At 36.4% G+C, this 71,362-nt stretch overlaps 9 protein-coding genes across 9 annotated transcripts; 4 read left to right on the forward strand and 5 right to left on the reverse strand.

Moving 5' to 3' along the window:
• The first annotated feature begins 14,188 nt into the window (after positions 1–14,188).
• LOC137722056 (uncharacterized) lies at positions 14,189–14,754 on the forward strand. The gene is made up of 2 exons (XM_068461050.1): positions 14,189–14,391; positions 14,550–14,754. Exons 1-2 carry the CDS (start codon positions 14,189–14,191, stop codon positions 14,752–14,754), a joined length of 408 nt encoding a protein of 135 aa, XP_068317151.1.
• Positions 14,755–18,106: 3,352 nt separating this feature from the next.
• Positions 18,107–18,679, forward strand: LOC137722057 (secreted RxLR effector protein 161-like). Its single transcript, XM_068461051.1, has one exon. The coding sequence runs from the start codon at positions 18,107–18,109 to the stop codon at positions 18,677–18,679; it is 573 nt and encodes a 190-aa protein (XP_068317152.1).
• A 1,499-nt stretch (positions 18,680–20,178) lies between these two features.
• On the forward strand, positions 20,179–22,978 carry LOC137723334 (uncharacterized). The gene is made up of 5 exons (XM_068462499.1): positions 20,179–20,753; positions 20,855–21,148; positions 21,240–21,591; positions 22,007–22,126; positions 22,237–22,978. Exons 1-5 carry the CDS (start codon positions 20,427–20,429, stop codon positions 22,362–22,364), a joined length of 1,221 nt encoding a protein of 406 aa, XP_068318600.1. The 5' UTR covers positions 20,179–20,426; the 3' UTR covers positions 22,365–22,978.
• Positions 22,979–30,646: 7,668 nt separating this feature from the next.
• Positions 30,647–36,887, forward strand: LOC137722519 (peptidyl-prolyl cis-trans isomerase PASTICCINO1-like). Its single transcript, XM_068461542.1, has 21 exons — positions 30,647–30,915; positions 31,006–31,108; positions 31,217–31,301; positions 31,425–31,494; positions 31,718–31,815; positions 31,908–32,030; positions 32,170–32,202; positions 32,398–32,456; positions 32,561–32,645; positions 32,939–33,097; positions 33,247–33,304; positions 33,509–33,657; positions 33,888–33,985; positions 34,146–34,215; positions 34,724–34,783; positions 35,029–35,085; positions 35,482–35,550; positions 35,769–35,846; positions 35,959–36,060; positions 36,143–36,214; positions 36,305–36,887. Exons 2-21 carry the CDS (start codon positions 31,032–31,034, stop codon positions 36,563–36,565), a joined length of 1,863 nt encoding a protein of 620 aa, XP_068317643.1. The 5' UTR covers positions 30,647–30,915; positions 31,006–31,031; the 3' UTR covers positions 36,566–36,887.
• A 257-nt stretch (positions 36,888–37,144) lies between these two features.
• On the reverse strand, positions 37,145–37,510 carry LOC137722058 (copper transporter 6-like). The gene has a single exon (XM_068461052.1). It carries the CDS (start codon positions 37,508–37,510, stop codon positions 37,145–37,147), a length of 366 nt encoding a protein of 121 aa, XP_068317153.1.
• A 1,641-nt stretch (positions 37,511–39,151) lies between these two features.
• On the reverse strand, positions 39,152–39,529 carry LOC137722059 (copper transporter 2-like). The gene has a single exon (XM_068461053.1). It carries the CDS (start codon positions 39,527–39,529, stop codon positions 39,152–39,154), a length of 378 nt encoding a protein of 125 aa, XP_068317154.1.
• Positions 39,530–42,535: 3,006 nt separating this feature from the next.
• LOC137721667 (18.1 kDa class I heat shock protein-like) lies at positions 42,536–43,254 on the reverse strand. Its single transcript, XM_068460688.1, has one exon. It carries the CDS (start codon positions 43,222–43,224, stop codon positions 42,751–42,753), a length of 474 nt encoding a protein of 157 aa, XP_068316789.1. The 5' UTR covers positions 43,225–43,254; the 3' UTR covers positions 42,536–42,750.
• A 702-nt stretch (positions 43,255–43,956) lies between these two features.
• On the reverse strand, positions 43,957–46,267 carry LOC137722320 (7-deoxyloganetic acid glucosyltransferase-like). Its single transcript, XM_068461288.1, has 2 exons — positions 45,721–46,267; positions 43,957–44,873 (listed from the first exon to the last, which is right to left on the reverse strand). The coding sequence occupies exons 1-2, from the start codon at positions 46,265–46,267 to the stop codon at positions 43,957–43,959; spliced, it is 1,464 nt and encodes a 487-aa protein (XP_068317389.1).
• A 17,077-nt stretch (positions 46,268–63,344) lies between these two features.
• LOC137722060 (7-deoxyloganetic acid glucosyltransferase-like) lies at positions 63,345–67,233 on the reverse strand. Its single transcript, XM_068461054.1, has 2 exons — positions 66,702–67,233; positions 63,345–64,267 (listed from the first exon to the last, which is right to left on the reverse strand). Exons 1-2 carry the CDS (start codon positions 67,231–67,233, stop codon positions 63,345–63,347), a joined length of 1,455 nt encoding a protein of 484 aa, XP_068317155.1.
• Positions 67,234–71,362: the final 4,129 nt, after the last annotated feature.

The following is a 71,362-nucleotide window of genomic DNA, read 5'->3' on the forward strand; positions in this document are numbered from 1 at the left end:
ATAGCCGCAGCTTTTAGCAAGTGTTATTAACAATAATTTCTGATAAAGGAATGGTACTATTATTATTATATATCGTTTGGCAACAAACATTGGGGAAGTAGCCCACTGTTGACTGATGATTTTATTAGAACAGTGCTATCCAAGCATCTTTGTCCATTTTTATACAGCCTTGATTAGTTTCTTTCACTTGATTTTCTTTAATGCATTTGATCTGACAGACGAAAATTAACATTATGTATAATATAAAAAATGATGGGTGATACTATTCACACAACTTTTTTTTACCTCTTACACACGTTTCTTAATTTTCGACTGTTTGATCGAATAAAATAAAGTTGATCAAAAAACAGAAATCAATAAAACATGTGTGAGAGGAAAAATAAATGTGCAGATGACACCGCTCAAAAACGATGCTTAATAGCACCAGCCTTTTACCTTTTGTCCGCAGATTAAGGTCGAGATTATTGTGTTATTGTGAGTTGCGTGGGATGGTTTCCACTAAACAGCAGCCGCTAGAGACAATGGCAATATGTATTGGCATGCATTGCAGTAGCAGATCTGGGAATGGTGTTTTGGAGTGAGGATTATCGTCGGATCCTCTTTGTAAGAATTTCGAAAATTTTCTAATTATATATGTTTATTATATATTATGTGATCAGTTTTCTTCTAATACTGTTTATATTTAATTTTAAATTAAAAAATTTAGAATAATTTCTAATACACGATGTATAACGAACGAATGTGATTTGAAATTTTCAAAAATTCTCACCAAGAAGATTCAACAGGATCCTCACTAGGTGTTTTATGGGCTGGTCAAACTTCCACTGCATGGGAACAGACATATGGTCAAACTTCTCCTAAAAAGAATCTCCCAAAACTCTTCTTCCATGACAGTGAATACACTACTCGCACCATTAAAAAGGCAAACGACAAGATTAAGACACCAAATCCATACTTTCACCCGCTAATCAAGGTGACATGTTCCTCGATACTCTCTCCCTCTCTCTCTCTCAGCCTCCATGTTTATCAAAGACTACATTCCACAGTCGTGAGAAATCTTTTAGAATGACATGACACTTCACATAGTTTAATTAATCTCGTGTTATATCATGAGATTTGTGGATTATGTCAGAAAATTGAGAAATCTTGCAAGAATTTATAATAAGTTGGGACATTTTTTTTATTTTTAATTAAGTATAGATTATATCTCAACTTTCTTTATGTATCAGATTAGTTAACTCACGTGTGTGAAGCCTATTGATCTCACATGCTTCATGTTGACTGATATACATTGTTCAAATGTTTGGTTTGAGTGCTGTCACCTATGAGCGGTCAAGTGAGGATGTGAACAAATGTACCACAATAAAAAAATTGAAAAACCTTGCAAGGACTTATATTGAATTGGATCACTTCTAATCTCACAGTGAAACATCAACTTTCTTTATAAATAACATGATTTGATATGTCATAGGCATAAAGGTGTACACTATTAATAAATATATATTCACACGTCGAAACATGTATGAATGAACTGATAACATTACGCGACACCATGTAACAATCTCACTAAAAAACCGTCTTCACATTAATCACTTTTGTAAATACATGCTTAATTAAATCTTAAACACTTGCACAGCTAGACTTCCACAGGTGCCACTGTCAACGTCTGCTAATTTCTTCCACCCCATGTTACTCCCAACTCCCCAGCATGATAAACTAAATATATATAAAAAAAGATAGCTTAGAAATAAGTCTTTGCAAAGTATGATGGGATCAGGATGAAAAAAACAAAGGGAAAAAGAAAAAGGAATTTTGGTTAATTAAATAAGCGACATGCTTTACGCTTAATCCAGACTTTTCAAGTTGTCTTAATTTGATGATCATTTTGTTCTTCTAGGTTTCTATCAAGTAGTATTACCATATCCTTTTTGCAGCCCAATTATCTTCTCTTGCAATAATAATTGTCATAAGTAAAGCAATTTGACGATAAGTTTATCGAATTAAGAATACAACTTTATGCTATTAGCTTTAGTCTCCTACTTGCTTGTGACTCGGGATTGTGTTCGATCACTAACTTTCAAGTGATTAAATATTTTAGGTGAAGTTTTAATAAGGATAAATTTTTTATTGGACTCAAAACACATATAGTATATCACAAGTCATTATATAAGTATGAGGAAGTTTTTATTTATCAAGTTGTTAAATACAAGTATCTCACTATTTGTATAGACATGTAGTACACGATTCCGTATTTTTAGTACACTAAACAATCTCATGAATAAGAAGATTAATCTTATGTTCGTTTTTTGAGTAGTTTGTGTGCTAATTTATGCTACATCGTACAATATATGTGCTCGTCAAATTTTCTCTATAGTAAGAATTTTAAGTTTAAAATGGAAGACGATTCATATTGGCTAACTCATGTCATGTAGCTATTGTTGCTGCTTTGTTGGTTTGATTACAAATGATCTTCTTATTTAAAAAATTAATCAAATCATGGAGAACAAATAAGAAATAGAAACCTTGGGAAACAAGGCAAGTAAAAGCAGAAATCCGGGTATATAGAAGATGACCGATCTTTACATGACCACTTCGAAAAAGTAACAAAGAAAATATAAAATAAAAAAAAAAGTAACAAGAAAAAAAGATAAAGGCAAAAAAAGAAATTGATAAAGTGGAAAAAGCAAATAATTAAGATGGTATAATGCATAGCAAACTTAGGCATTACTCAATTATGTATAATTGGAGTAACACATTCACACCGTCCTTTCATCCTCAAGATTATAATCCAGTAGTAAGATATCCACAGATGGCAAACCACATGGAATCTACTCATGGATTCGACCTCAATCTTATGACATAACATGCATATATGTTGCTCAAACTCATTGCCTTTCATGTTAACAAATAGTAAGCTCAAAAAAATCAATTATATATAGCACTCCACAACATTATATAATGTGAATTATCATAAAAAGATTCCATGAACTCTCGTGTGTTGTATACATAATGGATGCGTGGCCTCACATTTTTATAAAAAATTTGACTCACTTTTTTATGGATGGCCTACTTCATATTGCATTTCAATGATCCAAATTATTTATCTTTTAGGACTTCCCTCAAAGATCATATCTACCAAAAATCACTCAAGTATGAAACCATATGACCTTCGAATTAAAAGGGTTTGGGGTGTCTTTGTAGAATCGTATTTGTCTATTTTCTCTACTACAAATAAATATCTTAATAATTTTAGATTGTCTAATTTTTTACAAGAATGATCTACGAATGATGTCCTGAAAGATAGACGGGTTGGGTTCGTCAAAATACGTTATGAAGTGGGCTCTACAAAAATGTATGTCAAAAGTTGTGAAAAAAAAGTGGTGTTACCGATCCGTCACCAAATGTCTCTATAATTTATTTTGATTTTAATTACTTTCAGCCACGTAATTTTTAATTTTTGTTACATCTACGTCCGTGTAGTTTCATTTCAGTAGGATTTGATCCACCGATAAGGCAAAATTCTTTCCAACTTGGTTTTTTTCTTATGAGACCGTGGGCACAAAGATGACGAAATATCAAGTTGTAATTGATGGATTGGGCTAAAGTGAAAACAAAACAATACTATGAGGATGAGAATGCAATAACAAATAACTACATGATTAAAGTGAAAGTTCAAGTGAACTATAGGGACGCTAGTGTAATTCACTTTCACTAGTAATAAGCATATATATATGCAAAAAAATAAAGTGAAAATATCATATAATCAGTAATGTGTTCTAATTAATAATCATAATCGTTTATAATTAGTTAATTTTTCTCTACATAATTAGTTAATTTTTCTCTACAAAGATCAATTCCGCAAAAATAAATACAAATTGATCCTTGAAGAACATCCCAAAAGAATAAAAGATTCTGATTATTGAATTACATGGTAAGATCCCACTGAAGATCGATCTCTATATGCAAAAATCTCACTATAAGCTGAACTATTAACCTCACATATATATATATATATATATATATATATATATATATATGCATAACACAATACAAAACTCGAGGAACAACAGAAGCTAGAGAACATGATGGGCAAGGTACTGTAGATTCTTGGCACTAGAAGATAAGACTAAATATATTTATGTACACTACAAAACGTGAGACAACACAGAGACATGTTTGCTTGCAAGTTGCAGTGGCACACCAATTGACCCTATGGACACATCTGAGTGCGCATCACCGGCCACACATGAGGAGCAAACATCTGCTAGTAGTGTTTTGTACTAGAAAGCATCTTCACTAGGAAACAGCTAAATTAATCGAAAGTATAAGGGGGGGATTTTGGTCTCTTTCATATCTATGTTCTTATAAAATGGACGATCAAGTAGTGCTTACTATATATATGTTCAGATCGGGAGCACACATTTTTTTTTTCCATACATTTTTCAGAACTTACATCGTAATTATATATTTTAGCTATCCAACTGTCTATTTTTGAGTTTTTTCCTCAAAGATAATTAATTTCTACCAAAAATCACTCGAATCTAAAATCATATAACCATTGAATTAAATGATAGTTATTTTAGTGTTTATTTGGAAAACTGCAATTGTCTATTTTTTACATTACAAATGATTGTCTTAATAACTTTGGAATCGTTTAATTTGTTGAAAAAAAAATGATCTATGAACAATGAATTGAAATACAAGCAATTCAAATCCTTGAAAAGAATTACGAAATGAGAACCCAAGTGTATTCCCGCAAGATACTATTTTTATAATATTACACGTACGCCCTAGCATGACAATATTTATCACGCACGGGCATGCCTTGTAGACAAAAGGCGGGCTTGATTCAGTCATGGAAATAGGAAAAGCTATTAGGTTTAAGCTAGGGTTACATCGGCCATGCATGCGCCGACCAATTGCAAACACAGTTGAAGCACATGCTTTAGAAATTGAGCTTTGGCCTTGAGGCTCAGTAGTCAAATTGTACAACGGTGACGCATGTGCCAGGTAATATAAGATTAGATAAGCCGACTGGGTTAACTAGGTTAATTCATGCTGTAATCTAATCACCTTGTGAGGCTTAACAAAAGCAAATGTACTATATGCATAATGTATTACTTTTTCTTTAAGATCATCCTCAAACAACCCCAAAGTTGATATTGTGAAAGATAAAAACTTGCCAGAATAATTTACAACTTATATTCAATTATTTCACTTTTAGTTGTACAGAAAGCATATAGCTCAACACCTCAATTTGTGCACATGCTTAAGTTAAAATAATATCAGTGTGATCAGTAGCTAGCATGCATGTTCGACTATAACGTTTTAACTGGTACACTCTATAAAAGAAAGAAGTCGAAATTGAAAACTCCATGTCAAACAAAGGGGCTTCATAACTCGTGCAAGGATTAAATCAAGACAAATGGAGCAAGTGCTAGTTAATTTGAAACTGATTGAGAATTAAACTTGAATTACTACTTTTTTCATCACTTCCAAGTTGGCCCCTTACTAATTAATTAGGGCTTGCATAATATTACCAGTCAAATTAAGCGAAGAGTGAAAATGACATCATATATATTGATCACTTTCTCTTATATCTCTTTCGGCGGCAAAGTTCAAAACCCTAGCACTAAATACAAGCAATTTTATGCTTTTACACGAGAAAGCATTGCATGTGTGACTAAGAACACAAAAATGTGGCAAGCATGCGGTTCATATATTTAACATGATCTGAACCTGAAAACCTTTGATAGGGTGGAAAAGTGGCTTCATAAAATAACATAAATGTTGTTTATTTTACAAAAATAAAATAATATTTAAAAAGCTACTAACTTCTTTACCCAGAAGTTCTTGTGTTGTCCAAGTAGTAAACAAGTAAGCATGTCCCTTAATTGTTTTTAATTTGTTAATTGAGTTTGTTTAAATGGTGAGTTTAATTAAGTACGTTTAGTATAACTAATACGTCTTAACCATTGAGTGGAGTTTTGATGCTTTTGCCGAGAGAGAGAGAGAGAGAGAGAGAGAGAGAGAGCGCCGGCCAAAGCCGGCAGCTGTTTGCCATGTGGAGAAGGAAAAAGACGCGCCGTAATATTCTTCTCGGCAAACGACGGCCGTTGGGACAAACAGAAGGGAAAACCGGTTTGAGTTTCACCAAGATAATATAATAGCACTTGAAGGTGGCAAATCATTACAAAATACTTCATCTAGAAATTTTCATGACAACCGATATTACTACTTTAAACAATAAGAAAAAAGAAGAATGAAGGTGTGAACTCAGAAGAGAGTAAATTTAATATTGGATATTCTTGTCTGTTTTTATTCATTCTGTTTTCTAAGTTCCACTTGTCTCACTTGTGATACGAAGTCGTCCTATATTTGGCCTCACATAAATAATACAATATTAGGCTAAACTGCCAATTTGCCTTCTGAACTATCACTCAACTTTCGATTTCTCTCCTAAATTTTTTAATTGAAAAATTAAGGACTTAAACTAATTTTTTTGGCCGATTTCCCCCCTACCGTTAGTTTTTTTATAGATTTCATCCAAAATAACGTTAACTCTTATCATGTGCACACCACATAACTCTCATTTGTAGACAAAAGCGTCATTTCACTAGACTTTTAAACACAAAAGCTATATAATCACACATAATTGCCTAGGTTTATATTTTAGAAATCTAAGGTTTTCAATTATTTTAAAGAATTAAGCGATCGAATTGCCCACACTTGTTATGCACATGCTTCCATTTAATAGAAATTTGGAAGGAATGAATGAAAAATTAACAGCAAGGAATAAATCGGCCAAAAAAAAATTAGTTTAAGTCCTTAATTTTCCAATTAAAAAATTCAAGAGAAAAATTAAAAGTTAAGTGATAGTTCAGAAAACATATCAGCAGTTTACTCTACAATATTAATAAGCAATATACAGAAAAAATGAATTATAGGATACGTGTTGGAGGTGGAAAGGTACGTTTCCTACAAATGAGAATAACATTGGACGCAAAATAAGGGATATGATATGTCCGCCGTCCCCTCACTAAAACATGTTTGCTTTCGGATGGAACATGTCTTTGAGAATGTAGGGATTTGTTCGACGGTGGTGATTTGATACAAAAGGAATATCTGCAACAACAAAATCTTATCATGTTCAAGTCAAACTCTTTAATCCTAATTCTGATTTTGATTTGAACATGGTAAAAACAGTTTTCGCCTATCAACTTTCAACTTTAGTTTTAAGATATCCTAATCTTTTTAAATGTGTCAATTTGCTTTATACGGTCAAATTTGTTCATTTCTATTAACTTTAGGGTTTTCATCATCTAAGCACAAAAACTAATAGAAAATCCAATGAATATACCACTTGGATCAAAATGACACATTTTCAAAGTTTACGAAGCTTTGTAATCAAAATTAGACTTCGAGGGAAAAAGTAGATGAAAGATCAATTAAGGGAATAATGTTGCATTTTCCTATGTGTAGACTTGTTAATTAATTAGATTTTAATCTGAATCCAACGGAACTAGCAAGATTTGTAATTTCAATATGATAATTTGGATAATCTTTTTGTTTAACAAATCAAATATGAATTTGATACTATGTGTTTGGACCTGATTTTGCATGTACTCGGCCAAACCTTGTTCACTATTAAAATGCTCATATTGTTTGAGTACATGTGCCCATATAGCTTGATAAGGTGAAGCTGATTAGGTCCACCTATATTCTCACGAATATAATCGAAGCAGCCGAACCTGGTGCAGGAGATCTTGAACTTTGTAGTGAACTAGGCAATCTTGTCTTCAAATTCTAGAACCCTAGGCCGAGATGTGTTCATTCCTCAACCGTAATCGCTCAAGTGTAGAAATCAGTAGCGCATTTGACACCACCAAACGAATCTACCGGTGTTAAGCATATAGTTGGCATGCCAAACCACAAATATATATTCGACTCCCCAATAGAGTTCGATTGCAAGTTGGCATGCATGCATTCATAATAATGGCATAGTTAACTCATAGTACTCGGTCTGCGTGCCACGTAGACTTTGTAATTTTTAAGGTCAACATTATGATAATCTCACCAAACTTGGGCCATATTATTATTATATATATGAAATACTTATCTTTTAGCATAAGGATATAGATTTTCTTGTTAATGTTCCGTTGATTTTTCATATCGGGATAATCTTGACTGATGCAGTTCATATCTGATCCGTTTACATTTCTACTTACTCGTAACATATTAACCCTAAAATCTTAGCAAGTAAACTACAAAGGAAGTCCGACAGAAAGAGTGTATTGGGTGATGAGGCCAGAAACATGACACCACCTTGGTGCGAAACACAAAAGGATTTGATTTCCGTTGGCTCATGGCCTCTGCTCAAAGATCGTTTTATGCTGGCTGCCGATCTTCCCACAGCTTTAGCTGCAAACAAACAATTGGTACAATATCCTGCTCTCTTCTGCCGATTGCACGCCAACCATTTCACCTCACACGGCAAAACAGAAAAGGGAAAAGAAAAAAAGAAGTACCAACATTATTAAAAGAGAAAAAACGGTTGATTACATTTCACATCACTTGGTTTAGGTTGATTTGTAAATCGGTTCCGAAATTTTAATTGTGGAAGGTGATTTTTAAACAAATTTTTTAGCTTCTGATATATGTCTAGTTTTATTTTTGACCATCAAATTAAATAAATAAAATGTAAATAATGTAAATGATTAAGCATCACTGCGTGGGAGGTTAATTTGTACTTTTTTCATTTCTCTTAATTGTTTTTATATTGGAACATACAATTTTAAATATTATCAATTTATGGCATTAGTCTGGTTGACTGTTTGATACCTTATAAAATTAATGATATTATAAGCATGAGACTTGTTATGAGCTGACATAAACTACATTAGCACAACAATTATAATAAAAATTTATCAATTTAATAGAAGATCAGATGTTCAAACATAGATTATAAATTGATAAATACTACATAACTGTTGGGGCAATTAGACTTAACCTTTTAAAACATTCTAAAGAACTACTTAACTTTTGAGGCAATTAAACTCAACTTTTCACTAATCGGTTCCTTTAGAGTTCTAATCCTCTAAATTGACCCTTTTAGTCAAGTTAAACTAGATAAATCGTGTCTACTTGATTCAGGTCTCCATAGATAACTTCAGAGCTAAAACATGTTTAACATTTGTCTATATCGTTATTGAACGCTAATGAACTTAATAGACATCTATTTTTTAAAATTTTAAATAATTATTTAAAATATTTTAAAATGTTAGAACCAATTAAAAATCACCCTTAAAGGTTAAATAGTTATCCGAGCTTAACCCCCTAAAACCGAAGCAAAAGTTGAAGAACAGAAAAGTAAGGAAGAGAAAAGAGACAAAAGCAAATTCAAGTGAAAGAAAAGAAAGAGAAAGTGAGCAGAATTGTTGCATTGCTTGGAGGGGAATGAGGCGGCGAAGTGCCAAGTGGAAGCATGCAAGGACAAATAGCATGTTTATGCAATTTCACAATTCCTTGTTTCCCAAAAATTAAGTTCATTTGACATTTTCAACCGCTAAATGAACGAGGGATGAGTGAGGGAGGCTGGTACTGGCCCACTTCCTTCCACTTCCACATCTCAACCACTTCCACATGCACAGGGGATTCTTCACATCCCTCAAAACAAGCCCCCACTCCACACCCCTTCAAATTTAGAGTTGCCGGGTGTGATCGATACTAGGAACAGGTTCAAAAAACCAAAAATTGAATAAAACCGGATCAATTAGGGGTAATATAATCCTTATGTAAAGGTCATCCTATCCAACATTCAGGCATTAAGATATGTTTCAGACACCAAACCGAAATCGTAAAACCAAAAATCGAATAAAAAAACTGAACCGAAAAAGAAAAAATCAAACCGAATGAATGTATGCCCATTCTTGTGAAACTTTGTTGCCAAGTTTGAAACTAAGAGCAAGTCCACCAATAAAAAAAATGCGCTAACACTCAACCAATTTAATCCACTCAGTGAACAGTGATAAACCCCATGAAAAGTAAATTGGTCAAATGCTTATTCACCCTAAAAAATGCACTAGTACAAAGTCTAAAAATGGGTTGGCATAAATAATCTCCACCCCTATAAAATGAGCTGGCACCCAGCCATTTAAAATATTATTAATTTTTTTTTATAAAATAATAAATTTTAAATTTAGTTTTAATTTCGAATAGCATTTTTAACCAATCTTGTCACGCCACGTGTCATTATCCGAACGTACTATTTTGTGAATAGATTTCTGCTAAGATGTTCAACCAAGCCGACGCGCCACGTGTCATTATCTGTTTACAATAATTTAGCTAAGATTTCGATAAGATTTTCAACTAATTTTGTCACGTCATGTGTCATTATCCGAACGTACTATTTTGTGGATAAATTTCCGATTAGATTTTTAACCAATCTTGACACGCCACATGTCACTATTTGTTTACAATAACTTGGCCAAGATTTAGATAAGATTTTCAACCAATCACGTAATGTCATGTGACATTGTCCAGAACCTTATTTTTTTGTCTATATAAACCCTACACCCCTACATCCATCATCATTCACACACCAAACTCAATCCTTCTTTTTAGCTCAGAATCTTTCTTCATCATTTTTAAATCTTAAGTTCTTACAATGTCTTCTTCAAGGAGATTGTCCAAACAGTTTGAGGAGCAACAGAAAAGATTGTTGGTACAACATGAAGAATTATTTAATCTTGAGGAAGGTGGAGGTGAGGCTGTTGCAATGGATGAGGATTATGAATATAGAAGGCAGATGACCTCACATTCCCGCTATGTCATGGAAACTGTGGGTTAAATATCCAAACCCAGACGTTCTGCAAACTTGGATAAAAAGAGAGAAAAACGAGGTAAAGGTCTCTTGGAAGATATTTTATCCCCAACTGTGTATTCCCTAATCATGTTTTTAGACGTCATTTTAGAATGCAACGAAGTTTGTTCGACAAAATCATGAGTGCTATTTGCAATCATGATCCATCTTTTGTGAAAGAAAAAAAAAAGATGCTTTTCATGTTCTAGGTCTTCTTCTTGAGTAAAAAATTAATGCTGCCTTACAGATGCTTGCATATGGAGTATCTGCAGATTAAGTGGATGAGATAACGAGGATGGGAAAATCACCTATTCTAGAGTCTCTGATGCGGTTTTGCTCCACAATCGAAGCCCTTTATACCAATGAGTACTTCTGGAAACCCACGCCAAGGGACCTACAAAAGCTGCTAAGGAATGGTGTGATGCGAGGCTTCCCTATCATGATTGGAAGCATTAACTCCATGCATTGGACTTGGAAAAACTGTCCAAGTACGTGGCAATGAGCTTATAGCTACAAAAAAGGAGCCAAAAGTATCATTTTGGAAGCGGTGGCTTCATTTGAAACATGGATTTGGCATGCAATTTTTGGTGTTCCAGGAGCTTAGAATGACCTAAATGTCCTTGCCCAATCTCCAATCTTCCACGAAGTGCTGTAAGGAAAAGCACCCAGAGTCACTTATTGGGTCAATGACCCTAGATACGAAGGACCGTATTACCTTGCAGACGATATTTACCCAATGTAGGCAACGTTTGTTAAAAAAGTGTCACATCCACAAAGTGAAAAAGAAAAACACTTCGCACAATGTCAAAAGGGGTGTAGGAAGGATGTAGAGCGTTGTTTTGGTATCTTGCAAGCTCATTGGGCGATTGTCAGGTCAGCTGCCATAATGTTTGATGTCAAGGCTCTTCAATCCATCATGATGACGTGTACCATTCTCCACAACATGATTGTGGAAGATGAGTATTATTATGATGCCGTTGATGAATATAAGCCGGACACAATGAACAACTCAAGAACATGTATCTATTGTGCTCATGATGGCATCGAATATCCCGTGCAACACGGGTCATTGGAACGGGATGGATGTTACAATCAATTGATCGTTAAGCGGTACATTTCGATGCAAGAGCCATACTGACATTGTACCCGTCAAAGTGACTTGATTGAGCACCAGTGGGGATTACAACCAGGTGAAGATAATTAAAAGGAGTTTGTGGTGGAAGAATAAAGTTCTGGGTTTATTTAGTGTGTTTTTTTTTTAAGTTTATTTGGTGAGTTTATGTAATTTTATTTAGTGTGTTTTTTTTAAATTTTATTTGGTGAGTTTATGTAATTTTATTTAGTGTGTTTTTTTAAGTTTGTTTGATGAGTTTATGTAATTTTATGTAGTGTGTTTTTTTAAAGTTTATTTGGTGAGTTTATGTAATTTTATTTCGTGTGTTTTTTTAAGTTTATTTGGTGTGTTTGAATAAACAACTAAAAATATTTAAGAAATTACGTCTATTACTAAAAATAAATAAGAAATTACATAAAGTACTACAAATAAATAAGAAATTACATAAAGTACTAAAAATAAACGAAATTACATAAAGTACTAAAAATTAAGACGAAATTAAATAAAGTACTACAAATAAATACGAAATTATACAAAGTCTGTGGAGCTAAGACATGTGGTGCTAGGAACTTCGTTGCTAGGCTCTGTGTAGCTAGAACCCCCTCGACTTGTTTCTGTGTCTCTTGCACGCCTTCTTCGCACCACGTTTCTTTTTTTCAATGTCCAAAAATATTTTGAATTCGGAGACAGTCCTACTAGAGGCTTGTTCATAGTGTCACGATCTGCTTGAGCCATCTTTTCTTCTCTAAGCATCTCGTTTTCTCGATTAAGTGATTCTCTAATCATCTCGTTTTCTCGATTAAGTATTTCTCTTTGTCTCTCAATCGTCGCATCACGTCTCTCAGTAGCTTCTAATACTGCTACCATAACAGCAGTTTTTTCCTCATCTCTAGCCGCTTTATGCGCCATGTTCAGTTCACCTTGGTGAGCAAGTTCGTCCATATATTTTGTGTAGTTATATTTGGAAGAACTCCTTTTTTTCTTTGCCACATTTTTTACCTCGAGGCCTTAGGGACTGATGAGCTAGCTGGGTCTCTGGCACTTCTTCGAGCGTCCTTTCTGGCACTTCTTCAAATGTGTCTTCTTCCTATACGGCTGTGTCTAGTTTTGGCGAATTGTGTAGAAGGACGCCGTGCATGACAACTTCTGGACCTGTTGGCACAATTTTTGTCTCTGGGACAATTTTTGACAACATCCCAACATTCCCATTTGTTGAATGATTTGTTATGGTTTTTCGAATTGTAGAATGCTTGTGCTTGTAGTGTTTACAAAATGTGGGATAAGACAATATTATAAAATGCGGGTGCAACACAAATAAATAAATTAAAATATTGATGCGGGTGGAATACATATAAATAGATAAAAATATTGTCACTTGATCAGCTAAACTTTTCCCACTACGTAAATTAGTGGAAGCATTCGAGAGAGCGTTTTTCTAACAAGTGAAGGATATGTTGATTTTATTCCAACACCCTTGAAGACCTTGACTACTTCTATCGTCTTTTCCAAGCCTAGTGCAAAACACTTCCGTAATTCTACTCTATATTTCTTGCAACTTCATCTCATTACTCGTAATCAGGTCATAAGTAATTTGAACCCAATATTCACACAACGTAACATCTTCGATGAGTTTCCATGTAGCCACTTTTTTCACACAAAAAGTATATGAAAGCTTTGGTAGAATGTGTTGAAAATATTGAAATGTGGTGTAAAAATGGAAGTTGATGGTTAGGTATTTATAGGAAAAACTAATAATTTTAAAAAAAAAAAACTGTATTTTTACCAATTTTTAATAATTTTTATTAAGTAAATTAATCTGGACTATTGGATTTGAAAAATATTCAAATCCAACAGTCCAAATGTTGACACATGGCCAACGGTCATAATTCTGATTGTTGTGTCTGCATATTTAAATTTTATCGCAATTTTAGGTGGTGCGGTATAATCGTCCATCCTGCTCTACATATTTAAATTTTCCTGCTGTTTAAACTAGTGCGGAATAATCGCCCATCATATATTTGTTTAGATGAGAATGGTGCGGTATAATCGCCCTTTTCATTAATCATGTAAATCTCGAGCCTGAAGTTTCGAGTACTTATCATATTGGCCTGAAGATCAAAATTTGTAAGAACCATAAGTTCTAACAATATATTCCTCCAAAATACATATTATTCAAAGTTCTTACACGCCTCAATTTTCTTTCAGAAAAGAAAATGACGAACCTGGCAAAGCTTGATTTTGTTGCCCTGGATATTATTGGAAAAAATTACCTTACCTGGGTACTGGATGCCAAGATCCATCTGGAGGCAGGAAATCTTGGGGATACCATCAAGGAGGATACCAGTACATCTTCTCAAGATCGGGTGAAGGCCATGATCTTTATCCGTTGCCACCTTGATAAGGGACTGAAAAGCGAGTACCTCACAATTGAATATCCATTAACTCTCTGGAAGGCACTGAAAATAGATATAATCACTAGAAAACGATGATTCTTCCAAGGGCTCGTTATGAGTGGGCTCACCTAAGGATCTAGGATTTCAAGACAGTGGCTGAATACAATTCTACAATGTTCAGAATTAGTCCCCAGTTAAAGATCTGTGGAGAAACAATAACTGAGGAAGATATGCTGGAAAGGACTTTCAACACATATCATGCCTCCTACATGCTCTTGCAACAGCAATATAGAAAAAGAGGCTTTACTGAGTACAACCAGCTGATATCTGTACTCCTTGTAGCCGAGCAAAACAATGAGCTTCTGATGAAGAATCATCAGTCCTGACCTACTGGATCTGCACCATTCCCAGAAGTGAATGTTGCTTCCATTGAAGGGAATACCACATCCTCTCATGGCAATAATTACAAACGAGGATATAGCATAAGCGAGGCCGGTGGAATGGGAAAGGCAAGAACCATGGTGTCCAGTTTCACAATTAGGTTCCAAGGCATAATACAAGCCCGAGCTTTAAGAATGCAAATCGCCAGAAAGGTAAGGCTCGTATGAACACTCCTAGAAATCCTGAAGGAGTTTGTCATAGGTGTGGTGACAATGGACACTGGGCGCATACCTGTCGTACCCCAAAACACCTGGTGGATCTGTATCAAGCCTCCCTGTGTCGAGACCAATTTCCTCGACCAGGCTCAACCAATGGAAATACCTAATCCAGTGTCCAATTTATCAGGACAGTTGAACACAACCCACCTAGATGTTTCAGACTTTATTATTGAAAGAGGAAATGAAGTTTATGGGTCCGATTGAATCATTTATGTTTAATGTACTCTTATTATATGTACTTGTGGTTTAATGCTCGCATTTTCAATTCAATAAAAGTAGTATTCCAGTATGAATAAACTGTTTTTTAACTGTAATTTCTTTACTCAGAGAACATGGATAAAAATTATGGTTATTTTCAAAATAAGAGCAATGGTAGAGATTTTTGTCTTGCAAATTGCGTAACCACGCATTCAATACTTCGAGATCGAAAATATTTCTCGAACTTGATACTTACAAAAGTAAAAGTAACAACAATATCAGGGTAATCAGATGTAATTGAAGGCTCAGGAAAAGCCCATATTATGTTACCAAATGGAACAATATTGTTCATACAGAATGCGTTGTACGCTACTCAATCCACTCGAAATTTTATTGAGTTTTAAAGACATATGCCTAAATGGATACCACATTGAAACGAAAAGTGCAGAAAATTTGGAATATTTATGCATTACCTCTAATGATACCCAGAAGCGTATATTGGAGAAATTGCATGGTTTATCAAGTGGATTGTATTATACATACATAAAGACAATTAAGGTACATACGGTCATGAACCAAAAGTTCATGGATTCAAAAGTTTACATGCTTTGGTCATCCAGGATCCACCATGATGCGTAGGATCATTACCAATTCTAATGGACATCTATTATTGAGCAAACACATTACTACCTCAAATGATATCCTTTGCAAGGCTTCTTCTCAAGGGAAGTTGGTAACTAGACCATCACAACTAAAGGTTGATGCTGAATCCCCATCATTTTTGCAAAGAATTCAAGGGGATATCTGTGGGCCTATTCAACCACCTTGTGGACCATTTCGATATTTTATGGTTCTGGTTGATGCATCTACCTAATAGTCACATGTTTGCCTATTGTCTACTCGAAATGTAACTTTTGCGAGACTTCTTACTCAAATAATTAAGTTGCGAGCACAGCTCCCAAATCATTCTATTAAGTCAATCCGACTTGAAAACGCTGGTGAATTTACGTCTCAAACCTTTGATGATTATTGTATGGCACTGGGCATTAATGTTAAACACCATGTTCCTCATGTCCATACTCAAAATGGTTTAGCAGAGGCACTTATCAAGCGGCTTTAATTAATAACCCGCACTCTGCTCATGAAAACGAAATTGCCAGTCTCTGCATAGGAACATGTCATCTTACATGCTGCATCATTGGTTCGATTGAGACTCATAGCCAATCACCAATATTCATCAATACAACTCGTGTTTGGACATCAACCAAACATTTCACATCTACAAGTTTTTAGTTGTGCTTTTTATGTGCTTGTTACACCGCCACAACGTACTAAAATGGGACTTCAGCGTACACTGGGAATTTATGTGGGTTTTGATTCACCATCTATAATTACATATTTGGAATCTTTGACAGGTGATATGTTTACAGCTCATTTTCCTGATTGTCATTTTGATGAGGCAATTGTCCTGTCGTTAGGGGGAGAAAAGACCATTCCAAAAGAACGGCAAGAGCTGACATGGGTTGTTCCCACCTTGTCTTATTTTGATCCACGAAGCATTCAATGTGAAAATGAAGTGAAAAAGATCATTCATATTTAAAGTATTGCTAATCAAATGTCAGATGATGCTTCAAAAGTGACAAAGTCACATATACCAGCTGCAAATGCACCTGCAAGAGTTGATGTCCCTGTTAGACAAAATAAAGTGGCAGCGAATGATTTATTTAGTGCACGCCTGAAGCGTGGTAAACCCCCAGGCTCAAAAAATTCAACCCCTCGAAAGAGAAAGATGAGGGCACAGTTGAACCCAAATGAAATCATTCAGGAAAAGAAAATGAATGATAAATTCACAATTCATAATTATGTACTTCCAGAAAAAGAAAATGTTCTTGATGAGACATATGTCCCTGAAGAGATAGAAGTACATGAAAGCAAAGAAATATTCATAAATTATGCATGTACTAATGAATTGTGGGATCGAAATGAAATAATAATCGATGAAATGTTTGCATTTGCAATAGCCACTGAAATTATATTAAGCAATGACATTGAGCCCCGCTCTGTTGAAGAATGCAAACAGAGACAAGATTGGCCTAAGTGGAAAGATGCAATCCAGGCGGAATAAAATTCCTTAGAAAGGCGAAGTGTTTTTGGACTAGTAGTCCAAATCCCGCCTAGTGTAAACCCCGTGGATTACAAATGGGTATTCACAAGGAAACGCAACGAGAAAAACGAGATTGTAAGATATAAAGCACGACTCGTTGCATAAGGTTTTTCACAAAGACCTGGAATTGATTATGAAGATACATACTCTCTTGTAATGGACGCAATTATGTTTTGTTACTTAATAAGTTTGATGGTTTTAGAAAAACTTGACATACGACTTATGGATGTCATCACCGCATATCTATATGGAGAATTAGATACTGACATATATATGAAAGTCCCAGAAGGACTTAAGTTACCTGAAGCAACTAATAAACCATGAGGTATGTTTTCAATCAAATTAAGGCGGTCATTATATGAGCTGAAACAATCTGGACGAATGTGGTATAATCGTCTTAGTGAGTATTTGATTAAAGAAGGATATACCAACGATGTCATCTGCCCTTGTGTGTTCATTAAGAAATCAAATACTGGATTATCTATAGTGGCAGTATATGTCGATGATATGAACCTCGTTGGAACCCCTGAAGAGCTTCAGAAAACTGCTGAATATCTGAAAAACAAATTTGAAACGAAAGACCTTGGGAAAACAAAATATTGTCTCAGCCTGTAGATTGAGCATTGTGTTAATAGAATTTTGGTCCATTAATCAACTTACATTGAAAAAATACTGAAGCGATTTGGTATGGACAAGGCTTATCCATTTAGCACCCCAATGGTCGTTCGTTATTTGGATATTAAGAAAGATCCATTTCGTCTAAAAGAAGATGATGAACTGGTCTTTGGTCCAAAAGTACCATATTTGAGTATAGGTGCTTTATTGTATTTAGCACAATGTACTAGACCAAATATAACTTTTTCAGTCAACTTGTTAGTAAGGTATATCTTTGCTCCAACAATTCGTCATTGGAAGGGAATCAAAGATGTATTGCGATACCTTCGTGGAACAACAGACATGGGTCTCTTCTACTCGGTGAAATCCACAAATGACCAGATTCTTGTTGGATATACAGATGTTGGTTTCCTCTCTGATTCGTACAAAGCATGCTCACAAAATGGACATGTGTTCAGTAATGGAGATACTGCAATTTCATGGCGATCAACAAAGCAAATATTAGTTGCTACATCTTCCAATCACTCGGAAATAATTGTTTTACATGAAGTAAGTCGTGAATGTTCGTGGTTAAGATCAATGATCCATCACATCCGGAATTCATGTAGTCTACCTTTAAAGATAGACAATCTAATTGTCATCCATGAAGATAATGCAACTGTGTTGCCCAAATGAATGAATGATTCATCAAGGGCGATAAAACTAAACATATATCTCCAAAATTTTTCAGTGCACATGAGCTTCAGAAGGCCAAAGTGATTGAGGTCAGACAAATTCGTTCCAATGAAAATTTGGCAGACTTATTCACCAAATCTCTACCAAAGTGCACATTTCAGAAGTTAGTGCAGGGAATCGGATTACGTCAGCTTACAAATTTGAAGAATGCGGAATCAGGGGGAGATACAATTCAGAGGGAGCATCTATAATACATGCATGTTGTACTTTTTTCCCTTCAATTAGGATTTTTCCCATTGGGTTTTTCCTATCAAGGTTTTAACGAGGCAACATAAGCATGCTCAACATCATATCCACAAACCTGGTAAAGTTGTGCTCTTTTTCCTTCGCTATGGTTTTTTCCCATTGGATTTTTCCAAGCAAGGTTTTAACAAGGCAACTGATGTTGATATGTAGGCATCCAAGGGGGAGTGTTATAAACAGTGGGTATGTTTGCCCACATGTATATAATAAAGATTCATATGCTAAATAGTAAAGTTTTTGTAAGTTTTCAAAGTAGTTGCTCTATAAATAGAGCACTACGAGTGTTCAAAAGAAATGATACAAAAGCAATAAGAAAAGAAAGATAAGTTAGAATATTTTTAGCATCCTCTTATTTCTCTCTAATCTGCAATCATTTTGTGTAATATCTTGCAACAGCCTCGCTCTTATTTTTAGTAAATGTTATTTCTTTAACTTTTACCTATTTATAACAAGTCACATATTATAAGAGATGTCATTTGGTTGCCGAGTGCTAAAGCTCTTCCCCCTGTTGGACTCAAACAAGTATCAATCTCGTATGGTATGGATTTATTGTCATGATGATGTCTCGTGTTACATGAGATATTATATAATGTGATCAGAATATGGGATGATACACCACGTGTTACTATACAAATGATGAGATATGTGTATTCTCGTCACAATGAAAATTTGCTCGTGTCATATAAGTCATTCTCGCTTGATAAGACTAAGTACTGGTTTTGTACTAAGGTGCTTTTATAAAAAATGGGTATAAAAAAAATGTTCGGTAAACACTTAAAAACAGCTTATTTTCATAGTTTTTTGTAAAAAAACCTGAAAGCGTGAAGCGGCAAAAATAAGCTTATTCTCACAACATAGAAAAAATAATTTTTTTGAAAACACAGTAATACCAAATCAACCCTCAATTACTTCACCTTTCCCCTTCACGAGTTCCGCGTGTTTCCCACGCCCGCGTTTCCGCGTGAGAGCCCTGCTGTCTATGCGTTTCTTTTACTGCTGCTGCGTTTTTGGTTTGCCATTCCTATTCGCCGTATTACTTTTCGGTCCTCCTCCTCCTCCTCCCTTTTCTCTCTCCTCACCCACACACACTCTCTCTCCCTCTCTCTCTCTCTCTCCCCCCCTCCCCCCACCCCCTCAATAAATCAAATTTAATAATTTAATAAACCGAGTCACTGTTAAAAAGGCCTCTGGGGCTTCGTCCCAACTTTCAATAAAGCCTCTCATCCTCTCTGCTTTCTTCCTCCTCCTCCTCCTCTGTTCTCTCACTCTCACTAACCACTACTTCTCGATACTGCTGGGTGCCTATTTAGTCTCTACGTAGCACCAGCAAACACAGCTGGGCTCGCCATTATTATACCTTCACTGAGCAGCAAAACCCCCTTATCTCAGACCCATCAAACCCCACTGTCTCTCTCTACTTTTTTCTCCAATTCACTCTACCCAGATGGACGATACGTTAGACGCTGCGTTTTGGCTCCCGACCCAGATTCTCAACGACGACGACGCACCGGCCATGGAGCTCAACTCAAAGACCAATAAAAGTGGCGGGTATGGGTTTGATACTGATGCTCCGAAAGCTCTGTTCCCGTTTGAGTTTCCTTACGGCGGCACTTTTGGGGTTTCATCGGATTTCATTTCGCCGGTCGAGTCGAGCGAGACTGAGAGCGACGAGGAAGACTACCTCGCTGGGTTGACCCGCCAAATGGCTCGCTCCACTCTCGACGACGAGTTCAAGTACCCCGACTCTGCTTTCGCCGCCAAGAAGCCAAAGGTAATAGAAAAAAATAATACTTTCTGTTTTGTTTCTAGACGACACGTTTTAATGGCGGTTCTGATTTTATTTGAGATTTATGTTTTTTGCCTGATTTGCAGGGTTGGGTCGCTTCTGGTTCTCCCCAGTCGACTCTCTGCGCAGTCGGCAGCGGTTGCGGTTGCGGACACGGCTCGAGCCGTGGAAGCCCGAACGCCCAGTCGCCGCCGGCCACCTGGGATCTGCTGCATGCGGCTGCAGGGGAAGTAGCCAAGATGCGCATCAACCAAAGCAGAGGCCTCCTGGGTCCTCCAAGAAAGCCTTTCCCTGTCTCGGTCCCCACCAACCACCACCCAGATGCTGCTTATTACTACCACCAGCAATCGCTTTCTCACAAGCACTTGCGAGCCGCTCAGGTACTAAAACTCTTGAACATGTATCCAAATATCTCTGGGGCCTTTTATCGAACACCTCACATTCATGTTTTCCGCTCCATTTTTTCCGCAGTTTAAGCTGTTGAGGCAGCAACAGGTGATGAAGGAGCAGAACGCGGCGGTCTGGGGAGCACAAACTCGATATCCTCCGGCGCAGACTCAGCCGCAGCCCCACCTAAACCACCAAACCAGAGCGAGAAACAACACTCCCAACATTCTTAATGCTCGGCCTCTGGGTTTGTCGCCATCTGCATGGCCGCCTCTGCAACAAGCTCAGCAGCAGCAACAGTACAACAAAAACGGGTCCGGATTCAGAGCGGTTTATATCGGAAACCAAAACCCATCTGCGAAAGTTGAGCGTTCCGGCACCGGCGTCTTCTTACCCCGCCAAGTCGGCCCCCAATTCGAACCCCGCAAGAAGCAAGGTTCGTTCTCCGCCCCCCACCCCCCACCCCCACCCCCACCCCCCCCTTCCCATTTTTTTTACTTCCAAACGTATTTATTTCACTTTTGAAGTAAAACCCAGTTATAAAATCCGATTTTAAGTAATACCCAGTTAGATAAGTCTCTCAAGTAAAACCCAGTTAGAAAGATCCAATTACCCAGTAATTAAAATTTGTTTCTTGTTCCATTGAAGCTTGTGGGTTAGATCATTAAGTTTTTTTTAATGATTCTCTGGGTTTTTTGGGTGCTGGGTGGTTGAGATGTTGAAGGTTATTAAATTTTGCCGGCTCTGTTTTTTTCAGATCTGGACAATGTTCTTCAAAGGCATTAATTTGGTCCAACTCTTTCATTGGATTTGGTGGGCTCATTAAAATTTTCATGTATTTTTTGGTACAGTGTGTTCCACAGCTCTACTCCCAGCTAGAGTTGTGCAGGCTCTGAACTTGAACATTGACGACATGCAGCAACAGCCCCAGCTTCAGCGTCGTTTTAATGGCAGATTGAACTCTGATTACGGTAAAAGTTAACACCGTTTCTATTGTTTTACTTTCTAACGGTTTTACTGATGCCAGTCTTATGTTTATAATTTGGGTTTCGTGTACTCATTTGTTTCTCTAAATTTGCAGAGGTTGCACTTCAGCTTCGGAGTAAGGCCGCTGCCACCAGAACCGCCACTTTGCAGCAGAAGCGCAATATTTGGCCGCAGCCGGCAGCGAGCAACGAGATTAGGCTCCCCCAGGAGTGGACTTACTAGGGTTTTGTTTGAATTTTGGGAATTTTAGGGAGCAAATTGGAAGGAGTTTAGCAAGAAAGGAAATGCAAGTTTGCAATAGGTTTTTAAGGGGTTTTATTTTACCATAGTAGGAGGTTTTAGTACAGAAGAAAATAGTAGTTTTTGAGAAGGACAGGACAGCAAAACAGGTTGGAGAAGAAGAAAATGTGTTTTGGATTAGGGTTAGGGTGAAAAATAAAAATATCTACTTTGATCAAAAGGGGATATGGTACAAGCTGCTGCATTTGCCATAGCAGCATAAGCAGAAGCAGAAAGGCATAAGCAGCAGGCCAGCTTTTGTTCTGGTGGTCATATTTGACTGGACTGTTGTCCCTGTTTTGTATTACTCCGTGGGATAACGTTATGTTTGGAATCCCAGAAAATTATCAGTGAAAGTTGTAAAAGGGTGAAGACCTCGTTTGGATTCCAATCTAATCCAGTCCACTCACCATGCCTATGCCAGTGCAACTAGTATTAATAATAAAAGAAGATTCTATGTAAATGCAACTTCTACTGTTTTTCTTTGATTATTTAGAGTTATTAGTATTAATAATAAAAGAAGATTGTATGTAAATGCAACCTCCACTGTTTTTCTTCGAGTATTTAGAGTTATTCGTGATTTACATGACACGTGTATATGATTATCCTGATGTTTTGCAATAATACAAAATATGCAAAATCAATAATACAGAATGTGTAAACTTTCTCTGTTAGTATTATTATTATGGGATGTCATGCTATCATCATATCAAAGTACACGTGCCAAAGTATGTGTAAATTTATCTGAATTCAGTTCAATATTTTGGACATGTGACGGTGTTTAGGGGTTTGAGACTCATGCCATTATTTTTTGGGGCTGTGCGATTTGGGTTTGGTTCCAAGTTGCATTTAAATTTGCCTGCTTGGTTCAATGTAACTCGTATAGGGAGTTTTAACAAAAAAAAATTTTTGGTACTGTTTATTTTAAAGAAAAATCATATTTTTAAATTAAAAAATTAATTCTGATGCTATTTATTTTATCTTTTATTTTATCTATATCATTAAAATTCAAAGTTTTAAAATCATTTTTATTAATTTTCCTTAGATTTAAAATCAGAAAGCATATTTATTAATTTATGTGAGAGTTCAAAAAGCTCTAGAAGAAGCTATGCTTGTTACTAAAACGACTTTTGCTTTTCCCCAAGTCCGGCAAGCTGGATTGTTTAGTTTCATGTGACTAACCATTAATTATGTTTGTGTTAGTTGTTAATTAAAGAAAGTTTTAGTTAATTAATTAACATTTGATTAGACTGACGTTGCGAGGGAAACGAAATTAGTTTGGTTGTGGAGAGAAAAAGGTGACGTTTGAGAGATTTTCTGAGAGTAACAGAGGGTTTGCTTAAGAGGGAAGCGGCAACACCGATAGGGCCGTCGCAAGATGTTAACTAGTGGGACCAACGCGTGGCCTGCTTTTTACACGTGGCGTACACACATGTGGCCGGTTTTTGCTTTGCTTTTGTGTTTTGACTTTTGGGAAGTAGGAGAAGGATTATGAAACGAGTTTTTGGTTGATAACATACGAGGAGGATTTTCTTTCATTTTATTCTCATTCTCTTTAATATCTTCCTTTCACATATTACTTTTTGTTTTAAGAGTGAGATATTCACATATTCTTTTTTACTTCTCACACATTTTTCTAATTTTCAGCTGTCGGATTAGATGAATTAAAAAAGATAAAAAAATAAAAATTAACAAAAGGTGTGTGAGAAGTAAAAAGGGATGTGTGGATAGCACACCCCTTGTTTTATTATCTCTATAAAAAATCAATATAAGATGTTAGCGTGGCTTAAACTGTTCAAATAAGAAGGCATGGAAGAGTAGAGAGATTAAAAGGATAGAGAATCCTCATCCGATAATATAAAGGTAATGTTAGGAAAATCAAAATTTTAAACCATATGTATTTATAATATTATTTTATTAAACCGAACAGCCACTTAATTTTAGTATGTGGTTTTGGAAGCTGCATAATTGTGAACTCAGTTTTATATAAATTGATCTCAACACTTAAGGTGAACTTATTTCTATGATATTGTATTATTAGATAAAAATGTCTCATAACCTAACATCAATGGATCGAAACCCTTTTATGACATTACGCTATTGGATCAAAGTCTCATGACACTACATGATTTTGCATTATTAGTTTGATCACCGCATCGTGAACTCTTTTCATATATAAAATGATTTTCACACTTTCTTTTTTGTTTTTTACACGTGTTTGATTATGACAGTCGATTTTATTGATTTTTTTAATGTGATCGTCATTAATAAACAAATATGTGTGTGGAGCAAAACAGTGTATGAAAATGGATAGAACTTAAGTACTTACTACCAGTCAATCATGTACTCACTTTCTTATTTGGCTCAATAAAAAAAATGTAATGTGTTTCTTGTTTGGTTTTAGCATGTTCAACTTTTTTTTTGTTTGAACCTAGATCCTCTCCGGATCTAAAGATATTGAGACTAAGGATCAAATAATTCGGGGTCGTTAAAATTTGATCAAACTGCTATAATTATTATAACTTTTAAAAAAACCTTTGTTTGTAACCGTTAGATTAAATTTCAACGATCCGGATCATTTGATTTTTAAACTCAAGATCTTTAGATTCCGAGAAGATCAAGTTCTTCTTTGTCATGAAAAATTAAGAGCGGGACCCGCTTAAAATCCCAGCAAGCCACTGTTTGCCGGATGTGATGGTGAAGTGGTGGTCAACTACGTCGCAGCCAGAAGAGCCATGCAAAGTTGTTTTGAAATGAATACCACTCGTCATGGGGTGTCACGCGCGGGATTGGCGCTTAGGGGAGTACGGTTGGTTGTTTAGAATGGGCCCACGTCAGTTGAGAAATTTTTTTAGTATTTTAAAAATACGATGTAGTACATCAAATTTTTTTTATATTAAACAGTATTTCTGACGTATTAAAATTTTCTCCGGTCGGTCGATGTGTAGTTAGTGGTGGTGGTGAGAGGTGGGTAGGTACTCGGAGTACTGGGTATGCGTGCGTTAGTTTCTCTTCCATCTCCGCTGGATGTGAGTTTGACTCGGTCTTACGTGCATGCTTTCCGCGATTCCTTCTTTCATCTTTCCCTCTCCCCTTTGATTTCGTATTTCATAACCTCATTATGCAACGATGTTTGGTTACTCAACAAAGAATAAGTTCGACAAAATAAATAAATAAATAAAGAATAAAAATTTTTACTCAAAATTTTTCATATTCAAATCATAGAAATATGTGCTTATAATCAGAATTATTTATATTATGAATTCACCTGTAAATATCATTTATGTAAAAAATGAATTAAAACGAAAGTCGTTTAAGCAATCTACTGTGGCAAATACATAAACGTTTGTAATGCTTCACCAATTCATTTCATTTGTTTTTGTACAGCTCGATAACTAAACGACCGTAGTTTTTTTTTTTTTTTTTCCAGATGCGATATCTATAGAGTAATTTATAATATGAACAATTCTGATCATAAACATAAATTTTGATTGACAACATATAGTTTTGAGTAAAAACTCCTACTCATCTTTTGTATAGCCAAATATTACTCACCTCAATGTTGTAAAAGTTCAAAATTTATTAACTACTAGAGTTTTAACTCAAAGAATAATAATTTCAATATTCCATCAACTTCAAAATCAACATTTTAAAACTAATACAAAGACAACACGTGTAAAATAAAAAGTCAATATATAAGTGGTTGGTCCATTTAGGCTTAGGTTGGTTTACAAAAGCTTAAAAATTTAACCAAACCAATTCATAATGGTTCGGTTTGGTTCTAGCATGTTCCCATTTTTTTTTGAGAAAATTAGAATTAGATGTCTCATTGTAGACCTTTGTAGACTAAACATTTATGTTTTTTGAGTTTTTGATTAAGCTTTTGAAACATTTGATTAAGATACTCAGACTTGAACTACTTCAGATTAATTGAAATTAATTTACATTTAAATATCTGTTATATATTTTAAATAATTTCAACTATATTTAAGTCTAAAAATTTAAACTTTTCAAATCTAAATGTACACCCACACCAAATGGAAACGTACCAACGTCAAACGAAAACGTACCAACCCCGAATTAAAACGTACCCAATTATAAACTATATTAAAATGAATATTCATCTTTTAGGAATGTTTAAAAATATGTTTGATTCATACACAATGCACGATAGTCTTGTTTTTTGGTAGATAAGTCTCTGAAACAACTTTTAGTTGATCGGAGATAAATCCTTATTACTGTAGATAATGCTAAATAATAACGATAAATCATATAATTTTGAATTAACAGAAAGGCTATTGTCCGTTGATTAATGACTCTTTCTATAAAAAAAAAATAATTCATTAACTTAATTTCAACTTTTACATTGTTAAAGACTCTTTCTATATAAAAAAAAAATTAATTAAAGTAATTCCTCGTTATTAGGACAAAAAGTAATAAAACTTATGTTTTGAAAACATACGTACCAAAAATTCAAATGTACCAAGAAGCTAAATGGACAAAAAATTCAAATGTACCAAGTAACTAAATGTACCATTATAATCAATTGTACCGATATAACTAAACGTACCTAATAACAAGTTTTGATACATTTTATTTAATTTACTAAAATAAATATTTTAATAAAAAAAATATCTTAAATCATCATAATAGAGATGCATAAAAATAGGAGGGAAAAAGGGAATGTTAACGTGAATAAACTTCTAATGAAATAAAATTAAAATACCAAAATGGTAGGGATAATGTTTAATCAAATTTACAAAAGGAATAGATGTTTAGACATTTAAAAACAAGGCATCTATATCAAAACGTCTATTTTTTCTTTGTTCGAAACCAAACTTTTCCAACCACTATAGTTTGGTTTAGCCGGTTTGGTTGATTTGGTCGAATTGATGTCCACCCCTATCTACGACAATTTATTAGTTTTTATCCGTCTTAATTGTTTGCTGAGATTTGCATTTGCATTTAAATCTGATGCATTTGCATTAAAATCTAAATTAGGCCAAAGACATACTTATACCTTTATACGCAACCGTAACATATTCTATACCAATCCAGAATGGAAGGCAAGCAAAGTATTAAGTCGGAAATTTGGGACATCATGTTATTGTTTAAGATTTATCTTTACTTGTAAGTAAGAAGTTGTAAGTTTCAATCACGTAGATATGAGTTTGATTTATCCAATCAGCCCTTTAATTAAATATATCATCATCGTTTCAAAATTACATCAACTCAATTTACCCATGTCATGTTTTTGGTTAATGAATGAGCATCCTCTCCGGATCCTCCAATCATATATGTTCATCGTATATAGTGCGGTCAGTTTTCTTCATATACTATTTATATTTAATTTTAAATAAAAACATTTACAATAATTTCTGATTGCACGATATATGATAAACGGATGTGATTGAAGAATCTCAGAAATCCTCACAAAGAGGATCCGGAGAGGATCCTCATTCTTGGTTAATACTTTTGTTTTGTAGCACTTGCTATATTGGACTTCAAATTTGACCTTTGCCGATTTCGTTTTTTTGTAAGCTTTGACCCGATGGACGCATAATATTCATCACTTGGTGGGTCAAAATGCAAAAGTGTCTGCAGTCTTCCATGCATGGCATGAGTAAACGTACAAAATAAAGCTTCTTTATTTACCAAAAATAAATAAATAAATAAATAATGCTTCTTCAATCTGTTAGGACGTGTGCTTGGAGTATTATATTTAGGACTAACTTAACACAAAATATAATACGTCGTGTTATTTATATAAGTTAAATTTAAAATTTCTAACTTACATGTAAATAAAAATAATACTCATTAATAAATAGAATAATTTTGTTGAGACTTAAGAAATGTCGAATTCAAACGGTTTTTTCAACCAGCGACCCGATTAAAACCCCATTTTTGTTGATCTTAGTTACACCAATGGAAACCGAGGCCAACTCGTCATGGTGATGCATGCAATATTGTGTAGGTGGATATCTTAACTATTATAAACTTTTTTTTTTTTGTCAAACGATAGATTTTGTTCAATTAGATATTAGATTAGCAACCGACGGGTTTGAACTCATTACGTCAAGTAAGAGCTCAACACATTTCCACTACTGTAACAAAGGGCCACTTGCAACTGTTATAAAACCTTCGATTAGGATTAATTAACAACATGTTAAGATAATTGGATTGAGTAATTTTTTAATTATTTTCCAGTCTTTTAATTATAGTGTCATCATACGTATTATTGCGTGTATGAGGTTGGTTTGAAATGGTATAACGTCGATTGAGATTTGATAGAAGCATTGCAAAATGATTGACAGAATCCTATCCATTCCATCACTCATACATGTCATCCTTGAGTATGCATGACTATGATCTACGGAGCACGTACTTGGAATCGGAAGTCGATCATCTCCGAAACTTGTGTGAAAGATAAATCAGAACCTCTTGTTTTTGTGAAGTAAATTAGCGAAATGAGTTAATAGCGGTTATCAAATTTAATTTAAGTGGTCCGAATTGTCAAGTCTTTGAGCTCCGGACAGTCAAATCTAAAGTGAATATATGTCTATTTAAAATACAATTTAACTACTTCCCTAGTTCCCTTAAAATAAAATAAAAGAGAAATAAAGGTAAGCGAAGCTACATAGGTGCAAGGAGGGGTGGCTACCTCTTTGGTCGTCGGAAATCTCCATTGAGAGCGAGGATTCCGCCCCTTCGATCTTCTAAACCTGCTGGTATTTGGGCCGGTGCGCTGCAATGATCTGCTGGGTTATAATGTTTTCAAGGAAGAAGACGACCTAATGTTATTTAAAAACCAAACGACATCGTCATATGCTATTGTTTATAAAGCTCTGTTCCCTTTAATGAAACGGTGTGAATTGGTGGGTTCCTTAAAGTTTCTTTTTAATTTTTTAATTTATTGAAGTGGGCTTACTTTCCAACCGCACTACCGTTGGCTTAGTTGATTAAACATTATTGCCCAGAGAAACCAGCCCACCATTTCAATTCTCTTCCCTCTATCTCATTTGTTTAGACTAAAGAGCAACAACAGGTTGATGTTTGTTACTGTTCCTTTTTAATTCTTGTTATTGTTTTCAGAATTTAAAATTATTTCATCTTATTTTCTTTTAATCCTAGAGAGATAATAATTTTGAGGACTTGTTTCATGATGAGCAAAAATTGTGTGAGAAAAATGATATTAATGTTCCTAACATGATGGACATGCATTTCGTACTCGGAAAATTAAAGCATGAAGCTCTAAGACTCACGAACTTCAATTACTATCGTGTGAACATCTATTTTCCTTTATATGCAACTTAAAAGAATTGAATGATCACTTCAATGAGGTAAATATCGAATTCCCTCTTTTGTATGACATCTTTAAGCTCGGTGAATAATTTTGCATTTTTTGACCAACAAAAAATAGATTATTTGTCCCAACTTTATCCTCAAGATTTTAATCATGTGGACCTCAAAATCTTCTAATTCAGCTTGATAGTTATATTCATGACTTGAAGATGCATAGTGAGTTTTCATCATTGAAAGAAATTAGTGATTTTTCAAAGGAATTGGTGAAGAGTAGGAGGTGTGAAAGCTACAACATTGACTTGGGTGGAGAGAGCATTTTTGCTATGAATATTGTCAAAACACCATTGCCTAACAAAATAGGGGATGAATGGTTGAGTGATAGCTTGGTTGTTTCCATTAAGGGATATGTTTTTGTTTTTACTAATAATGAGCCTATTATGCAATGTTTTCATGTAATTTGTTTATATTGATAAATTATGAACGACATTAATATTGTCTATTATCTTAAAGGTTGATTCTATTTTTTTTTTTGAACCTTTTACATTTTTAAATTTTGTCCCTCCCCTCAATATTTCCTGGCTTCGCCACGGAACTAGGCAAGTGCGAATTTAAGGACTTGCTACGTAATACATGCATAATTATCATTCAGCGCTTTATAAGTTCGTCTTTCGCGTACTTCTACGGACCTTGACATTCAAAACAAAAAAAAAAAAAAAAAAAAGAAATCTACGGACCTTGAATACTGTCGACAGGTCTTAAGTGGCGAGTCTTATAAGTTAGGTAAACAACATCTTACTTTTCGGTGGATAATTAGGTGAACAACAATTTATCACACGTAACCATATTATCTATCATTCTGCCACATGTCGAATATATAACTAAGCTTACAAGCCGCCGGCCTAGGCTGCTCATGTGGCGCCAAATACCTTCCGGACTCAATCCTCAGCGCGAGTCACCACCGTATCGTCTCTAGGACTCAGCAACCCCTCAGTAAATGGTAAATCCAGTTACCAGTTACCGACGGTAAAAATTCGCTCCGCGTCGTCTTCCATTCGAGTAGTTCGATTATTTGTTTAGAAGTGGGACTGGAAAGCTGTAAAAATATCAACGGAGGCTGCTGAACTGGAAGCTTTGAAAATCACGACTCGTGAGTCAACTCGGTTGGAATCGTCCTCGATCGTCCGAATTTCGGGTAAGCGGAGTGAAATTATGAAGGTAATTGAGTGTACGAAATCCTCGCTCTTGCTGGTTGAGCTGAGAGGAAGTTTGTTTCTTCATGTAGGGCTAGGGTTTTGACGTTGATCGGCGATGGCTGTTGAAGAAGGTGTCGAGCAGGTAGTCGCGCCGCCGCAGAAGGCGAAGGAGCCTTCCGAAGATGAGAAGCGGTATTTTTTTTTCAATTATTTTGGTTTTTTTTTTTTTTTTTTGTGTGGAAATTATCAGTGAAATGCTGTATTTGAATTTCATTGATTTTGTTTGATTTGTGACGATAGGAGGAAGAAGATAGCGGCCGGAGGTTTGATGAAAGCGGTGATGAGGCCCGGTGGAGGCGATTCGACACCTTCAGATGGTTATCAGGTTAGAGCTTGTGTTGCATTTTGATAAGCCATTACTGCAATTGAACTGTGTCAAATTAAGAATTTTGGTGGATAAGTTACGGAAGGAAATGGCGAAAGCTAAATTGCATTGTGCATTTTGCAGGTTGTATATCATTCCACTGTTAGAACATTGGACGGAGTCATTGTTGAATCGTCCCGATCGGAATATGGAGGCAAGTCTTATGTTACTAACTACAATTTAATATGTATAGAGATTAGTGGACTTTCTAAATAACACTTCTTATATGTTTTCCCTTGAATTAGTTTTTGTGTTGTGGTAATTCTATGATTTTCTAAAGTTGTCGAAACCTAATTTTATTTCGCTTTGAGTAAAATGAATTTCCATGTTAAAATGCTCTGTTATGTTCATTGAATTGATTAAAATCTTATTAACAGGCAAGGGCACTCCTATACGACATGTTTTGGGGAAGAGCAAGATCATAGTGGGATTACTCGAAGGAATTCCAACAATGCTGAAGGGTGAAGTTGCGATGGTAATATCTTCTTGGTTTAGTAAGCTTTATTTTTGCCTATGAATGTGCCTTTGGCTCATATGCTTTAAAGACTGTATTTTTCCTTGTATCAGTTCAAAATGAAACCTCAAGTGCACTATGGTGAGGACGATTGCCCTGTTTCAGCACCCAGCGGCTTTCCCAAGGATGATGAACTTCATTTTGAAATTGAGATGATCGATTTCTTTAAAGCCAAGGCGAGAATTTCAAAACATAAATTTTATGGTTGAAAATGCTTGAAGTACAATTGATTATGGTGATCAACTACAGTACTCATCCTCTTCCTGACCTCAAATTGGTTCTGATCTTATTTATTTCATTTTGGCTAATTTTCAGGTCATTAGTGATGACTTGGGAGTGGTAAAGAAGGTACGGGAAATAATAAAATATTGCACATTCGCTTGACTTAGGAGCGTGCTGTTAAACTCAGAAACACTTTCAGAATATTTATTCGATTATGATTAATAGTGTCAATCACTATAATCTGTGTAGGGACAAATTTTTCTGTACTTTACTCCAAATTTGAGTCATTTTTCATAATAGATTGCCCATTAAAATTGGCAGGTAATAACTGAAGGTCAGGGTTGGGAATCGCCAAGGGAACCTTATGAAGTAAAAGCCTGGTAAAGACCAATTTTCCCCTTCCCAATAAGTATTCTATTGCTGTAATGACATGTAAGTATGAATATGTGGAAACTTTCTAAGGGAGGTATATGGTTGTTTTCAGGATTTCAGCAAAGACAGGTGATGGAAAAGTGCTTGTTTCACATACTCAAGGAGAGCCATTTTTCTTTAATTTTGGAAAGTCAGAGGTTGGTAACCGATTTCTCATTATCTTCTTTGTTTGTGTTGGTTTGTTCATTTGTTTTGTTTCAGGTGACATCGCTCTTAGCTGTTACTTATCTGATGGGTTTAAATCGCATTTTTGGTGCTAATTTTCTTCTTTCATACACTAAAGAATACATTAAGTCTAGAAGTAAAATACATTAAGACTAGAAGTAATCAGGCCACAAAAGTGTTTGTGTTGAGTGGGGAAACAGTCAATTTTGATATTACTCTAATGTATTATGTTTTATTCACCCCAATGTCTTTGAATATAAACTAGGTACCTAAAGGTCTTGAGATGGGAATTGGTACAATGACACGGAAAGAGAAGGCAATAATATATGTGACCAAGCAGTACTTAACTCCATCTCCTTTCCTTCCTGTGGTAGAAGGTGTTGAGGAAGTTCATTTTGAAGTGGAGCTTGCCCACTTTATTCAGGTGTGCAAAGTTCATCTTTATCATAACTCAAGTTCCCTCTCCATGTCTCTTTGTTTTCTTTTGTAATAATTTGTATAGCAAAGTTGGCAAGGATATACCTTTATGGGGTAGTCAAATTCTGATCTAGTTCTATGGTTCTGTATTTTCAGGTGCGTGACATGCTTGGTGATGGGCGCCTGATAAAACGTCGTATTCATGATGGAAAAGGTGTGGTTCAAGAATTTTATGTGCCCAGAGAATTTAGGGTTTCTTAGAAACATAGATCGAGGCTTGCTACATGATTTTCCCAATTGAGTCATTGACTCTGGTCCTTTTCAAATGGTGGTTTTTATGGTCTTTTCACGGATCTTTTATCTGCATATGTTATATGCATGAAGCATAATGTTTCTATTATATTTCTTGAATAATTAGGTGAGTTTCCTATGGATTGCCCTCTTCATGACAGCCTACTACATGTCCATTATAAGGGTATGCTTCTTAACGAGGAAAAGACAATCTTCTATGATACAAGAGTTGATAACGATGGTCAACCTTTGGAGTTTTGTTCTGGAGAAGGCCTTGTGAGTTGTCCATAAGCTTTAAGAAGAATGTTTGGTTTGAAGTCTTCATTTTTTGAGTTTGTGCAATACGCGCGTGTGTGTGTGTTTGTGTTTGTATGCGTACTCTAAGGTCAGATTCTAAGGTCAGTCCGATTTGCTTGATGCAATTGGAGCTAGTTGTTTACCTTGTTCTATGTGAATGGTGGTTAATCAGAAATTCAATGCAGTGAAAGGTTTATGTTGTATGATAGGTGCCTGAGGGATTTGAAATGTGTGTTCGTTTGATGCTGCCTGAAGAGAGAGCTCTCGTCACATGTCCTCCTGATTATGCATACGACAAATTTCCTAGGTTATTTTGAGAATATTTACTTACTATTTGTAGTTTCTGTTGTAATTGGTAATAAACAGTATCCTAAAATATAACACACAGACGCATAGATGGAAGTCTCCTGCCAGTGTTTCTATAGTTTTCCAAGTTCAAATGTAACACTATTCTCTCCATATCATAGGCCTGCTAATGTTCCTGAAGGTGCTCATATTCAATGGGAAATTGAGCTTCTTGGGTTTGAGATGCCAAAGGTAATCTTATGTTTTCATTTCTTTGAAGTTTTATTTATTTGTTTGTTTATTTCATATAAAAATAAAATAAAATAATTGTTTTTGATATTGTTTGTAGTTTGTTTGGGTTAATTGTTGAATATTTCTGGATGATCATTTTAATCGTTCATGTTAGTGTTAACTTTCTGTGAAGCAGTTACTTCAATATGAGATGAAATTTTAACCTTTGAGAATTAGCTTTCGGCTTAAAGTAACTTCAAAGTGGTTGTGTACTTTGTCTTAAGGATTACTTCTAATAGTCCTTGATGGAGGTATACATAATTATGCACACTCTAAATGCTTTAGGTGTTGATGTGAGTTACGACTAAACTATGCTTTTATAAACAATTTATACACATGCTTATATGCTTTTTGTTAGCTGGACATTTATCTGAACTATGTGTTTGAGGTTTTTACTTCTTCTCTAGGTTCCTACTGTCAAGCTGTATGCTAGCCATGTGATTAAACCTTATTCTCAAACTCATTGCAGGATTGGACTGGTTTAAATTTTCAAAGCATAATGGATGAAGCAGAGAAGATTAGAAACACGGTATGTATTATTAACTTCTAGTGGTTGCGGTATCAAACTATCAACAGCTACTGATGTATTAACACATAATCTCATTGCATCAAAGTTTTGTGTGCACATTTTCGTGCTTTCATGCTCATCTTCTGAATATTCAAGTTGTTTCAGTGGTATAAAGTTTGATTTTTATCAATATATAACATTTTAATGGTAGGGTATTTGAACTTTAAATCATGGGAATTGAAACTATGATGCTATATTCGTCTCAGGGGAACAGGCTATTCAAAGAAGGAAAATTTGAACTTGCTAAGGCAAAGTATGACAAGGTACTGTGCCCTTCCATGCATGCTTTACCTTTAGATTATGAGTATTTTGTAGGTGTAGGCCTGTTCTATCTTCATGGTGAAGCATGTTCTCTTACTGCGGTTGTTTATTAATTAAATTGTATTGCAAGTAAACTGCTGCTTGTTACAAAACTGATTTGTGTTCACTGTTCAGCCACAGTTTATCTAGTGATTTGAGAGTCGTATTTCTGGAACCTAACTGCAGTTCTCAGTTCCATGTTTCTGTATAGCTGAGTTTATTTCACTTTTATGAATGGATGATAATACTACATCCTATGAAATCATAATCTCTACTTTCTGCTCTAAGCCATGAAAAAAAAAGTGTCCATTGTGACCTTATTGTCATATGATCATATCTGTTGGATGGCTTCTATACAGGTGCTTCGGGAATTTAATCATGTTAATCCACAAGATGATGAAGAGGGGAAAATATTTGCCAATACAAGGGTAACCACTTGCTTCTTGTATTTCTCCTTTGGGCGTCTTATTCTCTATTTAAATTTTACCTAGATGGGATTAGTAAGCTGTAATTGTTTTATTCTCGACTCTTGTAATACTGAACATCTTCGCTTCACATTCTCTGAAGTCCAGTTGCACAACCTGTATGTTTGATAACTATATGTCGAGGACTGATAAATGGTTCATTTTTTGGTTGGATGTTTAAGAATCTGTTACATCTGAATGTCGCTGCATGCTTCCTGAAGATGGGAGAATGCAGAAAATCCATCGAGACATGCAACAAGGTATGTCTTGATACTTACATATTAAAAGATAAGGGGTCTGGATAATTGGTAATGTAGTCTGAAGTTGATTCTTTCACTTTGGTTTGTAATGTGTTCCCGATGGAACTTCTAGGTTTTAGAAGCAAACCCTGGACACGTCAAGGCTCTTTACCGGCGAGGTATGGCCTACATGACTCTTGGAGATTTCGAGGAAGCAAAGAGTGACTTCAACAAGGTAATGCTTATAAATAATTCAGTGATATTTTTGATAATTAAATTATTGTTATTCATTTTCGAATCCCTTCCGATGCTTTTAGATGATCAAACTAGACAAGTCAACTGAATCTGATGCTACAGCTGCTCTTCAAAAAGTTAAGCAGAAAGAACAGGTGAGTTGATCAGCAACAATTTGTTTATGATTTGAGACGTGGAGTAAAAATTATTTATGCGATTGTCTTTGTCTCGCCATTAATAATCAGGAAGTTGAGAAGAAGGTGCGGAAGCAATTCAAGGGGCTATTTGACAAGAAGCCAGGGGAAATTGCAGAGGCTGGAACTGAAGATGGAGATCAGCCTGCAGTTGAGAACCCCAAGAATGATGATAAGGAGGATTCCGACGGAGATAATTCGGACGAATCTCATGAAACTGCAGAGGATGTACCTAGATCGTCCTGGTTGTCTTTTTTGTGGCCTAAACGACTACTTGCAGCTCTTGGGCGGCCAGGATGTACGATTTTGTAATCAACGTCTCAAATAATTATAGACGGGTTCTAGAAGAAGAGTCAAGTGTAAACAACGTTAAATCATTCATCGTTCTATACTAACGAACAGTGGAGATTAGCTTCTTTAGTGATTTTGTTCTTCTGAAGAGCTGCAAAAATCGTTGACGACGAACCGAACTTGGTTTTTACAGCATCAAAAGCAATCATCAAGTCAACTGGCTAAGGTACAGACTGAGCTCCAGAAGTGTACCTCACCAATCAAGAACGAGATCTCGGCATCCGACGGTTGCTGTTACTGTAAGATTCATTTGACCTTAACGCATATTCTACTGATTATATTTGTTCATCTCTCCCAAACTGCTGTCCAACTGTTTACTTCATTTGAACAGAAATTTATGCAATACAAATATTAAGTCCAATTGAACCACAAGCTGACTAGCTAACACAACCCAACAAGCTCAAAGAAATCTTAGGCCAAAAAAAGCAACCACAACAAGAAGCAGCGCACTCATAACATTATACAAAATAACCAAAAAAGATAGAAGCCAACCCAAGCACTGACCAAGAAGAAGAAGATAAATCAAATTTTTGGTTCGGGTTAGTCGGGGAGGTGGCCATGATCGCGAACCTTAACAATGAAGAAACCTACGGCATGGCTGGCCAGGGCGGCGATGAGGATTTCGATATTGAACGACATGACGGAGATCATGATCAGGTAAGCCAAACCAGTACGAAAAGTGTGGACGCTGGTCTGGCCGAGGAGGGATAGGTAGGGTTTGGTGCTTGGTCGGTGTTTGGGCAAAACGGACAATATCTCGATGGCGACAGCGAGGAGGAAGATGAAGAAGAGAGCCAAGACATATTTGTCGAGGTGGTTGTTAGGCCAGTCGTGGAAGACGATGATGACATCTTTGCCCCATATGTGAGGCTGCTGCTCATCACTGCCCTTGGGCGGAGGAGCCATATCTCAATTTTTGACCATAGGATCAAATGAATTAAAGAAGATCACTAGATAAAAATTAATAAGAGTGTGTTGGAAATAAAAATGTGCGTGAATAAAACTACTCAATTCATTTTATTTTACCTGGTTTTTGTTTGTTTCATATGATTTTTAAGGTAATTTTCAAATTTTCACTGTTTCATTATCTTAAATTTCTCAAAATATTTTGCTACTTACGTTGTCGAACTGAATTTAAAACTTTTTAACAAGTTTATTTTTATATGATAGATGTGAGTTAGGTCAGTTAGAACATGTGTTTGTCTTTGTGCATTTGAGTTGAAATCTCATTCCTCAATAGTTTAGAACATCAATTTTTCAAAACCAAAAAAATATATTCTTTATTACATGCCGTTCATATTCACTACCCAACAATATAACCTTATATTTGGGCAGAGAGCGAGCATTGTTGGTCGATTAAATTTATATTGGAGAAGGAAATAAGAAGATTGATTTGTGCTTAGAAAGTGGAGTGAAAGAATGGACACGTATAAAGAAAATGAGAGATAATATATGGTGAAGGAACTAATAAGGAAACGACCCACCAAACAATACAGGACCAGGGGAATCTAATAACTTAACAATACAGCTTGTCGATAACACTATTCTGCCACCTAGTGCAGTGCAGCAGTGCTAGTGCTGTGTTTTTGTAAACTTTTGATAAACAATATAACATTGTTCTGATTTATAGTTAATTAGTTTTGAATCACGGATTAGGGTATGGATAAATTCAAGGATCTGGGCATGAATTTCTAGCTAGGTTTCATGAACAAAGAACTGTAGATTCACTTGTCTCAGTTCTAGTGGTCAGTTCACGATATAGATCATTCTCGCATCAATGTGAGTCAAAGCTTGACCTATTTTGACCAAGTAGAGACAACTATGACGATTAGATCTTTAAATAGTACCTCTCAATTTTTTTTCTCTGTGAAAACATTTTCATGATTGATTGTTTGGAGGAGAAGATTGTTGAAATGGTACCAGGCCATGATCGATTTTTTTATTAAATTTCACAAGATTTTAGCTTTTGAAAAATGGTGAAGGGAGAACAGAAATGCAGGGAGATGCAGGGAGGCTAGAGTGAATGAGAGAGTGATAATTTCATTCAACAAAACCCTAGCATATAGGGGCTTGGAGATATCTGATTTTTCAGGGATCAATCTCAGCCCTCTAGAGCATCAGGTGCAGTGATCCTTCCACTTGGGAATGGATCCAGCAAGACAGTACAACAAAGGGATAAGAACAAGCACAGCTATTCTTCTTTCCCGAAATAAAAATTAAACAAGCCGTTGTACATTTGAATCTAACGGCTATTACTAAATAAGGAAACTTTTTCTTCATGTTCATCTGCAGGTTTCTCAACAAAGATGTTGTACAGTATAGACTTATGTGAAAATTTATAGATCCTTGCAATACATGACAGATCCTCCTTTATTGTGTGCTTAAGTAGCCTTACAAATGATGAATCAAAGCTCTATTTTCGGATATATGGAGGACTTGGAAGTACACAAAACTATTTTCTTGAATATTAAAGGTAAAATTGTTTCATTGACAAAAGGTAAAACTATATCTGATCATCAACTAGGTATAAAAAAAATCAAATTTCAACTAGGGTTGGGAAGCAGCTGGTTTGGCAAGAGCAAGAGTTACGGCCTTGACTATAAAGTACCCGAAGGTGTGGCCTGCCACGGCTACTATGAAGATTCTGGCGTTGAATGACATGACAGCGAGCATGACCAAGTACCCCATCCCAATTCGAACAGCGTAAATGGAGGCCTGAGCGAGACCCGCCACGACTGGGTTCATGCTAGGTTTGACATTAGGCCAGGCAGACAAAGTCTCCATAGTAAAGGCTAGCACAAACACCAAAAGTAAAGCCAATATGTACATGGCAGTGCTTTCATTAGGCCAGCCTTTGAATAGGATTGTAGCCTCCTTGCCCCAGTGGAAGCTCATCTGCATGTTCATGTTCATCATAGGCTCCATCCTTTCCTTGCTTGCGATTTGGGCATCGCAAGGTTTTCTGGCAGGTTTTGGTGTTATATAGATTACAGACAAGACAGGTGTTGAAAACAATGTTGTTGGGACTTAATTTGGAGGTGATTACAATGGCTGAGGGACAAATGGCCGCTCTAGATTATATTTATTTTTCAACAAGGGGGATGCTACTAATCTTCTTGTCCGAATCTTCTTGCTCTATGTTGCTTGATTGTCAAAACTGTCTACTTTATAATTCACCCTTTAATGATCAAGTTTGCTAAAAATTGACCAAATTAGTTACCATTGAATTAATGTTGTGAAAATTTCAATATTTAAGTGAATAACATTGTTCGTCTATTTATTGTTAAATGAATAACATTGTTCGTCTATTTATTGGATAACTCACAGATCACTAAAAGATTTATAATTTGATTTATTTTTTATCGAGTTATCTTTAAGGAGTAACTTAAAAAAAATAGATAATTGAAATTATTATATTACATTGAAGAATGATTCGGACAAGAATGAAAAGGAGATCCAAAAAGTGGATGTACTAAACTTTCGTTAAGTTATTAACATCAAAATAAGTGGCATTGAGTTTGTCACAATGAAGCAAAACCGATCGAAAAAGACATCGAACACAAAGACAGCAAAGCCTTGTGGTCTCGACACATGTATTAGCCAAAAAACCTGTATTCAGATTCAACATTGGAGCAGGAGACGGTTGGCTGCAGGCTGCTTCTAAGAACTTTGGTGAGCAAGTAATGTTCATGCATGGCAAATTTGATTCTCCAAATTTGCTTTTACATTGAGACTCAATTAACTTTTACAAAACTAGTTGTCTTATGAGCAGTGGTAGATCCAGGATTTTAACATCGGGTGGTCCTAATATAAAACTCAAAAAATTAGATGAAAATAACATTGAAACATTAAACGATCAACGTCAACTTTTTATTCTTAATCTTAATATAAACAACAATGTGATGCAATCCTTTTTTTACCCATTTTTAGCAAGATCACTAATCCCTTACAATTGAGAAAAAGTTACTTCTTAAATGCATTGAATGAATATAAATATCAAGTTAATCTTAAAATGTATGGGTATGTGAAGGCTGAAGAAGAGAACGGAGAAGAGATGGTGGCCTTCGGTTGGGTGGGGTGGGAATATTAGGGAACGGGGATTAGGGACTAGGGAGTTAATTTGGGTGGAGTGGAATTGTTTGAAAGTCAAACCCTTTTTGTTTTGTGTTTTATTTTTTTTTTGTTTTAATAAAAAATGGTGAGGCTCTCAGCCTCCCACGTGACCTAGGATGGTGTTCTCAAACAATACATCAATACTCACCATTTTACTTAATGCTCCACATGACGTTGTGACCTAGGATGCCGTTTAAAAAGTAAATAATCTTCTTCTTCTCTTCTTCTGGTTTGGCAGAAAGCCAAAATATTTGTGCAGCCGCTGCTTTTCCCCTTCACCACTACTCAGACTTGGGTGGTCCTTGGAAATCCTCACAGCCAATTATCTGTGCTTTCGGGTGGTCTCGGAACCACCTAGGTCCCTTAATAGATCCGCCCCTGCCTATGAGTGTACATGATTCAAAACTGTGACAAGGTGTGCTTCGACAGGATTTAGGGGCACGAAAGCTGCCATACCAAAACTAATATTAAAGCTTTCAAAGCCTTTTAAAAAGGTATGCAATTATAGAATATAAACATGTTTGCATATTTCATGATTTGGCACCAAGTCCTTAGTCACATGCACTACTAGTAGTCTCAGCCAACATGAGGTCTTTTTTTGTAGCCGGTATATTCATATAGGTTTTTCCTTGATTTATTTTTTCATAAATTGCTGAAACGGAAGAAAAAAAAAAATTCATTAAAATTCAATATCTAATAAACCAAGTAATTCAAAATGCATTAATGAGTTTTTGACCCGAACATCGAAAATAAAACTTTTTGACCCGAATATCGAAATTAAAACTTACATACAGTTTTGTTGAAATAAAAAACTTGCATACAACTACCTTGGGGTTTCAATAGAAGAACAGTTACACTTATAATAATTATTTTTTTGGTAAGACCTTCATGCCCAGGTTGAGATTCCTTAATTAAGAGAGAATTGATTGGACACAATTTAATCGTACGTGCCCATTGCGTTATTGATCACGATTTTGTTAAGAATAATTTTAGCCCTCGATCTGTGCCAAACTCTCATATTAGGAGACTATTAAGATTTTGTTTAATTTAGAAATTTTTTATTGTGCACTCTAAGCATGCAATCTTAATTTATAGCTTGCAAGATTCAGGATTGATAAAGACATATATATAAGCAGTGAGTTACCAAAAGTGCTCTTCAACATGCACGTCTTCTTTACATAAACTGGGTTCTCTCTCTCAATTTTATCTCGTTGGCCTTTTACAAAATCAAAAGAACTGATTACAAGAGATGCTAATCCTTGCAAAATTGTCGTTGAGAATTGTTGTAGGTGTTACGAAGTAATGATATTAGGACACGTATAAGTAGCATGTCAATAGCCAATTAATATTTAGTTGTTAATAATTTCATAAACTCTATGAATCCTGTAAAGTACTTTGCTTTTCATTGATCTGTACAACGATGAACGATACAACTCCTTTTAAATGCATAAGAGATAGATGCTACTTGTACTCTATGAGAAATTTTTCAAGTGTGCCGAGAACATGGCTTGGTATACTAAGTGTAATAATACAATTAGTTGGAAATTTGATTTTTTTTTCAACTAATTATATTATTATACTTAATGTACCGGACCGTATTCCCATCACATTGAAAAGTCTCTCCTACTTTACAAACAGATGACAGCAGATAGGTTTGCACAAGTATTTGGATAAAACTAACTACATGAACTATTATCAACAAACGATATATTAATTTTGGCTAAGTGATCACATTCAAAATCTAAGTTGTGAGAAAAAGTAGGATTTTCATTAAACATTGGATCAAACACGTACAGGAGGATTCGGTGCACAGGGAGAGGAACTAATTAAAATCAAGTTAGAAAAGAGCACTCTCACACGTTAATTTTGTGGCTAGGACTAATTAAATTATTGTTTCATTACATGGAACCAAAGCTACAATGGTGTCATGCACTTTATTTGTTTACGTAAGACACACACAAGTGAAGGGGAAGCAGCCGGCCACCCCCACCTCCCCGGAATAATTAAAGTTACAATATACATACAGCATAATTCTAGTGCACTCTGGTATGAGGAGAGTACTTAATAACCTCATTCTCCTTAGGAACCGTGACAGTGAGCATTCCATTTTCCACGAACACCTTCATCTTCTCGGCCTTGGCATTCTCAGGCAACCTCAAACGCCTAATGAACTTGCCACTGCTCCTCTCAAAACGGTGCCAACCGTCGTGATTTTCTTCTCTCTCCACCTTTTTCTCGCCCCTAATACTAAGAACCCTACCTTCCTCCACATCCACCTTCACTTCTTCCCTCTTGAACCCCGGAAGATGTACCTTGAGTGCTAAGTGCCCATCTGAGGTCTCCTTCCAGTCGGTCATTGAGGTCACGAAGGAGGTTGCTTCACTTGGGAAAGCATGGTGTGGGATGATCATTGGGCCTCCATAATGAAATTCCTCAAATGGGTCCCAAACATTGTGGCAGAAAGGATCGTAGTGACCAACAAAGATGTTACTAGGAATGAGTGACATGATATCTTTGTATATAATGAGTTTTGGTGATTGGAAAAAGAAACAGGGCTAGCTAAGTATATGTAACTTTTCAATGCTGTGAAATTAAGAAAGGCGGATAGCTGTATTTATATAGGCCAAAAATAGAATGGTTGGACCCTGGAGAAGGATGGCGATGTGAAAATATCTCTATAGTGCTTAAGGCATATTTGATGAAATTTCGAGAGAGAGAATCCTCTTTATAAAAAGATGAGAATTTTCTTTTCCAGTATTTCTTTGATGTCACATTGTTTGTGTTTATTCTCTTCAATCTTGAATCTAGTTCACTTATAAACAAAGTTATTTGAACATGCAATACAATTGTTAACACACATTCTAATATAAAGATAGCCCTTCCATTATAAACTACCCTAATCATATCATATACATATATATATATATATTTAGTCATATATACATGACTTTAAGATCATTACGACTTTATTTATTCTAATTGAGCAAAATCTAACCTTACCATAAGAAGATGGAGTCAAATATAAGTGTCATACTATCAAAGAAAGAGGACGCGATTTTGGCCAACTTACTTGCGCTTGGGTCTACAACAAAGTTTTAAACATTGACATAAGTTGAGTTTTTTTTTTTTTAATTCATGAAGCAATCATAAATAGCACACATGTTTCAATACAGAGATCAAGAGCTTTCCCTAGACATAAAAACTTCAGCAACCGAACTTTTACACCACATGATTTCACATCACAACTTTTTTACGTCGTCAATAAGTTTTTCCAGGTTTTTATACGAAGAGCCATCTTCACGAACAGCATGGCGAGCCAACTTCGCAAACGTATTCACCGACTTGAAAATCTGCTCGCTTCGATCACCTTCTTCCATCAATGCTCTTACCATCTTCTCCACCGTAGACCTATCACACGTGTCCTTCATATCGAGCCCGATCTTCCAACCCTCACCAACCCATCTACTATTCACCGGTTGGTCTGCTATTTGAGGCCAACAAAGCATTGGAACTCCCGCCCAAATGCCCTCAATGGTCGAGTTCCAGCCGCTGTGGGTCAAAAACCCTCCGATAGCTTTGTGGGCCAGTACCTCTTCTTGTGGGACCCACTCCGCTATAAAACCCCTTTCTTTAGTACCAACCTCTAACTCTGCCGGCGTCGCGTGCGCTTCTTGCTCACTCCAAAGCATATCCGACCGTACTACCCATAGAAAGGGTCTGCCACTGTCGATTAGACCGTGCCAAAACTCAAGTAACTGGACGCGTGTTATCTTTACCAAACTCCCAAAGCTGACGAAAATAACGGACCGCAATTGTTGGGAGTCGAGCCAAGTCATGCAACGTCGGTCTTGGTGGCGCAAGGAGGAAGCGGAGGATGATAGATCGTCTCCTATGCGAGATTTGAGAAGAGCATGGAAAGGGCCTAAGGTGTAAATTTTGGGAAAGCGAGTGGCGATGTGGGAGAGTATTGGGGACTCGAGGTCGTCGAAGGTGTTGAGTATGAGAGCAGAAACTCGAGTAATGGCCTCAAACTCCTCCACGAAAAATTTAAAAGTTGGATGGTCGATTGGCATTTTGCAAAAACTCGGTAGATCCCGTCGTCTCAAAAGACTTTCCATCCCCGGAATACCCCTAATCGGCCGATCCATGTCCTCATCTGTTTTAACATGACAAGCATGTATCGTGTTCAGCAAAAACTGGTACTGTAGTAGCAAGAGTACAAAATACATCTGAACTAGTGAAAACCAGCTAATTATATGTATTTATTTTGAGAATTGTTATTGGTATTCTAAAATTCTTATTCTACACTTCAAATTTTCTATATTTATATTGAGAAAGAAAAATACACTTGGGAGAAGTGTAAAATAATATTTTTGGAGTGTTAATAACATTTCTCCTTATTTTATGTTTTAAAGTATATCAATAATTGTTTTTAAAATATATTAATCATTACGTGGGTACATTATTTTTTTGCTAGAACTATGTGAAGAACAACATTACTCTATTATTGATTTTTAAGTAATTGTTATATTGTAAAAATATTATTTGAATTTGTTTAAATTTCATAATTTGTGGAATATTTAATGCATAAATGCAGGAGTTAAATCCCTTAAATAATGTTAGGGACCTCGATCAAACTCTTTAAATAAATAAGGGTTCATTATAACAATTAAGTTGATTACGGACCGAAACAAAAATAACCCTTGAAAAAATAATAATTCTTGGCCTGTACCTAAATTAGTATACTTACTACCCAATTTTATTTTCTGTTAGAGGTGTATCCTATTTAGCTTAGTTCAATTTTTTTTTCTCACTGTTCAGATTTCTCTTACATATAAATTAAGAAAGTGACATGTAAATCATAACATTGAGGAAAAATACAAGAAATTAAAGAAAAGAGTCACCATGAGAATTTTCTGAAAGGATACATATAAATCAAAATTTTATGAAATTAAAGTTCTATAAGGAAAGAAAAGAACGGAAAGAAGAGTGACAGTGATGACCTTGGAAGGGAAGCTGGCCTTGTTGAATGAGGTCGGGGATGCATGTATAACACCAGAAGCTGCAAGCGCTTGTTGTGCGAAGGGCAAATATGGGAATTCCCACCTCCTCAGCCACATCAATTGCAAAGCACATAAATATCCCATCTATTACCATACAACGCAAAGGAGGAAGCCGCCGGCGAGTAGAGCCATCATTAGACGTCTCGTCGTCTTTTTTGGTTAGGGAGATGAGCAATTCGCGCAGAAACGGCTTAATTGTGGACCTAAGCGACGCACCCACTTCGTGTAGGGCAGAAAATTTGCGTCCGTGGTCCGGTGGGAGGCCGTCAGGCATAGACTCGAAGTGGAGGGTTGGGAAGCGGGCAGAGAGGGCTTCGCGCTGGGTGAAGAGACTCTGGCTGTGCTCGGTGATGAGGAAGGTGACATGGATGCCAGCGTGGCAGAGCAGCTGTGCCAAACTTAGCATGGGAGTGAAGTGCCCTTGTGATGGTAAGGGCAGCAATAGTACGTGTGAATTTTGTTGTTGTTGCTCCATGTCCACATACATCTACCCACGACCCATTCTCTGTATGTTTGCCTGGTTCAGAAAATTTGGTGCATGCAAAGTGCAGAGCTTCTCCGAATCTTAATTATAGGCCTATTGATAGTGAGACAGGGAGAAGCACGATATTCATTAGCAATGTCGAAAATATGTACAAGAGGATAGGTTGCATTATCAAGTGGTTTCATTTAAATTTTTGTTGGTGATTCAATCTGGTCGAAGGAAAAAAGAATGCCGGCACAAATATTATAACATATGACTAATTCTTTAGAAGGAGATTGAAAATCATATCTGGAGGTTCTTCAAACCAAATTATATCTTGTGCCGTTGTATATATGCTAGTCTATGCGCAATACAGCGCCTGTATAGCATCTAAGTTACTGTGCAAGTATTTAACTATAACCTTTCAAAACATGGCCATGAAGGACCGAGCACCATTAAGAACAAGTACAAGCAATGAAGAGTTAGGCTATTGGCTGATTATTTAAAAACAGAAAAAGAAGGATTTGTAAGTGCCTCTTTGACTAAATGTTTGCATGAGGTTTAGGTCAATTTGAAGAAAGTTGAGGTTACATCATAAAACCAATTGGTAATATGTTTGCATGAGGTTTTAGATCAATCTGAAGAAATTTGATATTTTATTATAAAACAAATTGACAATACGAGAAGTAACTCATCTTCTTTTAAGCTCATACAAGGTCTCTCATTCCATCAATGTGAAACTCATTCTCAACACAATCTACCTCCTTCAAATGAGACAATTTCAATTATAAGAAGACACATTTTCTTTAACCAAACCTTCCAATGTAACAAGAAACAAAAAACAAGCAACCTAGCACGGTTAAAATGTAGGAATAAAATATTTCCCTTTGCATTACAATCATTAATCGCTAATATAAGAAACTAAAAAATGAAGTTGCTCGAACTCAAAAGAAAAAAAAAAGGAACTCTTACCCTGCAAAAACACATAGGGTTACAGGTATACCCTATGAAGATGAAGAGAGATGAAGGTTCAGAAATGAACATAGAGAGAGAGAGAGAGAGAGAGAGAGAGAGAGAGAGAGAGAACAAAGAAAGTTTTAGTTAGAGAAGGTAATGGTCTGTATTTCATTGAGCTCTAATGAGCTAAGATTACACTTATATAGTCGGTACATCTCTTGCTCACTAAGGAATTCTGTTTTTGGCAGCTAACGATTTAACAATTGTTATAACAACAACAGCAATTCTAACAGCTCTAGTATTTAATCTCGACTGACATTTGGCAGCTAACAATTCTAACAACACTTGTTACAACAACTAACAGCAATTCTAACAGATAAGAAATCTGCTGTCCCCAAACTTGTCTCTGTCCATGTCTCCTTCTAATTTTTTGACAATGAACGTGAAATCGTTAAATTGGGAGTTAAACTAAAAGACACTTGTTGAAAAATTAGAAGAAGACATGGACGAAGACACGAATTTGAGAACAGAAGATCCCTGGCCATTGTAACAGCACTAGTCTTTAATCGACTGATACTTGGCAGCCTTAGAACCGTTGATATACACATACATCAAATACTCTGTGTTTGGTTGTTTCGAATTCACAGGGTTACATGTAGTATGTACTCACGCATTACACCCTTAAGGCTACGCTATCCCAATGCCTTATACATCAAATAATTTACAAATAAATTTGTAAATTAGTACATTAAAAACAAACGAACCAATACAAGTACGTGCGGTTGCTGTTGTTGCTTCTCCATCTTTATATCCCAAAAATGATCGAGGAGCTCTTTGCCCAATGTCCCGGGTTGCTCTGTGTTGTAAACTGTCGTCGTTGGATCACTAAGGCTGACTTTCGTCCTTGCTAGACGGGTGGGTCTTGCAGTCAAGCTCCCATATGCCTTTACACAGCAGTCTTTACCATAAGGAAGCAAATACAATATAGATATTAACGTGTTATATTGATAGACTTGAAGAAGAGATTGGCTTCATATTGCCCGACTCAAATCTAAACTCAATAGAAAAGTATTGAATCGGATTTTTCCAGTTGCCGTGCTCATTTTTGCTTAAAACTGAACCAGAACGAACAAAACTGAACTTGTTAGTTGATTTGATTTTTAGTTGCTAATTAACCAATTAAGCTTAATCGGAGCATGCTCGCGTAGTGTTGATTAAACTAAAGTGAATAATTTTTTGTTAAATTTGAATTCATTTCCACATATAAAGGAGGAGAGATAGATTTAAGATCTCATGATGACTTCATTTCCACAAGTGTTACATGTGATCCCAATAATCTTTCCAATTGGCAATTAAATCTTTTGGGTAGGAAACTGAGTTTCATAACTTTCATTCATAGAATAGCACAGTACAATTAAGACAAGAAGAAATATTAGTAAGTTTGGACCTCAGAGCCCTACTGCATGCGGTTCCAATGGTAAGAAAACAAAATGTATGAAACAAACCTAATTCCTTCCATGGTCGAGTTCCACCAGTTGTGGGTCAAAAATGCACCAACAGTGACATGGGCTAAAACCTCTTTCTTGTGGAGCCCATTCCTCTATGTCCACTTTCATTAGGACCCACCTCAACTTCCACCGGAATTACGCCGTCTCTCCGTCCTCACAATAATCCTTACAATATTTTTTTTGAAATATTTTTCTTGTGGAACCCTTTCCACTATAAACCCTCTTTCTTTTGTACCAACTTCAAGCTCTGCTGGAATAACAAACTCTCTTTGCTCACCACGAAGCATATCTGATCGCACTGACCATAGAAATGGCTTGCCACTGTTGACCAAACCATACCAAAATTCTAACAATTTGGGCAGAATGTGTCACTCTGGGGCTAAGGGTTGGCCTGTTTGGGTCTGGTCTCAGTGGTCTGTCTGGGCCTTCTGGCAATGGCAGGGTGCCAGTGCGAAGGCTCAATCAACCTCTAACAGATTGCCAAATGTCCTGCTGGAAGCAGAAGCAGGAAGCGCCGAAGTAGCAGGAAGCAAAACCAGGAAAAGGGGGACCGGACTGAGTCGACCAACTGAAATTCTGGAACTCGAATTCCTTTGAAATTTTGGAATTCTGGAGCACCGAAGTAGCATATAATTCTGAAAAATCTGGAATACATTCTTTGTTATTAAAGAACTGATGATTTAAGAAAAATGGCTGAACATATGTATGTATGTGCAAAGAGATTATACTCGATAATTGAATATGAAGATAGTACAACCCTAATATACAAACTAGCAACTGCCTTTACAAGGCAAGTTTAGCAAATTACAACAGCAGACAAGATCCCATAATCAAGTCCTACAATCAACGTCCTATACTAGGAAAATAATCACAACATCAATCAACGAATATTTACAATTAATACAAGAATTTCAACACCCCCCCTCAAGTTGGAGCATGTATGTTGTGAATACCCAACTTGCTGAGCAGAGAATGAAACGTTGCATTCCCCAATGCTTTTGTAAATATGTCGGCCAATTGGTGCCTTGAAGCTGTAAACCTTGTTGCGATCATTCTTGATTGTAGCTTTTCTCGAACCAAATGACAATCCAATTCAATGTGTTTTGTTTGCTCGTGAAATACCGGATTGGCTGCAATATGTAAAGCAACCTTATTGTCATAGTAAACATGAGCTGGAGCTGCATGGGGCACTTTTAAGTCTTGTAACAAATAACGAAACCATGTAAGTTCACAAGTGATTGCAGCCATTGATCTATACTCCGCCTCTGTAGACGAACGTGAAACCGTATGTTGCTTTTTAGTCTTCCAGGAGATGAGAGTGATTTTCCCAAAAAAACATAATAACCTGTCACAGACCTTCTAGTTGTCAGACATGATGCCCATGAAGCATCACAGTAACCCCTCAATTGCAATGCATCTTCAGATGAAAAAAAACAACCCTTGTCCTGGAGTCCCTTGAGGTATTTTAAGACTCGTATAATAGCTCCAAGATGAGGCTTGCGAGGTTGGTTCATGAACTAACTAAGAGTTTGAACAGAAAATGTGATATCTGGCCTTGTTACGGTGAGATAAATAAGTCGTCCTATGATCCTTCTATATCTTGTTGAATCCTTCAATAGTTCACCATCTGGTTGGCCTTAATTTCAAATCTTGCTCCATGGGAAAATCAACCGAACATGCCCCTAACAATCCAACATCATCCAATATTTCTAAAACATATTTCCTTTATGAGATAGAAATACCTTGTTGTGAACGAGCCACCTCGATTCCAAGGAAATATTTGAGAGGTCCAAGGTCCTTAATGCGAAACTGACCATGAAGAAAATGTTTCAATCATTGTCTAGCCTCATGATCATTCTCTATAATGATCATGTCATCAACATATATAAGCACAACTGTAATTGAATGCCCAATTATGCATGTAAATAATGAGTAATCTGCTATCGATTGTTTGAAACCCACAAGTTGAATGGCCTGAGAAAACTTAGAGAACCATTGGCGAGAAGCTTGCTTCAAGCCATAAAGTGATTTATGGAGTCGATAGACCAACGTTTCCCCTATCGACTAAGACCGGGAGGTGGTGACATGTAAACCTCTTCCTCCAAATCACCATGGAGGAATGCATTTTGTACATCAAGCTGGTTGAGAGGCCATTTGTGTTGCGCAACCACGACTAATAAGCATCGAATGGTAGTAAGTAGCCACAGGTGCAAACATTTCAGAGTAGTCTAAACCCTCAATCTGCGTGTAACCTTTGGCACGTTTTCCAGAGGGCAGATGAGTGAGTGTCCATGTGTTGTTTTGTTCGACTGCAGCAAGTTCAGACTTCATTGCTTCCTGCCAATGAGAATCAAGATTGGCATGTGCAAAGGAAGTAGGTTTTACACAACAGGTTATGTTGTTCACAAAAATTTGGTGAGATTATGATAAATGAGAAGATGAGAGGTAATGGGATAGTGGATATCTAGTACCTGACCGCGTAGAAGAAGTGGATTTGGAAGTTGACGTGGTGACCTGTAAGCAGTCATAATCCTTCAATAAGACAGAAGGTTGCTTGGGGCGTAAACCGCGACCAAGAGCAAGTGGTGGTGTGATGATGTCTACGAGGCTAGGGAGATCAATAGAATTCGGTTGGGACACGATCGACGACGGTGAAGATATTTCAAGTGAAGTATTTTGTGGTTGATCGTGGGAGACCGTGAGTGGAGAATGGTCAAGTAAGGTGTTTGGTTGTTATTGAAGGGTAGAAGGTGAAGTAGGAGACTTGGTGGGGCTAGGTAAAGTTTTTTGTGGTGGATTTGGATGAAATATAGGTGGGTCTGGGCCTAATAAGGGGGTTTTAGATGTGGTTAGTGGCAAGACAGGCATAAATTCATTAGGTTGGGTGTCTTGAGTAAGGTGAGAGAAAGGGAAAATGTGTTCATGAAATACCACATCACGGCTAGTAAAAAATTGGTGATGTTGAAGGTCGTAAAGATGATACCTCTTTTGACCAGAAGGATATCCAACAAAGAGACATCTACGAGCCCAAGCATCAAATTTGTGTTTGGGTGATGTTTGTGTCGCATAGCAAAGACACCTAAAGACCCGTAAGTGCATATATGTTGGTGTGCGTTTGTAGAGTATTTCATAGGGAGTCTTTTTTGGATAAAACTATGGTGGGTGTGCGATTTATAAGGTAAGTGGCAGTGAGAAATGCTTTCTCCCAAAAAATTTAGTGGAAGATTTGCCTGGAAATGAAGTGCTCGACCAACATTAAGTAGGTGACAATGTTTACGCTCAACCACCCCATTTTGTTGTGGTGTGTGGGCACAAATATGTTGAAAGAGTGTCCCTGATTTGTCAAAGAAGGGGCGCATAGATAGAAATTCTGCACCGTTATAGGTTTGAATTTGCTTGACTTGACACTGAAATTAGGTGTTGACATATGCAAAAAACAGTTTTATTTTCTCTTGTGTTTCATATTTTAAATTCATGAGAAATAGCCAAGTGAATCGGAAGTAATCATCAACGATGGTTAAGAAATATCATGCACTTGAGGAATAGGGCAAACGGTGCGGACCCCAAATGTCACAATATATCAACTTAAATGGTTTTGAACTAGAAGTAGGACTTAAGGGAAATGGTAACCTTGTTTGCTTGGCTATTGGACAGACATCACAATGAGAATCAAAATTAAAGGAAATTGAAGGAATGAAACTAGATAAAAAACGGGCTGGACCATTGGAAAGGTGCCCGAGCCACTGGTGCCATATGTTGGCTGATGTGGATGCAGAGGCAGCAGCTGCCCCAAGCTTATTCTGTCGAAATATAACGTCTTCTTTGACTGGTACAAGGTAATACATGCCATCACGCTCCTTCCCCAATCCAATAATCTTCTTCATTGCCAAATCCTGTAAGATACAAAAGGTGGGAAAGAAAATGATCAAACAATTCTAACCCCGAGTAACTTTGCTAACAGACATCAAGTTTACTCAAAAACCAGGAACACAAAGCACATCTTTTAGTTCTAAATTGGGAGTGATCTTGATTGACCCAAGACAAGAAATTGTTGCTTGTGACCCATTTGGCATATTGACATAGGAATAAGGTGGGTTCCTTTTTTCATTTAAGTTGGAAGAGAAAGAAATGTGGTTTGTAGCACCACTATCAATAATCCAAGAATTTGGATTATTTGTGGAAAAAGAATAACATCAGGCATTAGGAATACCTGTTGCATTTGCAAAAACCTGATTTTTACCATCCCCTCGGGGAATGGCTTTGATTTGGTTGATTTCATTCACTGTAAATTTCAAATCATCAGGGACTTTGGTGGTGGTCGACTTCACTTCTTATTTGTTGATATTATTGGCCGCTGCATGCCTATTTTTGTTCAGAGGCTTTACGTCATTCCCGTGGAATTTGTGTCCAGGAGGAAGGCCATGAAGGTAGAAACAATAATCAACTGTATGAGTATTGCCATCACAATAAGTGCAATGAAAATCTTTACCTCCACTGTTGTTCATCTTGCAAGGCTTGTTCCCAATGGTCTTAGATACATTCATGGCATGTGCAGTGCTGCTCTCACCGCCTTTAGCCACTTTTCTTTGTTTTTCTTCTTGTAAAAGCAGAGAGTATGCCTTACGAATGCGAGAAACGTTTCTTCAAATCCTCCCATATCTCAGCAGGAGAATTTGTATATAGGACGCTACTCATCAAATCGTTGCCAAGGGAGCAAACAATCCATGAGAGGACCATGTTGTTGCATCGTTTCCAAAGGGAATATTTGGCGTCAGTTTCTGGTGGAGCTTGGATCGAACCATCCACAAAAATTGAGCTTGTTCTTAGCACTTAGACTGATTGTCATTGCACGGCTCTATGTGGAATAATTGTCACCATCCAGTGGTTTGGAGACAAGGTGTAAACCCGGATGATCCGAGTGATGAATGTAGAATGCATCAATGATGTCCATTGTTGTTGTGGATTGTGACTTGTTTGGTTTTTGTTTAGGAGTTTCTTCGCCACTCATGTTGAACGACGAGATTGAGCGGAAGCGTTTCAGGCACCATGAAGGTGCTCTGATGCCAAAAAAAATGGCAGAACATATGTTTGTATGTGCAAAGAGATTATACTCCAATATTGGTGATTGAATATGAAGATAATACAACCCTAATATACAAACTAGCAACAACCTTTACAAGGCAAGTTTGACAAATTATAATAGCAGACAAGATCCCATAATCAAGTCCTACAATCAACGTCCTATGCTAGGAAAATAATCACAACATCAATCAATGAATATTTACAATTAATACAAGAATTTCAACAATTTATAATCGTTTAATTAAATTAAAGGTTTCAGGCTTGAAACATGGAATTTGATTCTTGGAAGGATAATGTTAGGAATACCAAATTTGCAAACCAAATGATTTGTTAACAATAAAAAATAAGCACGTTAATCAATACTTAAGTAATCATCCAATCATTAATATCTACATCATTTGGTTTACAAAATTTTATTCAAAAATTTGGTCCCTCTAGCATTACCCTTACAGGAATCCTCACCTCCTCCCCCACATCAACCACGAAACACATATTCCCATATGTTATCATACAATTCAAAGGAGGCAAGTAAAGTCATACGACTTATTGGCTTTTTTGGTTAGGGATCAGGAGGTAACGTAAAAAATGCTTCGTTACGAGTCTGAGTGACAAGACGATCTCGATTATAGGGGGAATAGTACGTGGATGATTCGTCGGAGGCCGTCAGGGATTAACTCAAAGCGAAGGGTTGGGAAGGGGGCAGAGAAGAGATAGTGTTGGTTGAGGCGACGGTGGACGTGCTCAGTGTAGGGGAAGGTGATATGGATGCCTGCGTGACACATTAACTGTGCCTAGTTGAGCATCAGAGTGAAGTGGCCTCATTGTTAATGGCAACATTAGTACATGTAGTGGTTGATTTTGGTGCTCCATCTTTATCTTAAATTCTCAATTAAGCTAATTGACACTGTAGTTCTATCTTCGGGGTCTAAGGATCTGCATGGCTTTGATTTATGTAAATTTAAAGGTTATAACGTCGTTATGAGCACATATTGTGTTATAATAATGCATCAACCTTTTATCAAAACCCATGCATATCCAAGATAACAAAATCCCAATAGCAATTATGAAGTTTTAAATTTTAAGAAAGTTTTCAGGGCATATTTACTTTACAAGGTGAAGAATATGTATGATATTTACCCTAATACAAAAACATGTTTGTGCAACGGAGAAAATTTCGTCGCGCAAAGTATGTTTGTGTGACGCAAAACACAAAACATTGTGCAAACGGCCTTTGCGCAACGGCACTTTGTGCGACGTTTTGTGCATCACACAAAACAGCTTTGTGTGACACTAGTCTTCCTCACACAAAGTGTCGTTGTGCAAAGGCCGTTTGCATGACGTTTTATGCGTCACACAAGATTTTGGCACCAAACCAAGAAAACTTTACCCATTTTTTCCTAACTTTGCGTGACGTAGGTGCACCTACGTCCCGCAAAGTCAACAACTTTTTTAAAATCACTTAATCAGTTTGGGAGGCAAAAACTGTAAACCAGTTGCAGCAGCTACGTCCCTCCCTCATCTCTCTTCAAAACCTTCTTTAATCTTCTCCATTCCTTGATCTATTCCTATCTGGTAAACGATTTGATTTTGTATATGTAACCTTGAATTTAGAATTCAAACTAAAACTACTAAATTTGTTTTGTACAGGGTTTTTATATACAAATTTGAAGGAATGTCATGCCCTTGTCTAAACTATGTGAATAAATGTTTCTTCACTGTCAATTTTGCTTGACAGCAAATGCAGGAGGATATTGTCTATGGAGTAAGATAGCACTTGAATTACTTTATATCTCTTGGGAGAATTCTCCTAATTTTGGTTTGGGACAAAGAGCTGAGATGATTTCAACGATTGACATGCGCTCTTGCTTCTTGAAGGTATGGCATCAGTACCCTAACTATTGATTAACTATTTGTAATTTTCTTGACTAAGAGCTCCTGGTTAACAATATGCTAAACCTTATGACATTGTAGCTGTCAAAATAATTTAGTTTTTCTCTAATCTCTTATTCATGATTGGACCTATATGCATTGTAGACCTTTTTTTTTCCATTTTCAGTTGATTTAGTCATTTCCCTTTTGTAGTTGAGCTGTTTAAATGAGGACAAGTGCTTATGATTGCAACTCCCCATAATCCAGAAACTGTTGTATGTTCTTTTCTTAGTGTTTTCTTCTTAGATCAATAAATGTAATTTAGAAATGTTTCTGACGTGTATATATATATGATTGTATCAGATCCGCCTTCAACTGAAGACACTTCTGGTATAGATGGCTCGATTAGCTAACGAGAATTCAGTTTATGCAAGTGAGAATCAGTTCCTTAGGGAAATTGTGGAATACCACCAGATGACAATGTAGGATGTTGTGTATTTAGATGATGAAGAAGTCACTGAAGTTAACTCATTAACCAGCCCCACCGGCACCTTCAGGATGCTCTCCATTTCCCTACCCTCATCAGCACCCCCATCCCCGCCTCCAGAGGACTCTTCATATGCAACCTCACCAGTACCATAAAGTTGCTTCCACCAAGCCTCTTGCTTCCCATCCTTTTTTTTGTTATCTTTGCAGGTTTACCTTTCACTTTGGTTATAAATCAAGTTTTTAGGATGAAGTCTTAGTTTATTTGAGTGAAGATCAGTCGTTTGACTTTGTACAAGAAAGATATACATAAACTGCATGCATGATCCCAATATTTTGCTTTCCAGAGAACAAAATAAGTAGTGAACGAATTCAATTCTCAGAGCTCATGCCATAAACTTCACCATTAAGCTTAAGGAAGGATGATAATTCTCAAACTCCGAAAAGAAAGTCCCAACAAACTCCGTACTTTTCTGCTTTAGATCGATGACTTTATTCTTCATGTAAAGAAACAGAGTCTGGTTAGCTTTCTGCTAAAAATTCTATGACTACAAAGTTGCTATACATTGTTCTTTTGTGTTTGTAAATAAAGTTGATGTGAACATATGAGTTAATATATTGGATAATTTGTTCATGCATTTTACAGTCAACAATCAACATATTTATTAGATTAAGAATATCTTCCTAATAGGATGCATTTTCTTCTAGCTTGACAAATAGATGGAATGGCTTGTCCATCTTCATTTGGCGTGAAAAGAAATCAGAGGGGATATCATTGGATTTTGGATGGCATTTGGTTTTTTAAAATATAACTTTATCCCATTAATTGATCTCTGAATGTTTATTTTTTGAGATTTTTGGCGTAAGCGATTTAGAAGTATATACAAACATGTTTGACAGTTGGATCGTTGAAACTAGTTTCGTAGAATGCGTATCCCATCAAGTTCAACGGTGTGTGTGTGTGTGTGTGTATATATACACACACATATATATATTTATTTATTTATTAAGTAGCTTTAAATTTATTTATTTTGTACGTATAACACTTAAGAAATTGAAAGGTATGTATATTTATTAAGTACCTTTAAATTTATTATTGTAGTTCGGATTGGGTTTTTGTTAGAAAAATATATTATTGTGGGTTTTATGTTAAAAAAACAAAAATTGAATTTGAAGGGAGTAAAGTCACATTTTCAGTAAATTTTATAATTTTTATTTTAAAATATAACTTGTGCGACGCCACGATGGGGTCATTGTGCAAAACCACTTTGCGCAACGAAGGTGTGCATTCGTTGTGCAAAATAGCTTTGCGCACCTACGTCGCTCAAAACAGTTTTGCGCAACGAAGATTACCGTCATGCAAAACTATTTGGCGTGATGAAGGTGCAGGTACATCACGCAAAGCTATTTTGCGCGACAAATGCACACCTTCGTCCCGCAAAGTCAACAATTTTGTGGTATAACATAAGATTTTGTGGTATCCACTTGTGTGGATATTTTAAATTGACGATCAAATTAGTTCATCGTATTCATATAGGATCAAGGAGTATAGCTGTACAAAATCATCAAAATCAGAGGTAAAATAACCATTAAATCGTGATTTTTTATTTATAACCGTTGAAAAGTTTTGTCCCATTACTTGATCTCTGAATGTTTGTTTTTTTTGTTTTTTTTATTTATTTATCATTTTTAGCATATGCGATCTCGAAGTATATACAAACAAGTTTGACGGTTGGATCGTTGAAACTAGTTTCATAGAATGCGTATCCCATCAAAACAATACATTCACTAACACATAAGAGTTTATTTATACTTTCATTAAGTATAACATAAGATTTTGTGGTATCCACTAATATAAATATTTTAAATTGACCATCGAATTAGTTCATTGTGTTCATATTGGATAAAGGAGTGTGTAGTTGTAAAAAATCATCAAAATCGGAGTTAAAATAATCTTTAAATCGTGTTTTTTCGTTTATAACCATTGAAAAGTTTTGTCATGTTACTTGATCTTTGAATGTTTGTTTTTTGCCATTTTTGGCGTATGCGATCTCGAAGTATATACAAACAAGTTTGACGGTTGGATCGTTGAAATAAGTTTTGTAGAATGCGTATCCCATCAAAACGATACATTCACTAATACTTAAGAGTTTATTTACACTTTCATTAAGTATAACATAAGATTTTGTGGCATCTACTAGTGTAAATATTTTAAATTGATGATCAAATTAATTCATTGTATTCATATTGGCTAAAGGAGTATAGTTGTAAAAAAATCATCAAAATCGGAATTAAAATAACCGTTAAATTGTGATTTTTTGTTTATAATCGTCGAAAAGTTTTGTCCCGTTACTTGATCTTTGAATGTTTGTTTTTTTTTTTTTTTGATTTTTGGCGTATACGATCTCGAAATATATACAAAAAAGTTTGATGGTTGGATCGTTGAAACTAGTTTCGTATAATGCGTATTCCATCAAAACGATACATTCACTAACACTTAAGAGTTTATTTATACTTTCATTAATTATAACATAAGATTTTGTTGTATCTATAGTGTAAATATTTTAAATTGATGATCAAATTAATTCCTTGTATTCATATTGGCTAAAGGAGTGTAGTCGTAAAAAATCATCAAAATCGGAGTTAAAATAACTGTTAAATTGTGATTTTTTGTTTATAATCGTTGAAAAGTTTTGTCACGTCACTTGATCTCTGAATCCTTGCTTTTTTTTCGATTTTTGGTATATACAATCTCGAAATATATACAAACAAGTTTGACGGTTGGATTGTTGCAACTAGTTTCGTATAATGCGTATCCCATCAATTTCACTGGTATGTATATATTTATTAAGTAGATTTAAATTAATTTATTTTGTACGTATAACACTTAAGAAATTGAATGGTATGTATATTTATTAAGTAGCTTTAAATTTATTGTAGTTCGGGTCGGGTTTTTGTTAGAAAAATATATTATTGTGGGTTTTATGTAAAAAAATTTGAATTTTAAGAGAGTAAAGTTACATTTTTAGTAAATTTTATAATAATTTAAAAAAAAAAAAAAAAAAAACCTTGTACGACGCCACAATGTGGTCGTTGCGCAAAAACACTTTGCGCGACGTCAAAATGTAATACTTGCATTGTGCCATTTGTGATAATTTTGGTAATGCAATTGTAAAAAAATAGGCACTGTTTTTAAATTTTCACTACTGGATACCTCACAGCAACATAGCAAGTATAGACCTCATCCTTTATCCTCATCCTTCTCTCTCATTCGGTCTTTCTCTTCCCTCTCGCTCATATCGCCCTCTCTCTCCCTCTCTCTCACTCGGTCTCTCTCTTCCCGTAGCCTTCCTCCTCATCCTCTCCCGATTGCACCTAGCCAACAAGTATAGACCCAGGTTAGAATCAAGCTTAATTCTTTATTTTTCTTCTTTCTAAGGTCAGAATCAAGCTTTAATGCCTTAATTTGAAGATTTTGGTATTGTAATTAGATTCAATTTGGAAAATTAAATTAGAAATTGGGGGTCTTAGTGTTAAATCGAGTTTTAGGGTTTTAGTGTTAAATCAAATATTAAGATGTTGATGATGTTGTGCGTTGTGAGTGTGAATTTTAGGGTTTTAGTCTTAATTTGAACATTTGCTGCAATTTGCTACCGCTTCATAAGAATTACATTGAATAGGTTGCCTACGCTTCATTTCGATGTGTAATTCTTCATGTGACCAGATGTTTAAATTTTCTTTGCCAGATTTTCGTTTCAGCTTCTGGTGATGCTATTTTTTTAGTATTGATAACTTTGCATAGTTTCGATAACAGAGTTGAGGTTCTGATAAACTTTATACCATTTTGTCTGCCTAGTCTTCTCTTATTATTCCTAGTATTATCTTAATCTTTTCTTTGAGCAATAATCGGCTTTTCCTTTCATAAACTTATACTTGGCGGGGTTTTTATACTAACATACAAATGTTAGTAAGGAAGAAGGAATTCTATTTTTCCGTAGGTTGCAACAAACTTAAGCAATCTGCAGGTGGATTTCATTTTCCTCGCTTGGTTTAATGATGAACAGGGTTTGCCATTGTTCAACTTTGATAAATTTAACATCATGAATCTTTGAATAACGTCTCTGTGTATGATTTTTTCCCCCACCTGTTTAGGGTGGTGGGTTGGTATGCTTTCTGTCTACTGTTACGGTATCAAGAAATCAACAAATTAATGTATACAAACACACGAAAGCATAAATAGCTAATAAAGTAGCTTAAAACCTAGCATTGTCTTCTGATCCATGTTCAATAAGCATAAATAGGCATACACGCATATTTTAAAAAGTTGAAACTTTGTAAGTGATGTTAATGTCATCTGGGCCTTCTGATCCATGGTCTCAGTGGTCTGTCTGGGCCTTCTGGCAGTGGCAGGGGGCCAGTGCGAAGGCTCAATCAACCTCAGTAGATTGCCAACTGTCCTGCCTGCAGCAGGACGCACCGAAGTAGCAGGGACGACCAAAGGTCCGAACTCCGAAGCTGGAAGCAAGTAGCAAAACCAGGAAAAGGAGGACTGGGCTGAGTCGACCAACTGAAATTTTGGAACTTGAATTCCTTTGAAATTCTGGAATTCGAACAACGGTACAAGCATATAATTCTGAAAAATCTGGAAGACATTCTTTGTTCTTAAAGAACTGATGATTTATAATCCTCTAATTAAATTAAAGGCTTCAGGCTTAAAACATGGAATTTGATTCTTGGAATTGGAATACATATTAAAGAACCAAGGGTACGAGGCGTCCAAGTCAAAGACTGGAAGACGAAGTGATGGTGAACAGAACGCTCCCTCCCAATTTTGGGCCCTGAACAGGTGGTTTGTTAGCACTGGACCTGGGCTAGCCCTGTCGACACATAACAATGCATGCACGGTATGATTCCAAATTGATTGACACATGACGATGCATGCATGGTAGGGCTCACCTGCAAAGGGAAGCTGACCTTGCTTAATGAGGTTGGGAACGCATGAAGTAGACCAGAAGCCACTCACGCTAAGGACTGGCATAGCCATTACGGGAAGAATAATGTTAGGAAGACCAAAATTTTAAACCAAATGATTTGTTAACGATAGAAAATAAGCACGTTAATCAATACTTAAGTAATCATCTAATCATTAACATCTACATCATTTGGTGTACAAAATTTAATTAAAAAATTTGGTCTCCCGAGCATTACCCTTACAGGAATCCCCACCTCCTTTGCCACACAACCACGAAACGCATATTCCCATATGTTATCATACAATTCAAATGAGGCAAGTAAAGTTGTACGACTCGTCGGCTTTTTTGGTTAGGGATCAGGAGGTCACACAGAAGAGGTTCGTTATGAGTCTGAGTGACGAGACAATCTCGATTATGGGGGGAATGGTGCGTGGATGATTCGTCGGATGCTATCAGGGATTGACTCGAAGTGAAGGGTTAGGAAGGGGGCGGAGAAGGGATAGCATTGGTTGAGTAGACGATGGATGTGCTTGGTGTGGGGGGAAGGTGATGTGGATGCCAGTGTGGCACAATAACTGTGCCAAGATGAGCATCTGAGTGATATGGCCTTACCAGTAATGGCAACATTAATACGTGTAGTGGTTGATTTTGTTGCTCCATGTTCATCTCAAATTCTCAATTACGTTAACTGACACTGTAATTCTATCTTCGGGGTCTAAGGATCTGCCTGGCTTTGATTTATGTAAATTTAAAGGTTGTAACGTCGTTATGAACCCTAGATTGTATTATAATAATGTGGCAACCTTTTATCAAAAGCCATGCATATCCAAGATAACAAAATCCCAATAGCAATTATGGAGTTTTAACTTTTAAGAAAGTTTTCAGGGCATATATCACTTTACAAGGTGAAGAATATGTATGATATTTATTTGTTTACTAATAAATAAATAGATGAAAAAATAGGTGCATCTATGTTAGAGAAAAAGTTTTATATCAAAAATATAACAAAATGATATACATTTCATATGTGAGACATTCACTTTTTATATATAACTGATTTCTTGTATGATTAAATTCTACATCTAATAATAGATGTTTAAATTATAACAATATTGATCATATTGGTAGTGAATCATACTGGGCCTAAAATGTTTATTTTATTGATGAGCATTGGAATAACATGGCCTTGTAACAGTAACAAAAACAATATTACATGTGGTGGTGGTTGAGTTGGTTGGTCCATCCTCATCTCAAATACTCAAGTAACCTCACTCTATAATTCTTTTTTGGGTAGAGTCTAATGATATGCCGAGCACTATTTGTAACCTTTGAAATCAATATAATCTGAGCAACATAGTGGATGCAACCCCCGCGCAGAGGGGTGAACTACTTGAATCATGAGTCCATTTCATTTCAGTTTCAATTCCACTTGTAGATGCAGCTCAGCACAGAGGAGTAAACCACTTAAATCCCAAGTCCATTTCATTTCAGTTTCAATTCCAAGCCTACCGAGAGCTAATTTTGTTAAGATTGTTAACCTACAAATTTTTAGCATTAGCAACACTTAGACAAAATCATATGAAAAGACTTTTAAGGCTGGTTTGGAGTTATGGTGCTTTTAAAAACAATAGCTTATTAAAAAAAAAAATCTAGAATGTCAAATGTGTTTGGTAAAAGAAAAAAAAAAGTGTTTTTTTTCTTTTTTTTTTTAAATTCTTGTCAATGATAGTACAAAGGCATGGAAAGTGAAGTTGAAGCAAGATCTACCATGTTTATAATAGTTTTTTTTTTTTTTTTTTTTTTCAAGCATAGTGAATAATGCTCATTTAATGAAATTTTCAAATGGCATGTATACCCCTACGTATTTTGCAAAATTACAAGATTTTGCCTCTGCATTATTCTCTTTGGCAATTATTATATCACATTAAATAATATATTATTTTTAGTCATTTAACATATTCACAACAATTTTACATCAAAGTTTATCAAACACTCAGATATTATATTTTTTTGTTACAAGCACACTTATAAAAAAATTTACCAAATACTCAACAACTTATATTTTACAGCTGTTTATTCTCACAGCATAGCATAAGCATATATATATTTTTTAAGCACATCAATACCAAACAAGCCCTTACACAACATTATAGTTGTAGTTTGGAGCATTATAACATCAAACTCGTTCCATAAAAGTCTTTCATCCTAGCCATTCCCTTTAATATATCATACATCATTAGAATTTCTCAAGTCTTGAATAAGTTTGTCCAGGTTGTTGTATGAAGACCCACCTTCAGTAACAGCACCCCTAGCTAACTTAGAAAATCTTTCCACCGACCTCAAAATTTGCTCTCTTTCATCACCTTCTTCCATCAATCTCCTTATCATCTTCTCCACCATGGATCTCTCACATGTGTCCTTCATATCAATTCCAATCCTCCAAACCTCACCAATCCATCTACTAGTCACCAGCTGCTCCGCCAGCCGAGGCCAACAAAGCATCGGCACTCCCGCCCAAATGCCCTCAAGGATCGAGTTCCACCCGCATTGGGTTAAAAACCCTCCAACAGCTTTGTGAGCCAGGACCTCTTCTTGGGGGGCCCACTCCACTATAAGACCCCTCTCTTTGGTACCCATCTTCAGCTCCGTAGGAATCACGTGTTCTCCTTGCTCCCCCGAAATCATATCTGAGCGCACTACCCATAGAAATTGTTTCCCGCAACTGACCAAGCCGTGCCAAAATTCAAACAATTGGTCATGTGTCAGCTCCACCAAGCTGCCAAAGCTAACATATATAACAGATCCCACTTGTTTGGAGTCCAGCCACGCCATGCAACGACGGTCCTCTTGGCGCAAAGAGGCAGAGGATGACAGGCCATCGCCAACGCGAGATTTGACAAGAGCGTGGACGGGACCTATTGCGTAAACTTGGGGGAAAAGTGTGGCTATGTGGGAGAGAATTGAGGCTTCGAGGCCGTCGAAGGTATTGATTATTAAAGCAGAAGCACGAGTAATAGCTTTGATCACTTCCATGAAAATTTTAGTAACTGGGTGGTCAATTGAAAATCTGCAAAAGCCTGGTAGGTCTCGACGCCGTAAAAGGCCTTCCATCCCCGGAATATCGCTACTCTGCTTATCCATATCTTCATCTGTTTCAAAGTTAGAAGTACATTTGCATGACTAGTCACGCTAAAAATATGAAATAGACTTCATTTGGAAAAAAAAAAAAAAAAAAGGAAAAAAATTGCTAGGAAGAATTGTACCACGTATACCGGTTTATGTGAGACCTATCTATATTGGCGGTATAAAAAATGCTACCAGTCACAACAAAATAAGTTCATTTGATGGAACAAGGATCCTCTTTGTGAGGATCCCGGAGATCCATAAATCGTGTCTATTCATCGTATATCATGTAGTCAATTTTCGTCAGATACTATTTATATTCAATTTTAAATAAAAAAATTTTAAATGATTTCTGACGGCACAATGTACAATAAACGGACATAATTTATGAATCCTCGAAATTCTCACAAAGAGAATCTAAAGAGGATCCTCATTCCATTTGATGTATCTAAATGTTTTTAAATATTGCAGGACACGACATATATTTTCTTTGTTTTGTTAATGAGATAATTCATCAAATTTTATTCTTTGACGAAATCAAGCAAGTAAAATAGACAATTTGTCTTCCTAATTTTAGTAGCCACTCTTTGATTCTCACTTGCCTAACTCTCAATTGACATATCGTAAAAATAAAGAACAAAGAATTGTAAGATTTTGTCGTCAAGCAGCAATATAGTACTTTATATTTTGATTAACAACTATTATAAAGGAGGTTTGAACTCTTCATCCCACTAAATGGATAATAATCATGGTCATATGATATCAAAAATGATACTCTAATCACATCTATTTGTACTACTTTTCTAATAGAGATGACACTTACATGTTAATGGACTCTATCTCCATTAAAAAGGTGATACAAATGTGGTATACAAAATATAATAAGTGCAACATTGCTCATTATTGTAGACATGTAGCTAGCACTACATATATATCATTATCGATGCTGATTTTGTTTTAGGGTTACGTAGCCTTAAAACCCTTAGACCTACCCCAACATTTGGAGTAAAACTCAAATTTTAGGTTTTAAACCGATCCCAACTTGCTCCAACCCTTGGGGCAAATATGAGTTTTAACCCATAACTCATTTCTGGGGAAAATTTAGGCCAAGATTCTCCTTGGTTATTGGGATTGGCCCATTATATATGTGTATTTTTTTTAGTTTATATTTATAAATTCATTTAATCCAACGGTTAAGATCTAATATGAACAAATTCAACGGTAAAAAAAAAAAAAAAAAATCTAATGGTCCAAATTTAAATTCAATAGCTAAAGTAATTAAAAGAAATTGTTGTATTGTTTCATATTTTTTCATAGTGTTCCACGAGTTTCATGGTGTCAGCTTAGTAATTTTTCAATATTTATCGGAATCTAAATATTTTGAAGTTAAAATGGTCATAAAATTAATTAGGGTAGTCACATAATTATTTAAAAAAAGATTACTTTAAGAATCCTAAATTCATTCTTTAATGATCTCAGACTAAAAATTCAACGCAGAAGGGTTGGAACAGAAAACAAGTTTCTGGGTTAAAACCTAAATTTTTATCCAAAAAAATTTTAGCTTTTAACCCAAGGGTTGGAGATGGTCTTATCGTTTTGACACGTGGCATCACGATGTCCAACTCCAGCAAAAATTTAAGGGGTTTTTAGATTTTTAGGGTTTTAATAAGATTGTTTCTAGATTTTAACGTAAATGGTTTTTAAAATCTAATATAAGTCCTTATTTTTAAAATTTACCATATTTAAGTAATTATAGGACATTATTATTATTTATAAACTTACCATTCGAAATTCTTTACCTATTCATAATTAATGTTTTTTTTTTTTTTGTGCTTCAATTATATTAATAGATATAAATTCATTCAAAATTCAAATTATTATTATTAAAAAAATTCAACAACAAAACAAAAGCAAGTTATGCATAACTTTCGGTACCTTATTTTATTCATAGGTATGGAAATATTGGTACATAAGTTTCGGTACAAATGTATCGGTACATAACTTTAGGCACCTTATTTTACTCATAGGTACAAAAGTATCGGTACGTAAGTTTCGGTATGAATGTATCTTTACAAATGTGTCGGTATGTAACTATAGTATCTAAACATATATATGTATGTAATATGCATATACATATATATGGAGAAATTCATGCACAATGAAAAATATATGATAATGTATTACTTTTCTTATTGTGGGAACAATGATAAATAACATTTTTATTATTTATGGGAATCAATATATAACCTACAAACAAAAAACTCAATAATTATTATTACAACCTATTTAATATTAAAAAATTACAATTAAATGCCAAGGATTAAAATTAGTTTTTAATCTTAGTCAAGGTTTTATTCAAAAAGTAATCTTAGACAAGGATTAAAAAATAATTTTCTTAAAATTTAATTGAAGTAAAAAGAAATTTGGAAAAGAAACGAGAGAAGAATGAGGGTGTGTAACCTGTGAAGGGGACGTGGCCTTGTTGGATGAGATTTGGAATGCAGGAGTAAGACCAGTAGCCACAACCGCTGATGACGGTGATAGCCATGGCGGGAACGCCGACCTGCTCTGCCACGTCAATTGCGAAACACATGATCTCATCCATTATGACGCAACTCAAAGGAGGACGGCGAGTGCTGGTGGAGCCGTACGACTCTTCGTCCTTTTTGGTTAGGGTTATGAGCAGATCACGCAGAAGTGGCTTGGTTACGGACCTGAGCGACGAGACCATGTCGATTATGGGGGGAATGGAGCGGGGGCAGTCTGGTGGGAGGCCATCGGGTAGAGACTCGAAGTGGAGGGTTGGGAAGCGGGCGGAGAGGGCATGGCGTTGGGTGAGGAGACGGTGGTTGTGTTCTGTATTGAGGAAGGTGACATGGATGCCAGCATGGCCTAGCAGTTGCGCAAAGCTCAGCATCGGAGTGATGTGGCCTTGTGCTGGGAACGGCAACAATAATACGTGTGCTGCAGATTCAGATCGCTCCGTATCCATCTGCATCCGTACATGCACTGTGTGACTGTGTCTATATATATACACATATGAGGTTGGAATGACTTCTCAATTATAACTCGAGAAAGGATTGTCAATCATATATATAGTGGGGTCGCCAATAAAAGAGTAACGATAAGTATGTCACAATTGTCGATCTTTAACATTTAATTTTTTTATGAAAAGGCAGAAATATGTGGGCGTGAGAAGGATTGACAAATAAATAAGGTATATTTTTACAAAATCACGAAGTAAATGCATACAGATTTGGTGAGTAAAGTAAATCTGGCATTGTGTTACTATTATTAATATTAATGCACTGCTTTCCCCAAAGGAGATTACAATAATAACACAATCTAAGATTTATAATTAATGTGACAACCTTTTTATCGTATAAAAAGCCATGCATCCGTATCTGATCAATCCTTGCCGAAGAAAACTATATATCCCATCAAGATCGAGATACAATGAAGAAGATGGAGCAAACACACACTCTTGTTACCGCTCCCAGCACAAGGTCGCGTCACCCCAATGCTAAACTCGGAACAATTGCTTTGCCATGCTGGTATCCATGTCACCTTCCTCAGCACGGAAAACACCCCACCGCCACATCCCCCAACGCCAAGCCCTCTCCGCCCGCTTTCCAACTCTCCACTTCCGGTCACTCCCGGACAGCCACCCACTGATCCACGCACCGGTAACCCCTTAATCCACATCAGCATGATTTCGTCACTCAGATCCGTAACGAAGACGCTTTTGCGTGACCTGCTTATCTCCCTAACCAAAAGCAGAAACTACGACGACGAGTCTTGTGACTCTACTACTATTAGCCGTCCTCCTTATTTGGGTTGTATTGATAACAGATGATCGTATGAGCTTTGCAATCGACGTGGCGGAGGAAATGGGGATTGTGGAGCCAAAAATAATCACAAGGCGACACGTGAATTTTTGGATAAAAGAGGACAAAAATACCCTTGAGGCATACCGGGATTCTTACGCACGAGCAGTGGGCAATCATCCCACAATCAAGTCAAAAGTGACCAAAATAGGTAACAAATTCAAAACTATTTCATCCACCATCCTATATTATTTGCAAAAATAATATATTAGAAAATTCAAAAATTCTTATAAAACGTAAAAGAGAAGTACAATGGTTAGAAATTTAGAAAATTCAACAAATGAAAATTTCAACACTCAAGAGATGGGACCATGGCGATCCACGAGGCTAAACGTGACAATAAGTGGAGCGGCACCACCATCACGAGTTTCCACCACGGGAACCACCGCGATGGCTACCACGGTAGCCACTCGCGGCAAGGTCCATAGTGTCACCACCACTGCCCGAGCCGTGCTATCCAAGGTGGCTCACAACCCAAGCCATGTCACTCCACGCCCAATGCGTTGCCAAGCCGAGCCCAAGCCTCACATCCGCATGCATTATACGCCCAATAGCCTACTCTCGTGGCCTAGCTTGCTCCCGCCGAGCAGCCCATTCTCGTGGCCCAGCCTGCTCCTACCGAGCAGCCCACTCCCACAGCCCAGCCCATTCTCGTGGGCCAGCCTGCTCCCGCCGAGCAGCCCACTTTCATGGCCCAACCTACTCTCACCGAGCAGTCCACTCTTCGTGGCCCAGCTTGTTCCCGTGGCCGAGCCTGCTTCTGCAGCATTCCAAGCAGCCCAAATCGGCCCAAGACTATCTTAACCATCCGGACTAACCATTGAGTCGGGGGCATTTTCACCACGTTTCTCCGCAAATTTGACATTTCCCAATTCAAATCTCGTGCCTAGAGTCTACCACACTTCCATTGCTCAAGGAGGCATATTCCTTTCAAGCTCTTCCAATCCAAATGGTAAACAACATTTGTCTCGACAAGTCATAGAGTTGACAAGCTCCTTTGCACAACAGATAACCTTGGTGAATCAACTTTTGCAACGCACCGAGATCCAACGTGTCTCGGACGAGATGTCCCGAAGAAGGACAAAGGCAGACGAACCTCTTCACCAGCGTCTAGGCAAACAGCCACTTGACCAGTCATAAACCGAGCGTTCTAAAGGAGTACACTCTCAACTGGACCCCCGAGCTAGCGTATACTCTCGTCTTAGCCCGTGAAGGAGTGTGCACCCTCAGTTAGGTCCACGGACAAACATACACTGATGGTTGGGGCCACACTCCAATAATTAACATAAGCAACCTTCCAGGCGAAGTGTTTATTTGCGGTAATGCCCGCAAGGAGCATCCTCCACCTCACATCGGAATAGGCAACACAACGGACGGAGAGAAACAGTCACTCAATTTGACTCAAGTTCAACCAGTAGCCTGCGAGTTACCCGTTCGCCTGATAGGAACATAACACACCCACCGTAACAGTGGCATAGACGAGCCGAACACATGGAAGATCAGCCTAGACTAGCAGGTCACGACCGGGGGCAGCTGAGAGCTCTGCCACCCCCAACAAAGGCAAATTCAGGAAGAAGTAGAAAGACTCATGACCGAGTGATTGCGCAATTTTTCGCGCAACTAAGCTATTGACAAGACACTCCGATGAGACATAACCAACATAAGCGAGTCATCTTTCAATGACAAGATTGAGCAGACAGGACTACCCCATATAGATCGCTAGATATAAAGACTATTTTTGTTCTGACAAATGTAGTAGCTCAGCCTAATGGCACGTCAGGGGTAAATGAGTACCATAAGGACACACCAGCCCAACTACCAAGAACTGGGGGCAGGCTAAGGATTATTTTGGTTATCCCAACAGTCCAGCTTTTCTCAGCTGCACTCACGATAATGATTTTCATGATCTCCAGTGTGAGAGGATAAACTAATTGCTCTCCAGTGCGATAGGGTAAACCAATTCCCCGACACCCAAAAGGGTTTACTCTCCAGTGCAAGAGGATAAACTAATTGCTCTCTAGTGCGAGAAGGTAAACCAATTCCCCGACACCCAAAAGGGTCTGCTCTCCAGTGATAGAGGATAAACTAATTGTTATCCAGTGCGAGAAGGTAAACCAATTCCCTGACACCTAAAAGGGTTTGCTCTCCAGCGCGAGAGGATAAACTAATTGCTCTCTAATGCGAGAGGGTAAACCAATTCCCCGACACCTAAAAGGGTCTATTTTCCAGCACGAGAGGATAAACTAATTGCTCTCCAGTGCGAGAGGGTAAACCAATTCCCTGACACCCATGTCGGTTTGCTCTCTAGCGCGAGAGGGTAAACTAATTGCACTTTAGTGACGAGAGGGTAAACCAATTCCCCGACACCCATATGGGTTTGCTCTCCAGTGCGAGAGGATAAACTAATTGCTCTCTAGTGCGAAAGGGTAAACTAATTGCTCTCCAGTATGAGAAGGTAAAATAAATTCCCGACACCCATCTGGGTAAGCTCTCTAGTTAGGCCTGGCAATTTCTGACACGACCCGATAACCCGACACGACACGACACGAAATTAACAGGTGTTTGGGTCGACACGATAACGAATCGGGTCGTTATCGGGTAACCCGATAAGCACCTGTTAAGATAACGGGTTGGTTCGGGTATACACGTGGGTAACACGATACACGATAAGCAGAATATTATTTTTATAATTTTATAACCCTAAAAAAATACTGTAATAATTATATACATTAATTTTACAATTTTATACCCCTAAAAATTATAATAAATATATATATATATATATATATATTAAATTAACTATAAAATTTATAATAATTATAATAATTATATATACTATAATAATTATACCCCCAAAATATTAAGTCTATCTATAATAATTATATATATATATTAAATTTTATAAAAACTATAATAATTATTAATTAATAATTTAATATGCATGATGCATTGCATGATTTTGCATCCATTGAAATTTGATGTGATTTCTTTCCATTCAAATTTCAATAATCAATTTCTTGCCTTTGCTAACTTGCCGCCCTTTTTGAAAAAAAAAATGGAGGGAAAATGAAAATGTTAAGAAAAGTTGAAAATAAAACAAAAAAGTGAGGGAATTATGGAAAGATGTTGGAGGGAAAAGTGAAAATGATAAGAAAAATTTGAAAAGGAAACAAAAAAGAGAGGGAAAAATGAAAATTAATAGAAGTGGTGAGAATTTTTTTTTTTTTTTTTTTT

Source organism: Pyrus communis, chromosome 17, assembly GCF_963583255.1.
Source record: "Pyrus communis chromosome 17, drPyrComm1.1, whole genome shotgun sequence".
Lineage (NCBI taxonomy): Eukaryota > Viridiplantae > Streptophyta > Magnoliopsida > Rosales > Rosaceae > Pyrus > Pyrus communis.

Coding starts and splice junctions, on each gene's coding strand:
- LOC137722056 (XM_068461050.1), top strand. CDS start 14,189: ATGACGAACCTGGCAAAGCTTGATTTTGTTGCCCTGGATATTATTGGA. Junction 14,392..14,549: donor GATAAGGGACTGAAAAGCGA/GTACCTCACAAT, acceptor TACAATGTTCAG/AATTAGTCCCCAGTTAAAGA.
- LOC137722057 (XM_068461051.1), top strand. CDS start 18,107: ATGGTCGTTCGTTATTTGGATATTAAGAAAGATCCATTTCGTCTAAAA.
- LOC137723334 (XM_068462499.1), top strand. CDS start 20,427: ATGGACGATACGTTAGACGCTGCGTTTTGGCTCCCGACCCAGATTCTC. Junction 21,149..21,239: donor AGCACTTGCGAGCCGCTCAG/GTACTAAAACTC, acceptor TTTTTTCCGCAG/TTTAAGCTGTTGAGGCAGCA. Junction 21,592..22,006: donor CGAACCCCGCAAGAAGCAAG/GTTCGTTCTCCG, acceptor TTTTTGGTACAG/TGTGTTCCACAGCTCTACTC.
- LOC137722519 (XM_068461542.1), top strand. CDS start 31,032: ATGGCTGTTGAAGAAGGTGTCGAGCAGGTAGTCGCGCCGCCGCAGAAG. Junction 33,098..33,246: donor AGCTTGCCCACTTTATTCAG/GTGTGCAAAGTT, acceptor CTGTATTTTCAG/GTGCGTGACATGCTTGGTGA. Junction 35,847..35,958: donor CCATCGAGACATGCAACAAG/GTATGTCTTGAT, acceptor TGGAACTTCTAG/GTTTTAGAAGCAAACCCTGG.
- LOC137722058 (XM_068461052.1), bottom strand. CDS start 37,510: ATGGCTCCTCCGCCCAAGGGCAGTGATGAGCAGCAGCCTCACATATGG.
- LOC137722059 (XM_068461053.1), bottom strand. CDS start 39,529: ATGGAGCCTATGATGAACATGAACATGCAGATGAGCTTCCACTGGGGC.
- LOC137721667 (XM_068460688.1), bottom strand. CDS start 43,224: ATGTCACTCATTCCTAGTAACATCTTTGTTGGTCACTACGATCCTTTC.
- LOC137722320 (XM_068461288.1), bottom strand. CDS start 46,267: ATGTATGTGGACATGGAGCAACAACAACAAAATTCACACGTACTATTG. Junction 44,874..45,720: donor AGGCCAGCTTCCCTTCCAAG/GTCATCACTGTC, acceptor ATGTTAAAACAG/ATGAGGACATGGATCGGCCG.
- LOC137722060 (XM_068461054.1), bottom strand. CDS start 67,233: ATGGATACGGAGCGATCTGAATCTGCAGCACACGTATTATTGTTGCCG. Junction 64,268..66,701: donor AGGCCACGTCCCCTTCACAG/GTTACACACCCT, acceptor ACTTTGAAACAG/ATGAAGATATGGATAAGCAG.